We start from the raw sequence: 72,089 nt of genomic DNA on the forward strand, positions 1-72,089 counted from the left end.
ATCTCTAGCCTACGGTGGATACATAGTTCTAGAATTCGGGGATTGCTACTAAGGGTCACACCCTCTACTGGCTGGTGAACCCTCCAACCCTGGGTTCACTCGATGCTAAATCCTACTCCCAACTAAACTAACACTGGAACTAAAACTGGACTGAGTTTAACTGAACATGATTTCATGACTGATAGTGGTCATTATGATTATAGAAACTGAATAGATAGGACTAATCATGGTTTATCTGAATCATACTTAAAAATATGAAAAATCATGTAAAACACATAGGCATTGGGTGTTCATAACCCACCAGTATTGAATGATCATAAAACATGACATTTAAACTTAAGACTGTAGTATTGAATCATGGTTCAACTCAAGACATGAGCATTTCATCAAACATGTGGAAAGCATGAACTTGCACATGGGGATACTCTAAACATGAGCATTCAAATATTCCTAAAATTTACTTGAATAAGACATGGGAAACTAAAATTCATAGAATGAGGAAATCAAATCTTGCATGGGATCATATATGGGCTGAATAATTAAATCACCATGAAAATATGAAATTCAATCTTTCTTGAACATATAAAATACCATAATGATAGAAAGTTCATTCTTTAATTGAGGAAAAAGAGTTTTTGGGCTCCATGGGTGGAAAAGACCCAAGAATGAAAACCCCACATACCTTAAACTTTTATCTTAAAAGAGAAACACCAATCTTGATGCTTTCTTGAAGGTTCTTGAACTTGGAGAACTTGAATTCTTAATTTCTTGGGGGACAAAAGAATTGAATTTGTGTTCTTGGGAAAAGGAAATGGCTTTCTTGGGAGGAAAATTGGAGAAGAAGAGCAAAACTATGCCCTAACTGATGCCCAAGTCGTGATATGAATGATTGAGTTGAGGTGGAAAAGACACAATTGCCCCTCAACTATTTAAATCAAAATTGGACACGACATGCTTACCGCAACGTGGTCCTATTACGGTCATAGAATTCCCTCACCACGACATAATGAACATGAGAACCGGAATAGAGCTGCAACACAGGTTTATTGCGATGATCCTATGGCTTCGTGATCCAAACATGCTCCAAACCTTATTCAAAAAATTTAAAACTTCTTCGAGACATACTTCTTACATTCCTGAACATGAATTAACTCAAAAACCAACATTTTGGGTTCGGGAAGACCAAGTTAAAAATCCTCCAAGTTTAAAAGCCTTAAAAATAACTAAGTCCCCAACACTTAGCAAAATTTTCAGGCCTTAATCCCTTTTTGGATGCAGCTAGAGGCTGAATTGAGCTAAGAATAGTATGGGGTATTACAATATCTCTCTCTTGGGAACATTAATCCTCGAATGAGACTAGTTCGATTGAGCGTATTGAACTAAGGTAACTAAAGTTACATTCTGAACATGAATGACTGGAAATATGATTACATAACTGATATAAAACATGATATGTCAACTGAACTAATGTCGTGAATGCATGCAATAACATGAGGATGTTTAAATAGTTGGAACTGAGAATGGAAAAGAGTCAATCTAAGGAAAACTATTACTTCAAGATGAGTCTGAGTTTGTGGAGAAAAGATGAGGGTACTTGGTACGCATATCTTATCCTGCTTCCCAAGTCACTCCCTCTACGGACTAATTTCTTTGTAGAACTTTAACCAAGGGAACTTTTTTCTTTCTCAACCTACGAATCTGACGATCAAAGATCTCAACTGGGACTTCATCGTAGGAAAGTCTATCCTGAACATCGGTGCTTTCTAAAGGAACAAAAATAATTGAATCACTAATACATTTTTTTAACAACAAAACATGAAACACTGGATGCAATGAAGCCAAATCTACAGCCAACTCTAGCTTATATGCTACCTTTCTGACACAACTCAAAATTCTATAAGGGCCAACATAGAGGGGATGAGCTTACCCTTCTTACTAAATCTTTTCCCTCCTTTTATGGGTGAGATTTTCAAATAGACGAAGTCACCAACATTAAATTCAAGGTGTTTTCTCCTCACATCTGCATAAGATTTCTGGTAGCTTTGGGCTGTCTTTACCCTTTCCCTAATCAATTAAACTTTCTCTATCACGTCGAACACTGAATTTGGCCCTATCAAAGCAACCTTACTTTCCTTGAATGAATCAATAGGAGATCTACATCTCCTCCTATAGAGATCCTCAAATGAAGCCATTTGAAAACTGGAGTGATAGCTATTATTATAGGAAAATTCAATCAAAGGTAAGTGGTCATCCCAAATACCTTTAAAATAATAACATAAACTCTTAAAGTTCTGAATGGTCCTCTCTTCCTGACCATCTGTCTGAGGATAAAAAGCTGTACTGAGATAAACTTGGGTACCAAGACCCTTCTGAAAAGCCTTTCAAAAGTGAAAGGTAAACTGAGTACCTTTATCTTAAATAATAGATGAAGGAACTCCATGCAACTTGACCAACTCTCTGATATAAATCTTGGTATAATCTTCAGCTGAGTACAAAGTATTAACTGACAAGAAATGAGTTGATTTAGTCATTATATCTATAATGACCCATATCGAATCATGATGACGATACGTACGAGGCAAACCTGTCACAAAATCCATGTTACCACTTCCCACTTCTAAGTGGGGATGTTGAACTCCTGCAATGTACCATTAGGCCTCTGCTGCTCAAGTTTAACTTGCTGACAGTTTGAACACTTAGCTACAAATTCTATGATATCCTTCTTCATACCATTCTACCAATAGATTTCCCGCAAGTCACGGTACATCTTAGAGGCTCCTGGATGAATGGAATTTTGTGCACTATGCGCTTCAGCCAAAACTCACTGCCTCAAACCATCAATACATAGAACACATAACCTGCCCTGACAACAAAGCACAGTATCTCCCCCTTGGGAGAAAACCTCTACTTTATTATCTCTAACTGTTTTCTTCAACCTAACCAAACTGGGATCCCTATCTTTCTTTTCTTTTACTTTGGCAACCAATGAAGAATCCAAACCATTTTGAACCCATATACTACCCTCGGCTAAATCAACCAACCGAATGCATAACCAAGCAAGTTGATGAACATCCCTGGCTAACTTATTATTATCCTCCTCTACATGAGAAACACTACCCATATATAATCTACTAAGGAAATCTGCCATTACATTAGCCTTGCTCAAATGATACAACACACTCATATCATAGTTTTTAACAACTCTAGCCACCTTCTCTGCCGAAGATTCAAATCTTTCTATGAGAACACATACTGAAAACTTTTATGATCCATGAACATCTCAACATGAACCCTATAAAGATAGTGCCTCTAAATTTTCAAGGCAAAAACAATAACTGCCAACTCAAGGTCATGGGTAGGATAATTCTTCTCATAGGGTTTAAGCTTTTTAGAGGCATAGGATATGACCTTATCTCTATGCATCACAACAAAACCAAGACCAACTCTGGAAGCATCACAGTAAACTACAATCCCATCTGAACCGTCTGTCAAAGTCAAGACTGAGGCTGAAGTGAGTCAAGTCTTCAACTTCTGAAAACTTTTCTCATAAGAATCTGACCACCAAAATTTGACTTTTTTCTGAGTCAATCGAGACATGGGGGATGCAATAAAAGAAAAACCTTCAACAAACCATGTGTAATAGCCAGCCAAACCCAAGGAACTCCTAATATCTGATGGAGAGATGTGTCTAGGCCAGTTTCTCACCACTTTGGTCATTTGAGGGTCAATTCTAATGCCATCACCGAAAATAATATGACCAAGGAAAGCTACTAATCTTAGCAAAATTTGCACTTACATAACTTGGAAAACAACTGATGAATTCTAAGGGTATGCAACACAAATTCTTAGATGGTCTGGATGATCTTTTTCACTACGAAAATAGAAAAGAATATCATTAATGAAGACTATGACGAACATATCCGAGTACTTCTTGAACACTTTATTCATCAAGTCTATGAAAGATGCAGGGGCATTCGTTAATCTAAAAGACAAAATTAGGATTTCAAAGTAATCATATCGAATTCTGAAAGCTATTTTTGGAATGTCACATTCTCTGACTTTGAGCTGATGATAGACGGATCTGAAGTCTAACTTATAGAAGTAACTGATACCCTGAAGTTGTTCGAACAAGTCATCAATCCTAGGGAGTGTATACTTATTCTTGATTGTAACTTTGTTCAACTGACGGTAATCGATGAACATTCTGAGAGAACTATCTTTCTTATGCACGAACAAGACTGGAGCGCCCTATGGGGAAACACTAGGCCTGATGAATCCATTATATAATATATCTTTCAGTTTTTTCAATTCTATAATCTCAGTTGGAGCCATTCTATAAGGCGGAATAGAGATAGGATAGGTATCTGGAAGGAGATCAATGCCGAAGTTAATTTCCCTTTCGAGAGAAACTCCAGGAAGGTCTTTAGGGAATACATCTAGAAATTCACTTAGTACTAAAACTGACTCGAGACTGGAGTCTCAAAACTAGAGTCCTTGACTCGAACAAGATGGTAAACACACCCTTTAGATATCATTTTTCTTGCCTTAATATAAGAAATGATCTGAACCCAAAGCACAGAGGTACTACCTCTCCATTCAATGACTGGTTCATTAGGAAACTAAAAGTGAATGACTCTATTTCTATAATTAAGTGAGGCATAACATGAGTGAAGCCAATCCATGCCAAGAATAACATCAAAATCAGTCATCTCTAACTCTACAAGATAAACTGAGGTAATTTTTTGAGATACAGGAATCGAGCAATTTTTGTATATCCGTTTGTCTCTAATAGATTTACTCAGTAGGTATACAATGAGAAATGTTTTGCTAAAGATTTAGGACTAACACCGAAATTGGATCCTATATAGGGGGTTACAAAGAAGAGTGAAGGTCCAGGGTGTAATAAAGCATAAACATAGAGATAAAAGACTCGTAACGTACCTGTAACTACATTAGGAGAACTTTCTTGATTATGCCAGGTCAGGAGGGCATACAACCTGTTCTGACGCTACCCAGTAGTTGTGTTGGAGGCTGCACCCTACTGAGTCAGGCGACCGTCTGGAACTGGAGGGAAGTTGAACTGAACTTTTTGACCAACCTTTGGGCAATATCTGACTCTGTGGCCTTGTTTGCCACATCCAAAACAAACATCATTGCCAGCTCTACACACACTCTGATGATGCCTACCACTTTTCTCGCAGAGTGGATTAGTATGACCACTATTCATACTACCCTAGGACTTAGATCCTGGTAACCTATCCTAACTATTTTTTCTGTACTTAGGCACTGGCACACTAGCCGAAGATGGAGTTAGGGATGAAAACTTCTGACATAACTGAGAATGGTTACCACCTTTAGACCTTGGCTAAGAAAAGTTAAAACTATCTGTTCTGGTCCTCTTATTCTCTCTCTCTCTTTCTCCTTAAGCTTCTCTTCCTTAATCTGCTGAGCATGCATCATAAGTCTAGATAAGTCCATCTCCTTAATTAACATGGTAGTCCTACACTCCTTGACCACACTATCGGCTATACCAGATATAAACTTACTCGTTCTAGACCTATTGTCAGCTACCACATTAGGAGCATACCTTACTAATTGAGTAAACTTAAGTGAGTACTCCTTCACACTCATGGTGCCCTGCTTCAAATTAATGAACTCCTGAATCTTAGGCTCCCTCAAATCTAATGGGAAAAATTTGTCTAAGAAATTCGTGGCAAACTCTTCCCACTCAACAGGCCCTGCATCAACACCATGTCCTCTTTCCACTACTTAAACCAGGTGTCGGATACATCTTGCAACTGATATACAACCAACTCTGCACTCTCACTTGAGGTGAAACCCATAATATCTATCACCTTCTGAACTATACCAAGAAACTCCTATGGATCCTCCTCAGACTTAGATCCCCAAAATGAAAAGCGATTCATTCAGGTAAAATTTTGCATCCATGTTGCAGCTGTATTTGCCATTGGATTGGCTGGGGAAATAACTCGTTGATTGTTTTGAGCAGCTACTGATTGGCTAAGGTAGTAAAAGCAGCCCTGAACTTAACGTGAGAGACATGCTCATTCAGAAGATCTTCTTAAACAGGCAAAGGTGTGGTCTGGTTCCCATCGCTTGTTTCGTTCTTTCTTTTGGGAGGCATAGTCTGTAAGAGAAATGAAGAATGAGTTAGAAATAGAGTTTAAATAGAGCTCATGCTCATTCGCACGACATGAATACTGAAAGAAAGAAAACTTTTTCCTAAAACGTCTCATAGCCTCTTGTCCATAAGTGTGGTGCGCTTTACACCCATGCACTAGATTGTACTCAACATGACTTTCAGACAACTTAGGATACTGTAAAACCTTAGGCTCTGATACCAAGTTTTTTCACAAACCGACGCTACCCCCTAGCCACGACAATGGTGGTTATGGTTACAAGTGACCACAAGCTAACCCATGAGCTGGTACCTACCGTGAGCACTAAATAAAATAGCAATAGTGCATGTGTGCAAAAGATAAATTATTGAATGTAATACTAATCTGAATACTGAAAATGTGGTTCTACCTCAAGTTTGAAACATCTGATGAAATACCAAAATTTAACTGCCAATTTGAAACAACTGATACTACTGAAAGGACTGGTAAACTGAATAACCATCTAACTGACTATTTGATTATTTGAAAAGCCTCTAAGACTGACTAAGGAGTTGATGGGACAAACTCTCAACTAACTCTGACTGACTAAACATAATGAAATATTGAAGTAATGAATGAGTGATAATATGTCCTCGATGGATGAGGACTCACCACTACGGCTGCTTAGTAGTTGGCTTTCTAACTGTGGTCGAGAAACTAAAACTACGAACCTATGATATAAGACATCATAGCACAAAAAAGAGTATGCGGTTAGTACTTTGAATGTACTAATATATGAGATGAGGTCAGGCTGAAATGCATGAGGTATTATGCACATGAGATAAGGACTAACTAAATAACATGAAATAACTGAGCATGAATGCATAAAAACTATAATATCTGAGAGTGCAAGACTAAGCTTATACATATTTCTGAAATAACCTGTAAACTTGAGAGATTGAAATCTGTACAACTGAATAACTATAAGGGCTCATTTGTCTGCACTTCTTGGAGGTCTGAATCTGAATGGTTCAGACTTCACACCATTAAGTGCATTTGTTTTTATCAAGATTTAGCTCTTAATAGGTCTTAATCATTTAGATCTCGAATCAAGTCTTAATAGGTCTAAAGAGGTATTCTGATGTTAGATAATATTCACCGCCACTCTATTCATAATCATTAATCACCACCACTAACCACCTCTGCCACCCCACCATTATCAATCACCACCCACTACTACCATCCACCTCCACCATCATAACTACCACCGACAATAAATATTGCTACCAACCACTATTGTCAATCACTACCACACCTACTACCTCTATTATTCTAATTATGTTCACCATCCCTACAGCCGCTGTCAACAACACCACCATCATCAACCACTACCAGCCAATCCTTACTATCGACCAACTCATCTATCACAACTAACATCACCGCTAACTACCACTAATACATTACAACCTCATTATGATCATAATAACTGAATAGATAGGACTAATCATGGTTTATCTGAATCATACTCAAAAATCTAAAAAATCATGTAAAACACGTAGGGATTGGGTGTTCATAATCCACCAGCACTGAATAATCATAAAATATGACATTTAAACTTAATACTGTAGCATTGAATCATGGTTCAACTCAAGACATGAGCATTTCATCAAATATATGGAAAGCATGAACTTGCACATGAGGATATTCTAAACATGAGCATTCAACAAATCCTGAAATTTACTTGAATAAGACATGGGAAACTAAAATTCATAGCATGAGAAAATCAAATCTTGCATGAGATTATACATGGGCTGAATTTAATTTAAATCACCATAAAAACATGAAATTCAATCTTTCTTGAACATATAAAATACCATAATGATAGAAAGTTCATTCTTTAATTGACGAAAAAAGGCTTTTTGGGTTCCATAGGTGGAAAGGGCCCTTCAATGAATACCCCACATACCTTAAACTTTTATCTTGAAAGAGAAACACCAATTTTGAGGTTTTTTTAGGTTCTTGAACTTGAGAAACTTGAATTCTTAATTTTTTTAGGCAGAAAGGAATTGAATTTGTGTTCTTGGGGAAAGGAAATAGCTTTCTTGGGAGGAAAATTAGAGAAAAAGGAAAAATCATACTCTGACTGATGCCCAAGTCGTGATATGAACAATTGGGTTGAGGGGGAAAAGTCATAATTGCCCCTCAACCATTTAAATAAAAATCTGGATGCGATAGGTTTACCGCGATATGGTCCTATCGTGGAATTCCCTGACTACGATGCAGTGAATATGAGAATGGGAATAGATTCACGACGCGGGCTTATTGCGATGACCCTTTGGTTTTGTGATACAAACATGCCCCAAACCTTGTCCGAAAAATTTAAAACTTCTCCGAGACATACTTCTTACATCCTTGAACATGAATTAACTAAAAAAACAACATCCCAGGGTCTGAAAGACCATGTTAAAAATCCTTCAAGTTTAGAAGCCTTAAAAATGACTAAGTCCCTAACACTTAGTGAAATTTTCAAGCCTTAAGCCCCTTATGAATGTAGCTAGAAGCAGAACTTAGCTAAGAATAGTGAGGGGTATTACAGGATTAGCACATCTAAAGGAAAAGATTTTGCTTGAATTAATCACCTTATTTAGTATGAAATCTTTTTTCAAGCAAGCAATAAACAAAGAAGTAGATAGGTCTTTCTTATTCTTGAATGGCATTCCCTTGTAAAAGCCAGTCTCATCATCTTGACTATTGGCCGACTGTGTTGATTGAGAAGAACTGCCAACCATATTGCTCGCAACAACGAGTGTAGGTTTTTGATCATCATCTATAATAATCATGTCCAGATCATCTAGCTTATCATCAAAGATGTCTTGTTGTTATTCTTCTTCTACATTCTAGTACTCATTCTCTCTCATTTTTTCAACGTACACCGTTAACACCGACCTAACTAAATCACTAAGATAAGCATGCAACTGAATCTGGTCGGTTATCTTGAAAGGTAGTGCCCTCTAATTTTCAAAGAAGCTGTGCATGTAGCTAGTGATAAGTTCTTTCGGTTGATAGTTTAGACCACAATAGAAAATCATCATATGAAAAATCACTTTGGAATTTCATAGCTAGCGTCTCTAGCATTTCATCCTTCTTCCAACGCCATACATATCGATTGCTCTTCTCGATCCATTCACCATGAAAATCCACCCCTATTGTTATTGATGTCTCCATTAATGGTACTTAAATAAATACATTTTTTAAAAAAAGTTAATAATGATATCATAATAGAATTAATAGTGATTTTATAGTGTCGTAACATAAACCCTAAAAGATGAGTAATCTGTTGCAACTGGTGAATAGGTTAGTTATATGTTGCAACAGATGAATCACCTATTGGCAATTCATGTTACTATACTATAGAACCTGAAGCTGATTCCAACAGATGAGTCATATGTTGGAACAATTGACTCATATATTTCAATAACTTAAATATCTGTTACAGCAAATGAATCACCTGCTAGGATGTACTATAGAACCTTTGAAGTTGATTCCAATAGATGAGTGACATGTTGTAACAGATAAATAACCTGTTGCAACAGATTAGTTACCTGTTGCAATAGATGAGTCATCTACTGGAACCGAGTTCAGGTTCTATTGCAACAAGTGAGTAATTTGTATCAATAGATGACTCCTCTGTTGTAATAGATAACACATCAATTGCAACAGATGACCTATTTGTTCAATTCATATTACAACACTATAGAACCATGAACATAAATCCAATATATGAGTCTTTTGTTGTGACATATGACTTATCTATCGCAATAGATGAGTCTTTCATTGCGACAGATGACTCATTTGTCGTAATAGATGAGTCATCTATTGAAACATGTGAATCTTTTGTTGGGTTCATATTTATGGTTCTATCCATTGTTTTAGAAATAACAGCAGTAGTTTACCCAAATGATAAATTCAACTAAAAATCATAGTTTTACTTACCAATGTCGTGTATGAAGTAATGCCAAAGTGATGTACGAAACTAAACTTGATCTAAAAATTTGGTCAAGTTGCAACAGTAGCAGTAACAACAACAACAATGATAAACAAAAAGAAGATGATGATGATAATGAAGAAGAAGATAATGATAATGAAGCACAATATGATGAATAAAGCAGCAACAACAATGAACAAAAAAATGGCGAAGAGAGAAAACATGCATTTTTATTCCCTCTGTTTTTAGTTATATTAGGTCAACATTTGGATCAAAGTATAAATTAAAATACTTGTAGGCTATTTAATCACTAATAAAGTAATTGTCACCTACACTCAATTATTAAAACTTGAGTCACCTACACCTCATTTTCAAACTCTTTTGTCAGTTTTAGCTAAATTACCTCAAAAACACCCCCTACTTTCATTTATTAGTTAAATTTATCCTTCTTTATATTATCAAACTAAATAAACTTCCGGTTTTATATTATGGGATTAAATATATTCCAACCGTTATCAAATTAGCAAATATATCCTTCAATTGGATCATTTCCTCCAAATCAACCAAAATTATCCTATTTGAATTGAAATGCCCGTCTTTTTCTTTTAACCCAAACCCGACCCACTAAGATAAAAAAAAGTCTATACCAAATTAAATCCCAAAACCCATCTCTCCCATGTCCTTCATCTCCCTCCTCCGTTGAAACCACACAAAGTCAACTGTTTTCCAACAGAAAACAAGTATCCACATTAATTTAGTAGCCAAATGTGACATTACAAATTTTATGTGGTGAGCAGGCAAATAAGAACCCCCAGGACTCGTAGGATCATTGCACAAAGAGTAACAAGATTTCTAACCATAACAATGTGCATATTATAGAAAATTATTTTTCTTCATCACGTGATCAAGAAAAGAGAGAATTTATATAATGCTAGATGGTGGATGCCTGTACACACACGAGCCTAATATTCATCTATTTGTATGTGTAAAGAATTGTGTAAAATGCAAATTATACATATAAACAATACATATATAACGGAAGAAGTTCCCTAGATGAAGTATTTGTCTGAACTTTGGTATATATACATTTGATTGCACTATCTGCATATATCCACATTATTTAGATAAGATGATAAAGGAAAAGGCATTAGTATGCAACTCACAACTATGTCGGTGGCAGTCATTTAGCTCTTCATAGGTATCTTTGTAGCTGAGTTGTAGCCGAGTGACGACGTAGGTAGACAAGGAAACCTGTAGGAGAGCTATTATCTATAGGTTGCCTATATAATAGGAAATATGTTTAAATGAAAAATGTAGAGAGTGAAGTAGCAGTAGCGTCTTTTCATATATGGTTGATTAATAATAGAGAAAAAGGTCAAAAATACCTCTTTACTTTTATTTATTAGTTTTATCCCTCATTATACTATCGAACTAAATATACCCCGGTGTTATACTATGGGGCGAAAATCAAACTTAACGAATGTATCCAATGATTTCCCCCAAATCAACCAAAATTATCCTATTTGAATGAAAATTACTCGATTTTCTCTTTTAACCCAAACCCGATCCACAATCTTAAAAAAGTCTATACTAAATTAAATCCCAAAACCCCATCTCTCCCATGTTCTTCTGGAGGAGGAAAAATATCAAGAAGATTGGAGAGATGGGTTTTAGATTTAATTTGATTTGAGTTTTTCTTAGTCTAGTGGATCGGGTTTGGGTTAAAAGAGAAAATCGGGTAATTTTAATTCAAATAGGATAATTTTGGGGAAATCTTCTGATTGAGAGGTATATTTAGCCTCATAGTATAACATCGAGGGCAATAAATAAAAGTAGAGGGGTATTTTTGACTCTTTTTCCTTATTCTATAATATAATAAAAGCGTGAAAACTCTTATAAAAGTGATTCGAACTTTTGTTTTTCATTAAAAGAATTTACAATAGATAAAACAATCATTTTACTATTTTTCTTTTATAATAATTGATTTTAAAATAATCGATTAAAAATAATTGATTTTAGGAGTCCTTTTCTTCTTATAATTCTAACCAATAAACTTACCACAACTAACAATCACTTGGAAAGGAACAAATAAGAAAACATGAAAAGTAACAAGAAGATGAAAAATCACGTTTAAAAAATCCATGTAAAAGTTTGCATAAATGTATTTGTCTTGCCTAGGTAAAGTGTTCTCACATATTCTTTTAATTTGGGTGAAAAAAATCGCACTTAATTTGACTTGTAACTTTTTAGGTTTGGAGGTTAATTTTTTTTTTAAGAAATCATTATATTTAACACTTGAAAATCAATTAGAATTTTATTTTATATAAAAAAGACAACAACAACAACAACAACAACAAACCCAGTATATTCCCACTTAGGGGGGTCTGGGGAGGGTAGAGTGTACGCAGTCCATACCACTACCTCTAACGAGGTAGAGAGGCTATTTCCGATAGACCCCCGACTCAAGATAAAACACAGTACAAAAGGCAATATACAAAAACAACAAAAGCATAGAACATGATAAAATAACATAGATACGACATCCACAAAGAAGTACATTGCCAAACAAAGGACACCACAATTCCCCTACCTACTGACTACAACTCAACCACACCCTTAGCCCTTTATCCTGATGTTTTTCCTCCATATCTTCCTATCCAGGGTCATGTCCTCAGTCATCTATAATTGCTCTATATCACGTCTAATCACTTCTATCCAGTATTGCTTCATTCTACCCCTGCCCCGCTTGAAACCTTCCAAGGCCAACTCTCATACCTAAAAACTGGGGCATCCGTGCCCCTCCTCATCACATAACCAAATCATCTCAACCTCACTTCCCGTATTTTATCCTCCACTAAAACCACTCCCACCTTCTCCCGAATAATTTCATTTCTAACCTTGTCCGCCCTTGTGAATCCACACATCTAACGCAATATTCTCATTTCCGCCACCTTCAACTTTTGGATATGAGAATTCTTAACTGGCTAACACTCTGCTCCATACAACATAGCAGGCCGGAAAGCTACTCTATAGAATTTTCCTTTAAGCTTGGGGGACACCTTCTTATCGCATAAAATTCTCGAAGCGAGCCTCCATTTCATCCAACCTGCCCTAATATGACGAGAGACATCCTTATCTATCTCTCTATTTTCCTGAATCATAGACCTGAGATACTTAAAACTATCCCTCTTGCAAACCACCTGAGAATCCAACTTTACTACCACCTCCTCCTCATGTCTCGAGTTATTAAACTTGCACTTCAAGTACTCCATCTTGGTCTTATTCAACCGAAAAACTTTAGACTCCAGGTTTCTCTCCAAATCTTCAGCTTATCATTAACTCCTTGTCACGATTCATCAATCAAAACTATATCATCTGCAAAAAGCATACACCAAGGAACCTCGCCTTGTATATTCCGTGTCAACACATCCATCACCAAAGTGAATAAAAATGAACTAAGAGTTGATCCTTGGTGCAACCCTGTTGAGACTCGAAAATGCTCAAAATATCCTCCCACTATGCTTACCAGAGTCTTCGCCCCCTCATACATGTCCTTAAACGCTCTGATGTATGCCACCGGAACCCCTCTTTCCTCCAGGCATCTCCAAAGAACCTCCCTAGGGACCTTGTTATGCGCCTTTTTCAGGTCTATAAACACTATGTGAAGATCCCCCTTCCTCTCTCTATACTGCTCTACCTATCTCCACATAAGGTGAATTGCCTCATTCATGGAGCGACCAGGCATAAAACCAAATTGGTTCTCTGAAATCGACACAATCTTCCTCAACCTCTGCTCCACCACCCTCTCCCAAATTTTCATCGTATGACTCAACAACTTAATACCCCGATAGTTATTGCAACTCTGAATGTCACCCTTGTTCTTATATAGAGGAATTATCGTGCTCCATCTTCACACCTCAGGCATCTTTGCTGACTTGAAAATATTGTTAAACAAGTTGGTCAGCCACCTCAACCCTGACCCGCCAGAGAACTTCCAAAAATTCACCAAAATATCATCGAGCCCTGTCGCCCTGCCCCTTCGCATCTTACGAATAGCCTCACTAACCTAGTCTACCCTAAATCGCCGATAAAATCCCAAATCGCGACACTCCCCGAAATACTCCAACTCTCCTAACACAACCCCTCTGTCCCTCTTATCATTCAAGAGTATATAGAAATACAACTGCTATCTTTTCTTAATGAGGGCGTCTTTAACCAAAACTCTGTCATCCTCCCCCGTAATGCACTTCACCTGGTCTAGATCACGACCCTTCCGCTGCCTAACTTTGGCAAGCCTAAACAACCTCTTCTCCCCACCTTTCTCCTCTAATCCTTTATACAAACTCTCAAAAGTTGCTGTCTTAGTAGCTATAACAAATAACTAAGCCTTCTTTTTAGCTACCTTGTACTCCTCCTTGCTCACCCCTTTCTTTTCTTCATCTTTACTCTCCACCAACTTAGCGTAAGCCTCCTTCTTCATCTCCACCTTTTTCTTAACATCTTCATTCCACCACTAATCCCCCCAATACCGGCTAGACCAGCCCCTCAAAATGCCCAATACCTCTCTAGCCGACTCCCTGATGTAACCAGCGGCCCTAGCCGACATACTATCCATGTTCTCTCTGTACTCCCACACCCCTATCCCCTCCAACTTAGACCCTATCTCCAAAGCACTAACCAAAGTCAGATTGCCCTACCTAATACTAGGTTTATCTTTTTGTAACGCCCCGAAATTAGGTCCCGAGATGTTACACGGTGCTTAGGATCACAAGTGATCCCAAGCTAACCCTTCTACTGGCATAACTCATAAGCAACTGAACAAAAAGTATAAATCTATACAAATATGCGAAAAATAACTCTTTTCTAAATATGATAGATACAATACTAAATTTATAAGATTACAACTCTACTTTTACAACCAAAACTGAAATGGAATACACCAACTTCTACTGACTGTCTATGAAGCCTCTACTAGTACTGACTATAGGTAGCTGGGTCATGACTCCCAACTATCCCAACTCAATACGGCTGGATAAAGAAAATACAACACTTCTCGAACTGTATAACTAACTCAAGCCCTTGAATCAAAAGGACTCATCACCTGCTGGCTGGATGCCGCGAACTGACTAGATCTGAAGATGTACACTATACCTTGTAACTACATTCCGAAACAATGTAGCACACATACGAATATGTGGGTCAGCATCATGGAAATGTACCAAGAATATGGGGGTGCAATGCATATATCAAAAAATATCTTAATATCATCATAGTTTATAAAATATGCATGCTGATATAAATGACTCACTTATCTCAAATTAAAATTATCATAATCATAAAAGAGTAAAATGTATCGGGTGGAACATATGAGTCATCATAATAAATCTCAATTCATTTCCATCTCGATTCCAAATCATCAAAGCAATCAAATCTCATAACAATTCTCTTTGGAATATATGTTCATTAAATCTTTCAAAAACAATTATTTTCTCAAACTTAGTCTTTCAAGCAAATATGTTTTTATCTCAGATAGAAAAATAAGACTTTTCATATTAGATAGGAGAATACACACACACAAATTGGGAGTCTCTTACAACCGACATAAACTATGTGAGCTATATGGAGTCCAACGTATAAACCACATTGGGGAGAGCTGTCCTATCCTTGCCACCGAAGTAGGACCTTAAATCATCAATCCAAACACTAGTGATCACTATATAAATCAGCCTCAGGCTCATATCCTACGGGGGCACGTAGTTCTAGGGAAGTACCAAAACAACTATAATTCCCACTCGGTGCTAAAGACTACTTCCGGACTTAGCTCAGATCTTTTTAAAAGAAAATCCACTAATAAATAGTTCAACAATTCACTATGGGATCCATCTTGCTACCCTTTTCATAATAATCAATGAAAGTGGATTTTATTTTCTCATCTCGGGTTCAAAAATACCCTTTTTTATGACTGAAAGGTCAAAGCTTCTTCATCATCTCAAATCATTCAAACTCAAGGTGTTTATAACACATGATTTCTCAAAAACAAAAATCTCAAATAGAGTTCAACACTCAAGTTTTAATATCACATTGAAACTTATCAAGATTCAAGCTTTACATCATAAACATATATAAATTCCTTCAAAATCTAGAAAATTCAATTATAAGGAACAAAATATCATCATTATCATATAATTTTGCTTCTAAAATATCAAAAATATCATAATCTCGTGATAATCAATATAGTATATAAGTTCATGCTTCAAATCATAGTAAAACAAATGAAATCCATAACTTCGTAAAAGAAAGTATTTTTGGGCCCAAGAAAGATTGTTCTTGTTGAAAATCCCACATACCTTAAACTTGAAGCTTTGAATGACTTTCCGAATGACGTAATGCTATTCACAAACTTTTGGGTGTCCCTCGTAGCCTTAGTATATTTCACTTAAGACAGCAAAAAAGTATAGATTGTGAGAAAGAAGCCCACGGAGCGGTGCCAGTTAGTGCTTCGCTCCTTCCGCTACGGGGATTCCAAATATGTAAAAATTATAGAATTCTCACGGTTGAATCTCTAGGTATTAGGGTTTTTATGTTGAAACCCTAAAGGTTGTTCTTGGTGATTTTTAGAGAAAGTAAACTTATTTTGATGTTGTGGGAGTTAAATCCTGTGTTATAGACATATATAGGGGTGTTTTTGGCACTTGGAAGTGAGGTATGCGATGCACAACCCATGGCAGACCTTAAGGTGTGCTTCGCACACCTTATGGCAGACATTTAAGTGTGCCTCACATTCCCAATCGCACACATTTGATTGGGAGGTACATTGCCCATTGCACACCCTTACTGCCTCTCACAAAAATGGGTATAACTCTTCGCTCGGGTATTGGATTTTTGTGAAATTGGTATCGTTGGAAAGATAATTCAATTATATACAATTTGATAGGTCTTGGGATGAAAAATTTCCATGTATATTATGATATATACACGTTTGAAGTTGACCCTTGTAGAATCAAATATCAAATGTTAAACAAATCAAATAATCTTAGCTCAACTTGGTTGTAAATGATTTATATGAATATTGTTGACCTCAAGAGCACTTCACATACTAGGATAAAGATCATGAAAAATATATTCATGTGGGAATCACTTGGATTAGAGCTTAGACGCATAGAAATAATGATTAGAATTTTAGCATAAAAATACAGTGTATTATACCTTTCTACCCCAACGCAGCTTACCCTTCTTGATAACTAAGTCCATCACTAGAATTCTATGATGAGTCCCAAGATTCTCACTCGGAATTACCTTACAATACGTACACAAAGCTCTATCCCCTTTCCTAAGCAACAAAAAGTCAATCTGAGTCTTGGCTATCCTACTACCGAAAGTAGCCAAGTGCTCTTCCTTCTTCGAAAAGCTAGAATTCACTACCACTAACCCAAACACCCTCATAAAATCCAAAATTGTAGCTCCCTCATAATTCCTAACCCCAAACCTAAGCCCCCATGCACATCATCGTACCCTAACGGTAAAGACCCAATGTGCCCGTTGAAATCTCCTCCTATGAAAAGCTTCTCCGAACTAGGCACACCTCTAACCACCTCGTCCAAAAACTCCTAAAATCTCTTCTTATCCTCCTCGTCCAGACCCACTTACTGTGCATACGCACTACAGAAGTTCAAAGTAGACCCCCCCTCCAAGACCAACTTGATAGTGATAACCCTATCACTAACCCTTTTAACTTTCACTACCTGTTTTCTAAGCTCCTCGTCCACTAAGATACCTACTCCACTCCTATGCCTTTCACTACCTGAATACCACAATTCTATTCAAGTAATATTTGAATCAAATTAAAATTTACAAGAAACTTATGTTTCTTTTACTTCTACTTTTTCTTCTTATATTTTTGTTTTGATGATTCAGGTCATCTTCTTGCATCATTCATTATCATCATCCTTTTTTTTTCTTTATTTCTTATAATTAATAGCTTTATATATTATATATTAATTATATATAATTAATAATTGACAATTAATTCTTCTCTTTTGATAATTTTTTGTGTTTTCTTTTAGTTGACAATTTTGGATCGAAAAATTGGACAAAATAAGCATCTTGATGTCGAATGAAGTGGCCAAAATATCAAAGGTTTGTCTCTTTTTTTTCGTTCTTTATTTAATTGTGACTTAGTTTTGATTATTCTATTTAACTATATTTTGGCATATTATTTGTTACTATTATAGTTGAATCATTAATTTCACTTATTTTCTCGCTTTTCTTTTAGCTTATGTAAAATTTATTAATTTTATAGCAACTTTTTCGATGATCTTTGAATGTGTCATCTATAATAGTTTCATCAGTTTCAAATCTATATTATAGAAGAATGTTCGATTGGACATTGAGATTTTTTTTAAGAAAGGTTTAGGTTTAATTTATTGTTTTAATATCTATTTTATTATAATTTTTTGTTTTGTTACTATTTACTATCTTTTTCTATTTACTACAGGTGGTAGATGAATGACCGATGCTTTATGTATTTAGATGAATATCTTTCCTAAGCTGTTTTGGATGCGTGGTAGGAAACAAGGTAATAGAGGATCGAGTATATGTTTAGGAGTTTAGAAGTTGTCATGACCTGAGCCCTGACAGGCTTTCCAGACCAATAAAGGTCTGAGAGGACCCTTAACTTATCATCATAAGCATTTCAATAAGTATTTGAGGAAGAAAGACTTATAAGAGAAAATCAATTCAAAATATAATAAAAATCAACCAAGTGTTTGAAACAAAATAATTAAAGAACATCAACAAAATAATTAAAGAACATCTATGTAGTATCGAAGCCTCTAACATAAGAGTGAAAAATCTAAGTCGGGACATGATCCCGACGATATCATAAAATGGATAATCAAAGTCTAATATGAAGAAAAACCATATCTCTTCAGAAGATAAAGGGCTCATCATTTGCATAAGTTGTACCGAAGAATCCTAATGTTGCACAGTATCACGAGAATGTGCATTTGAACCTACATCATGAAATGATGTAGTCGGTCAGATGCGGTTAATACGTAAAATGTATTGGCATGCAGAACAAGAAAATGGATAAGATATACTTCATATAATGTAGACGTTAGACTAAAATCAAAGTATAAACAAATGTTTCAATTGTGACTCCAAAGGCTGAAAAATAAACATTCCATTTTTTAATTCTGAACTAGATGGTATCACTGACTTTCATTTAAACACCACGAGATATGTGGGTCCAATTAATGCTCGACCAACTAAGCCTCAATCCATGTTTTCCTCATGAATCGATATTAAATCATTATGGGCAACACAATCATCCTTATAGAGGAAAAATATAAGGTTGTTCAATTAAGGATCAAACCATCCCTATGTCGACAAAACACATGTTTTGGGTGTTGATTCATTTGGAATCACACATTCTTGGTTAACCATCTTATTATCTTTAAGTCTATATTTTAGCATTTTCATATCATCAAGCATCATTAGGAAATATTTTTGTTTTCTGTTAAGGGCATAGTTCAGAGTTGGTATCGTCATACCAAGACTTACAAGTCATCTGTTTCATCGTTCATAAAACATAAGGTCTATCATAATTTTTATGCCTAACTTTTCAAAAATAACGTATATCACACTTCATGAAAATTAATCAAACAAGTTATGAAATCCATTTATCAATTAGAGGCCACAATTCCTCAAGTTTTGTATAAAATAATTTAGTATGGGTCAAGTCATTCTTGTTTCATTAAAATGTTGACATACTATAAAAACTCATCAATTAGCAACCAATATATGAAATACTTTAATATGGAAGAAAGTAAAATAGGTTCAACTGCCCTCTTTAAATTAAATCCAACAATTAGTTAGAGTAAGTTCAAGAAAATAGTTTCACCACAATTTCATTTTTTTCTCATAAATTTAAAATATTCTTTGCAACCCTAACTCAATACTTGAAATATATAAACATACATAATTGTTCAAAAATCATAGATTTGAGAAAAGGTTTCAAAAAGAGTTGCTCTACATATCTTTGACAAATAACTTAAAAAGAAGAACCTTGAGGGATGATCCTATAATAACTTTTGAAACCTTGAGGGCCTTACAAATTTAAACAAGATGAGGGGAGTGTTCTTTATTTCAATTTTGGGAAAATCCCAATTAGAAAGAATCTTGGGCAAAGGTCTTAGACTTGGGAACTTTGGCGCTTTGGAATTTGAAAAAACGCTTTTTGAGTTCATGAGATTTGGGACAGAAGAGGGATTAGGGATTTGAGAATGATTCTCCTAGTTTAGGACAAATTTGGAGATTAAAAATGAGTTGGAGAAGTTACATAGGGTGAAAGGACTAGTTACGTCATACGACACCGCATGGCCTATCGCGCAGCTTGGATAGTGCCTCGCTAAAACACCCATAACTTACTCCAAGATTGGATTCATGAACGGTTAAATTTAATTTGGTGGGTATAAAACCTCCTAAATAATTATATTCTAGGAGTAGTGATTGTTGAAAGTTGAGACAAGTAAGAACATCTATTAAAACTCAATCGGTAGAAAAATTCTCAACTCAACTTTAAGCTAGGAGATTTCTATGACCTCAATTCATCTCAAAAGTCGTTCTCACACTAAAGAATTGATCTTCACAGTTATATCTAAATAGAAATTATTGATTTCAAGTGAACACACATATGAAGGAAGGTTCAAATTCTATCTCGAAAGTGTTGGGTGTTACAAAAGTTTTGATTATTTTTTTCGTTTTTGAATCAAAAAAATTTAAAAGTTTTGAATTTAATTGATTAATGCTTTTTTTGTTTTGTGCTTTTAGATGATCATACAATTATCAAATATGTTGCCGATTTGCTACAAGACGATGAGATTTGGATTGTTGTAATTGAAGGCTTTCTCATGTATGGTATGTTTGGTGGGTCCTTTTGTGACATTTCACCACTTATATAAATGAGAAGCAAGTGTCTTTCAATTTCCTGAAAAATAATGTGCTTTCATGTATCAATTAACAAAAAAACTTTCACTCTCAATTTTAGTTAAAATATTACATTTATGTTAACGTTAATAATTTTTTTCTGCTTGACGTAATGTACACGTTCAAATCACGTACACTAAACAAGTAATACTAAAAAGTGAATATTACTAAATTTTAAACTACCAAAGTTTACTTGCATATTTTTTTCAAGGACAATTCAAATCACTTTTAAGTTGAATGTTCTACAAGATATATAAATATATGATTGATATTTTTTAGAAGGGGAGCTTGGAGTAATTGGTAAAATTGTTGCCACGTGGTCAGAAGATCACGGGTTCAAGACTTGAAAACAACCTCTAGCAGAAATGTAAGGTAAGACTACGTACAATATAGACTCCTATGACAAACCCTTCTCCGAACCCTGCGCATGGTGGGAGCTTTAGTACATCGGGATGACCTATTTTTCTTGATTATTTTTAAGTTTTTACTTTTTCTTAATCATGGTATTTAGATGAACTTTAGAGCAAATGACTTAAAACTCTTGTGTTAGTAGTTCAAATCCACTTCTAAGCATGCGAAAGGTCCAAATCATAGATTAATTCAACAAAATACCTACCACCTTCCACTAGCAACAAGTATAAGATAACCCTATTTGAACCTGAGATTTCATATTTTTAATCCTCTTCATTGATCATTAGGTCACTCCCTTAGATATAGATATGGTTGCTTATGTTTTATATTAAGAACATTTTTTCTACTTATGAGATTTGAACTCATAGTAAAAAGTGTGAATTCGTAGAATGAATATGATTCATTAATCCCAGCACCATCATGTGCTTGTTTGAAGTCAAAAGAGTATGAAGATCACCTGTATGAGCTAAGATTGCTTCAATTTTTAAGTGGGCTGAATGATTCCTATGACTCAGCTAGAAGACAAATTTTACTTAAAGGTGTTACACCTACTTTTAATCAAGCATATGCAATGATAATGGAGGTTGAAATATAGCAATTAACTTGTTCAGTCAGCATCACTAATAAAATAGATTCCATTGCAATGCAAGTGAATAGAGGGCCAAATACAAGTTTTGGAAACCAAGGATACAAAGGAAAAAATATGATTATTGTCACTTCGGTGGTTATACTAGAGAGAATTGCTACAAGTTGATAGGTTATCCTAATGATTGGAAACAAAGAAAAAGGCAGCAGAATTATAATAATTGGGCTCCAAGAGGATATAGTCATCAGGGATATGGCAAAACAACTGGATATAATGCAGGTCAAGTTAAATCACACAAAAGTTTTACTACTGTAGGACGTGGTGTGTTAACAATTGATGAAGGGAACAAAGAGATCAATCATGCTTCTTTTTCCAAGGGGTAAGGTTTTACTAATACAGAATATAAACAGATCACGGAGATGCTGAACAGAGATCCACAAGATGTGAAACAAGCCAACATGTCAGGTATAGTCACCTGTTTATCATCTCATGTTGTGTCACAAGAGTGGATAGTTGATTCTGGTGCTACTCACCATATAGCAGCAGATAAAACCATATTGTCCACAAGTAAAATAGTTAGGCCAAGACTGGACAAGGTAAATCTTCCAAATGGTGCAAAAGTTGAAATCTCACATACCGATGAGGCAGTAGTTTTTTAGAATACAGTAGTGAAGGATGTGTTTTTTGTGCCCGATTTCAAGCTCAACTTACTGTCTGTATCCAAGGTTACTAAGCATTTGTCTTGTTTTTTATCCTTCTACCCTGATTTTTGTATTTTTCAAGACCTCTATAATGGCAAGGTGAATGGGATTGGTAGAGAAAGAGGAGGTCTATACATTCTCAGAAGTGAATGGGAAGATAAGGATTCACACAAAAGGTCAAGAAAGCTGATAGCAGAAGTATCACAAAAGGATGTCAATTTATGGCATAAGAGACTTGGACATCCATCTGCTCAAGTATTAAAGCTTTTAGATCTTTTAAGTCATAATAAGGACATTAAGTTACTAAACAATTGTCATATATGTCCATTAGCTAAATGAACTAGGTTAACATTTCCTATTAGTGACACTAGATCTGTTGTATGCTTTAATATTATACACATGGATCTATGGGGACCTTATAAGAATCTAACATTTGATAAAAAATATTATTTTTTGATAGTTGTGGATGATTAAAGTAGGTATACTTGGGTTCATTTATTACAGCTTAAGTCTGAAGCCATTATGGCTCTTAAAAATTTCTTGATCATGATCAAAGATCAGTTTGGTGCTACTGTAAAAATGATAAGAACAGAAAATGGAACAGATTTTTTTTACTCAAAATGCCCAGACTTGTTTAAGTTCTTAGGTCTCCTGCATCAAAGTAGTTGTCCACACACACCACAACAAAATGGTGTAGTGGAGAGAAAACATAGACATATCTTGAATATTGCTAGAGCCATCAGATTCCAATCTCATATACCCATCAAATTTTGGGGAATACTTATTCAAACTACAGTATATTTGATGAACAGGATACCATCATCTTCTATTTGGTGGCAAGAGCCCTTATGAGTTGTTGTTTTCTAAGGTTCCTTCCTTAGTACATTTGAGTGTGGTTGGTTGCTTATGTTATGCTTTAGTGTTACCTAAGCGTGACAAATTTTTTGAAAGAGCTAAGCCTGCAATATTAATGGGATATTCTACTTCACAAAAGGGGTACATACTGATGGAATTAAACACAAACAAGTTATTTGTCAATAGAGATATTGTATTTCAAGAGCATGTATTCCCTTTTGCAAATAAGCAAACTGAGAGTGATTCATCAGATTTTTTACAATTGTATGAAGATTATGACTATGAGATAGATTTAGATATTATCGAAGACAGTGCACCTACTCAACCCTCAAATGTAGAAGTATTACGTTAAGACAGTTCAAATCTTGATCAAGCATCTGAGTCAATGTCATCACAGGAGTACTTACTTGATGATAATTCTATACATATTCCTGCAAAGGCAAATGATGCCCAACATCTACCTAGAAAGACTCCAAGAGTAACTAGAGAGCCTATTTGGCTGAAGGACTATACTAGCAGCAGTAGGAGGAAAGGTACCAGGTATCCTATTGCCAGCTACTTATCTTATGACAACACTACAGCTACCTATCTGAATGGTTTATATGCTGTAGTAAAACCACAACATTTTTGCCAAGATTCTACAGATGAAAGATGGATTCAAGCCATAAATTTGGAAATTCAAGCTCTTGAGCACAATAAAACCTGGGAAGTGGTGGACCTACCACTAGAAAAAAGTACTATTGGATCAAGATAGGTGTATAAGATCAAGTACAAAGAAAATGAAAATGTTGAAAGGTTCAAGGCAAGGTTAGTAGCTAAGGGATATAGTCAGCAGGAAGGGCTAGACTATCATGAGACCTTTTTACCTATTTCCAAAATGGTGAATATTAGGTGTATCATTGCTTTAGCGGTATCAAAAGGATGGTGCCTCTATTAGATGGATATGTATAATGCCTTTTTGCAAGGTAATCTAGATGAGGAAGTGTATATGCAATTGCCTGAAGGTTTTTAGCAGAAAAGACACCACAAGGTTTGTAGGTTACTAAAGTTATTGTATGGGCTCAAACAGCCTCAAGAAAATGGAACATCAAGCTCACTTCTTCCTTGTTATAAGCTGGATTCACCGAGAGTGCATATGATTACTCTTTATTCACTTTAAATAAGACAACATGCATGGTTATAATCTTAGTGTATGTGGATAATTTGCTTATTACTGGAGACAACAAAGATATGATCATAGCAGTTAATGAGGCATTACATCAGCAATTTAAGCTTAAGGACTTAGGTGAGCTTAAATACTTTCTTGGTATTGAGGTGTTGAGATACAGACAAGGAGTTATCCTAAATCATAGGAGGTATTTGCTAGAACTGATTTTAGAAACAGGTCTTGCTGGTGCAAAACCAGTATATACACCTGTGGAATCTAATGCTAGACTAATCTTAGTTGAGTTTGATGAAGCTATAGGAATCATAAATGATGTAATCCTGAAGGATGTTACTTCTTATCAGAGATTAGTGGGGAAGCTTATGTATGCCACAATTACCAGACCTGACATTAATTATGCAGTTCAAACTCTAAGTCAGTTTATGCAAAGCCTAAAATGTCCTATTTGGAAGCTGCACATAGAATTGTGAGATATTTTAAAGGCTCAGTAGGTCAAGGCATTTGGATGAAACCTTATAGAATTACAGACATAGTTTGCCGGTGTGACTCTGACTGGGCAGCATGTCCTAACACTAGAAGATCAATTACAGGTTATGTGATTTAACTTGGTGGTTCCTTGGTCTCATGGAAGTAAAAAAACAACATACAATATCTAGGAGCTCTGTAGAGGCTAAGTATAGAAGCATGGCTTCAACAATAGCAGAACTCACTTGGTTGGGAGGTTTATTCACTAATCTAGGTGTTCCTATTAATAAACCTATTACAGTGTTGAGTGATAGAAAATCTGCCATTCAATTGGAAGCTAATCCGATATTCCATGAAAGAACTAAACACATTAAGATTAATTGACATTTCATTCAAGATAAGGTCAAGACAGGGTTGATCAAGACTTTTTATATACCCATACATCATCAAGTGGCAGATACCTTAACCAAAAGTTTAAGTTATGAACAACATTCTTATCTTCTAAGCAAGATTGGTGTGTTAAAAATCTTAAACCCTTCAGCTTGAGGGGGCGTGTTGAGATTATTACGTGAAGATTATACTTAAAGACAGTTAATTAACAGTTGAAATTTAGTTAGCAGTCATTTTTCAGTTGACGACTTTGACTGTCACGATTACTGCTTCATTACCTTCCAAATTAGTTAGTTAGTTGATTCCACTTGCCAGCTAAGGGCATAGGTTATAGATGATTCTAGAAACATTGTATGATTCTATAGATATCACTCAAGTTGAGTGAAAACAGTTATCACTGCAATAAACTTCTTCTTCACTGCCCAATAATGAGCACTCTGTTTCTTCCGTCTACATTACTGATTCTATGTTCCATTACTCTTTGAGAATACATTTGAGAGCTTATCTAGTAGATTTTCACAGCTTTCTTTTCACTAACTCCCATAATTGAATAAAACAGTTTCATCTCCAGTTTAGGAAAAGAAAAAATGAAATATTTAACAAAGGATAAGACGAAATGAGATCATTCAATTTAGCTCCTTTAGTCAAGACTCTCAATAGTTGAGTTTCGTAGCTTGAGCAAGCATTTGTGAGAGGTTTCATGGTGTATCCATCTAGAACAACCTTCAAAACATTCAAAATAAGAATGTTTACATTCAAGCAAAGATCCTCACTATTATCCGTCAAAGCAAGCATATCAATCATCAATATCCAACCCAAATTCGTTAACCAGTACAACTACGTGTTGTCTTACAGACTTCGTCATACCTTTCATAAGTTCTTGGAACATTGAAAAAAGAAATGTCATTGTGGTTGTTTATTAGAGACCAGTTTTTTCTGCCATTTTTTTCTACTGTAATTGAAGTGAGTGAAAATAGAGGTATCAACATGGTTGCCTCTATTGAGGATAGTTCAGTTAAATAGAAGAAAGTATATAATTACTCATTTATAGAGTTAGGAAATGTACAACATTAGTTAATCAACTACTTGCTCAAAAAGTCAATTAGTTAGAAATCGTGTATTTATGGCACTGTTATGTATATTTTAATATTCAGTTGAATATATTTTTTGATTCTCTCTCTTTCTTCTCTCCTTCTCTTCTTCAACAACTATATCTCTCTAATAAATTCTTTCTCTGATTGAATACAATCTCAATATGGTATCTATTGGGTTCAAGATAAAAAGTGTTAATGGCAAATGGAGGGAACCAACTGGAGGGTAAAAATTGAGATAACACTCAAAATGGAAAGTGTACTCAAAATTAGGAAAGTCTACTAATTCTCCCACATTGGTGGGAGAATGAAACTTTCAAGTTTTTATATTAAGAAACACTTAATCCACATGGTAATTGAGGCAAGATCCAAGAGGTGCCTCGCACTGCCATCGTCACTCGCTCGGCTTGGCTTCAAATTTGAATTTGGATTTGTCAAAATCTTGATGAGATTACTTTTTTATGCAAAATTCATTTGAAACGTAGAGAAAATCTAGTCTGAAAATCCAAAGAAAAAACACAATAGTTTTTAATCCTCCATTAACGTGCATGCTTCTGCATGCACAAATGATGCTCGGTAGAAGGTGTTGAAGGTGTTGGAAAACTTCATAAGTATTCTTGATTTATTCTTTAACTTGTGTTGAAGTTGTTTTGCCAAAATACAGATTTTGTGTACCCGAGACAACAATATCAGAGCTTGATGCTCTGTAATTCTTTGCATTAATTTTTTATTTTATTTTTTTCTTTCTTTATTTCTCTGCAACGTGAAATTCAAAGTTTCCACGATTCAAATTAAAAGCGAAACTCTTCAAGTTTTGTTAAGGGTTGTCAATAGAGTTAATAAACTAGGATCTTCTATAATTCCAAATGATTCTTCAACTAAAGAAAATTTTAGTAGGAGTTCAAGTTGAAGCTTCTCATTCTCTATACCTTGCACCCGGTGATACTAGTGGTATTACTCTTATCTCTTTTCAATTGAATTGTACTGACATTTACACTCTTTGGAGTAAAGAAATAAATGGGGCTTGGTTGATGGTTCTTGGAGTAAAAGATAAATTTCATGAAAAGTTCAGTTATCAATGGAAAAGTTGTAATGCTATTGTTTGTTTCCCAAAATTTATTAGCAGTGTAGTTTATGTTGTTAATGCATGTGATGTGTGGTTGGATCTTAAAGAAAGATTTGATAAGATTGATGGTTATAGACTTTTAAATATACAAAGATAAATAGCCACTATAGGTCAAGGTACCTCATTTATATATGTGTATTACTGAAAGAGTTGTGGGCTGAGTATAAAAATTTGGTACCATTTCTTGGGGGTAATTGTGAAAAATATAAGAAATTCTTGATTTATTTACAAAAGAAAAAATTGTACCAGTACGGGATTGAATGACTCTTATAGTCAAGCAAGAAGTCAAATCTTGCTTATGACATGTACCTAGTATTAATTAGGCCTAATCTATACTTATGAGTGATGAAAATCAAATAGGTATAGATGCACTTCAAGTGTTCTTAGTGCTCCTCCTGTTAGTTATGATCCAACTGCATTATACAGTTCCAAGATTCATGAATCACATGCTAGTTACAACATTGGTCAAAGGTTCAAGAAGTTTAATAATACTGGTAGTACTAGCAGCAGCGGTCGAAATAGAGGTTTATTTAGTGATTTTTGCAATTTAAGGAATCATACAAGGGATAATTGTTACAAGTTGATTGTTTATCTCTCAGACAGGTTCAAAAAGAAAAGAGGAGGGCCTGCAGCAAATGCACAAAATGTAGTAAGTAATATTCATAGTCAGGTATCAAATATGGTGAATTACACTCAAAGATTTAAGACTAGACAAGACAACTCAAGATTAACTCAATGTAAGGGAAACAAATCTAATGGTAGATGATACAAATTCTAGATGAATTCGGGAAAAAATGGAAGTTCAGATGCCCAAATCTTGTTATTTCACTAAGGGGCAACATAATCAGATTAGTTAGATGCTCAATGGTGGTCAAGTAACTGCTATGGCAAACATACTGCATTTATTATTGTTGATGATAACCATGATTGGATAATTGATACTGGAGCTACTAATCACATGATCGCTAATTTTAGTTGTTAACTAACTTTGTAAAACTGCCTCAACATAGTTCTAGAAAAGTATTCCTACCTACAGTAGATATAGCTTATGTTACTTATATTGGATCTAGCATACTCACTAAAGGCCACAAAATTGAAAATATTCTGCAAATTCCAAAGTTTAAATTCAGTATCCTATCAGTTCCTCAGGTAACCAAGGCATTGTAGTGTTTACTTGTGTTCTATCCTGACTTTTTTCTATTCCACGATCTCTTCAGTGGGAAGGTTGAAGTGATTGGTAGACTAAAGGATAGACTATACTAGTTTCCTGCTATTCCTAAAAGTACTGTGACTACTGAAGTTTATTATTCCTTGGTTTCTCCAATTTCTTTATTTGTTAAAAGCTCAATTACTAATGTAGATTTATGGCATAAGAGGGTTGGTCATCCATTGTAACGCCCTGAGAGTACTCCCTGGACTCCACATGATGCTTATAGTCCTATGAGACCAGAAGCTAACCCATGAGCTAGTACCTATTGTGAGCACTGAATAAAACTGATAAACAACATATGCGAAATTTCAACTGAAATGCCATAAGGTTTTAAAAACTGAAATTAATACTGAATCATGGTTTAAAACGTCTGGAACCATACTGATAAATCAAATGATAATCACTACTGGAATCTGACCAACTGTCTGTACTAGTCTAAAAGCCTTTAAACTATCTGACTGTGGAGTTGATGGGACAAGACCCTAACTAACTCCAACTGACTAAATAACTGAACTACTGACATAATTGAACATGAGATAACTTGTCCTCAAAGAAAGAGGACTCACCATGACTATTTCTACTGATGTAATGGAAAGTCTAAGTACGATCGAGAATTTTAGCATCTAAACCTCTGATACGAGACATCTGTAATTACCATAATTTTCCTAGCTTGAATTTATCCCTAGAGTGTTAAGAAGAGCTTCCAAGATAGATAATATTTTTCTTATATGGAATTTTTAAATTTTAGACCCTCCAATGTGTAGGGAATTTAATTAGCTTTCTAATAATATAAGATTCACCTTAATCCGATAACCGAGTAAGAAGTTATGGCAATTTTAAGTTTCAGCCATAAAACACCGTGATTTAGGCCCATAGTGCGTCGTGGAGAAGTGTAAAATGACAATTGTAAAGTTCCAGTGGCTCTCTGCGATAGCCCCACATTGCGGAGAAGCCCATTTTCCCAATCATCCCATTCCAGTGACCCTCCGTGATGTTGGCGCGTCACGTCGAAGGCCAAATTGGCATTTCTATAGGGCACCGCGATGGTGGTGCAGCGCGTTGAAGTTCCAGATCCCAATTATAAAAATCCAGTGGGAAAATACGATAGCTCCGCATCACAGAGGACCCCCATTTCCCAGTTTTCAATTTCCTGTGAGCCACTATGATAGTGGCGTGTCGCGCCAAAGGCCAAATTGGCATTTCTATAGGGCACTGCAATGGTGGGGCGTCGCATTGAAGTTCCAGGTCCCAATTGTCAAAATTCAGTGGGAAATGGCGGCCCCATGTGAGATGTCCTAATTATTTTATTATCTTCTCATGTACGATACCATATCATAAGTCCCGCATCAGCAACTACGATTTCCAACAATGAACCCTTGCACTCAAACGCCTTCTTTGGGTAACCCACTAGCTCTCTTAATCCCAACTTTTAGTACTTTAAGAACAAACATGATTCATACTTTCAAGACATTTAATACTTATCTTTTTAAGGAAATGTCATCACCGAGTATCGTTATACCCTGACTTGCAAGTCAATCAAAATCACATAATTTCATATATGCAACCCTTTTCACTTATTATCATGTCAACGAAAACCCATAGCTTTTTAACACCAAGTGATAGAGAGTTATGTTTCATTCAAATTTTCATCAAAACACTCTCCTCTCATTTATACAATCAATAGGTGACCATTTCATATTTGCATTATTAAAAACTCAAGGAAAACATTAATTTGACTCAGTAAACATTCATCATGTGAAAACACTCCCTCAACATGTTATAAAATATACCAAACCCTAATCATTATACAAACATTCGCTCCTTTGGTTTTTCCATCTAACAAGTTCATACCTTCAAACAACTCATAACAATGTAAATAAAAAATATCATGATTTAAAAGGGAGTTTTAATCATTCATGCTCTCATTCAAACTTTCGTTATACCTCAAAAACATAAATGTATAGTTATATTTCAAAATTTATGTTAGAGGGTTCAAAACAACATACAATTTCTTCAAAACAACTCCATGACTTACACTTTTCAAACAAACTCCAAAATCCTTTCTTTATAAACACGATTGGGGATCTTTTATATAATTAAAATAATAAGAATGCCCATGATCTTTAGAGAAGTCCCACATACCTTAGATTATAAAATTCGAAAGATGAAACCCGGATCTTGAATCATTTCTTGGAATTCTTGATCTTAGGGATGAGTTCTTGATCTTTAGAGGAGGAGTTAGTGTTTTAATTTGAGAGGATTAGAGTAAGGATGCCATGGATGCCTCTTGAGGTTGAATTGCTATGTTAAGGACGAATTTTTAGGTGAGGGAAACTGATCATAATGACCTTATATTCATTAGGAACTGAAATAATGCGTAAAACAACTTTAAATTTGCGTCAGATTTCATGTTGGGGTGCAATCGACGCGATGAGTCAAGATCGCGTCGGCTTACTGCCTCACATAGAAAATGCCATAAATTTTTGCTCGATTTTGGATTTAATCAAAATTGGTACCGTTGGAAATCTAATTCAATTATCTGCAATTTGGTGGGTCTTGAGATGAGAAATTCTATGTGTATCAAAAGTTATACACGTTCAAAGTAGACCCTTAAAGAATGGAGTATCAAACTTTGGATGAATAAATGACTCTTAACTCGACTTTGCTCCAAGTGATTTTTATGAACACTTTTCATCTCCTAATAACTTCATACACTAGGAGAAGTATCATGATAATAAATTTAAATATAAACCCTGGAAATAGATCTTACGCATGTAGGAATGACGGTTCGCTTTCTAGCTAAAAAATGTGGGGTGTTACATTATCTTCCCCTTGAGATCATTCATCCTCGAATGATGGGTAGGGACTTTTGAGGATCTAAAAGTTTAGAATAAAGAACAGAATCTCGCATTTAATAATTTTCCTCAAGAAAACATACAAATATATCAAACGAGTTTCATGATAACCCTGAGTGAAATATGTAAGTACGAAACCTGGAATAATGAGGCTTTACATAGGGATGATCTTGCACATGGGTTCTATGAGTCCTAATCATTATAAAATAAGGCAAGGGTTTATTTGATGATCATAGACCTAATTTATATTGGTACTAATCATTAACTAATATTTTATGAAAGATCGAGATAGAAGCATTCTCTATCTCTTATGATGCAACAAATAAACTTATCTTAAAGGCACCACTCAACTATGCCCCCAACCTTAAATAACACATTTCGTCCTTTCCATCTTACAATTCTCCTGTCATACATCTAACCACAAGAGTTTGAGTCTCACTACTTAGTATTGCTATGTTGAAGCCTAACTCAGAGTTAAAAGTGCTAACTTAAGCTATGGGGACCTGTACTTTACATCCCTTTAAGAAAACTTTTTCACCTTATCACTACCATCAAACACACTTGAGATTTAATTTAGAGAGTACTAACCACATAGAATACAGTTTTGTGTTTTCAGCAACCACAACATTCAAGCCTAATCATTACTAAACCCACAACATGGATCTCCCAACTAAGACAAATAATTTCAATCACTCTTACAAATATTTTTGCCACATCCCTCCTTCTTAGCTATTCCGCACAACAAAAGTTCATCTCCTTCTTTTCCCTTTCACTTATAGCTTTAGCTCAAGAATTCACATTAAATTTTTCACCTTCAAGCCATCTACTTCTCTACCTAACACATCACCATGCTTCCACAGTCACCATCATACCATCATATGGAGGGTCATTAAGGGACCTAACCATAAATGTCCTGAATGGAAGTAACACTATTAGACCATACCATAAAATGAATATATGATAAAATAGACATAAAGTATCCCATATATCAGGTATCTGGATCATAAGTAGAGAGTCATTCGGAAGAAACACCATACAACATGAATTATTAGGATAGAGCACAGTGAGAAAGCATTAGTGCACATATTAAGATAAAATGAGGGAAAATACAGAATTACCCTCCTGGAATCAAAAATAAGTAAGACGAACTGGGCACCCGATGCGTTAAGCGACACACCACATCGGTCCCTACCAATGCGATTACTGGTGCGATGCATCGATATCACATTGTCTTACTATTTGGATCATCCTAATATGCCTCAAACGTCATATAGAAAATCCAAAATTTTCCTGAGACACCCCCTTTACACCCCCTGATCACGAATCAATTCAAAAATCTACGTTTTGGGGTCGGGAAGTTCAATCTGAAAATTATGGAAGTTAAGAGCTTATAAATATGACTAAGATTTTTAACAATTAGAAAAATTTTTAGGTTGTCAACCCTCCATATATGCAACCAAGGGTGGTATTGAGTCGAGAATGCTACGGGGTGTACAATATAACTAAGACAAAGATTTCCTCTTAAAGCGATTGCTCCTTATTTAATGAACTGAGATTTTCCATGAGTTTTCATAAACTTAATCACTTTCTCTAAACTTGGCATAGGATGAATCGATGACATTGTAATACCCATGTTTTTCCTTAGCTTGAAAATCATCTCAAAGATGTTAGAACTTTCTTTGAAATAATAATTCATTCTTATACATGAGTTATTTCAATAATTTTCACTTCTTATTATGTGGGAAATTGAATAAGATTTCCATCGATATATAATTTTCCCAAATCCGACATTCGGGTGAAGAGTTAGAGCCTTTTTAGTGAGACAATGTTTGACCTGAGCCTTCAGCGCGTCGCGGAGATAGCTCAAATGGCAATTGTCAAATTCCAGTGTTGTCCCACGATACTGGCACGTTGCGTCAAACTTTCAGGTCGTAGACAAGGTGGAAACGTGATAGCTCCACGTCGCGCCAGCGTGCAGTTTCCCAATTGTCAATTTCCAGTGACACAGCGCGATAACGCCGCGTCGTGCCAAGGGCCCAATTCGGGAAATTTTACTAAAAATTAAGTTACGTGTCCAGGGTTTAAAGGGTCAATTTACCCTCTCTATATAAGCTTCCAAACACGGGATTTATCTCTTATTCATCCAAAATATTGATGTTTTTCTCAAATACTCGCAAGAACTCAAGCTAGGGTTTTCATAGAAGGTCCAATTCCAAGAAGGTTTCACTATCAATCATCACGAAATCACGAACTAAGGCATGCATAGTGTTCATTCATGAGCTCTTTTCATCCATGAAGTCCAAGAATCCCTTTTCAACTACAAGTTATGGATTTTCTTCATGTGTTCATGCTTTGTATGTTCTCTTTCATGTTGATAAATGAGGAATTGATTTCTATTCCATGATTTGATGATAAATTCCATGTGGGTTGATTAGTGTAGATAAAGATTTATGAAATCTCATGACTAAAACCTTGTACGATGAAATTGGAAGTGAACCATGATGTTTAATTTCTATACCATGATGTTTACATGTACTATACCTGTCATATGTTTGATAAAATGCCTAGATGAAGGAAATTTGCTGAACTAGCATGATATCATGAAAATCCCCATGTATGTACAATATTATGCCTATTAGATGTTTGATGAAATGCTTTAATAAATGTATTGTGGTGATTATCATGTATTCAAGAATATCAAGTCTTGTCAGTTTCCTTCTATCGAGTCCTGGGGGTACTTGTACCCAAAATATTAGTTGTATGCCTAGAGCCATGTCATATTTTTCACGGTACTCTCAGTCAAGCTATGAACTCTTAGACTTCAGATAGTCTTATGACTCAGGAAAAATCTCCATGATCTCATGACTCAGTCAGTTATCAGATATCAGTAGTATTCCGTCAGCCACGAAAATTCAGTAACTCAGTCCATGCTCAGTTCAGTTCAGCAAATCATGTTCAGTGTCCATTCAGATAGGAGTAGGAATTAGCACCGAGTGAACCCAAGGATGGGGACTCACCTGTTATACGAGGGTGTGATTCCTACAAGAAATCCTTGCGTTCCAGAACTATGTAGCCAACATAGGTTGAGACATCGTAACCTGCTATATGAGGGTAGATGAGGTGGCTTAACTTGTTATGTGAGGGTTCCCACCGTTCTCGCTAGAGTTACCTGTTATATGAGGGTTACTCACATGTTGTCCTTACCAGTGGCGCTGTATTGACACCCTTCCAATCAGGGCATAATTGGACCCCAGCTCAGCTATAATAGCATATATATGGCATGTCGGTTAGATACTACTTCCCACAATTTCATGTTATAGAATTAGGAATGTTAGATACAATCAATCAATCTCAGTACTAGAACTTAGAAGTTCTTCAAATTTCAGGACTTTCAGATGCAGTCAACTCAAATACAGTATGGAACTTAGATAGTTCCATCAGATTAAGGACTGTCAGCTACAGTCACCCACGTTATCAGTTATACTCAGATACCGTCACCCATGTTATCAGTATTATTCAAATATAGTCCTTCATATTATCTGTTATACTCAGATACAGTCATGTCATGTTATCAGTATGCAAACTCAGAAATCACGTTGTCAGTTACAGTTACGTATTTATGCATGTATTCTCATGTTTATGTTAGACAGTCAGTTAGCATTAGCATGCATATGAACCCTAGCATTAAGCCTACCTCATATATATACTTAGTACGTATGTACTGGCGCATTCACGCTATGGTACGTTCTTTTTATGTTACACCATGGGTTCAGAAACATGAGTTCCAGATCAGCAGTAGATTCCAGATTCAGCAGTCAGAGTAGAAGTGAGTCCTCATCCTTCGAGGACATAATGATTTTTTATTAGCTTATTGATTATCTTATTAGTTGGAGTTAGTTGTGGACATGTCCCATCAACTCCTTATTCAGATTGTTCAAACAGTAGAGGCTTTCAGACTAGATACAGACTAGATACAGACTAGCATGTTTTAGACTTCAGTTTTGTTTTGGGTATTCTATTACCCCACACAGATGTTACATTATTCAGTTATGTTCATGATCGAACCTTATGGCCTTTCAGTGCATGTTTCCGCATTATTATGTTATCTTATGCAGTATCCAAGTACAAATATCAGTCATGAGTTAGCTTGTGGTCCTTTGGGGTCATGAGCACTGTGTAGCATTCCGTTTCAGCAAATTTGGGCGTTACAGACATATAGAAACATATTTTCTTAGGACCAAGCATGTTGAGAGACATAGATTTTCATAGATCACGAACAACATAACATATGGCTTGAATACATGAAAGACTGGATTACTGTAAGACATTATTGCTTCTAGTTTGGAGGTCAGATCATAAACATAAGTTCATATAGAACTCGAACCATAGGCATAGGCATGAATTGAACACATGACGTAGGACATTAGCAGAATAATCTCTAAAATGGAAGTAGGAGGAGTATGCTTGAGTAGGAATAGACTTATTATGACTCGTCCCCACAACTTGCCGTATTGAGAAAAATTTGGGAACTAATTTAATTCCCCATATTCCCCTTAGATCAAAGTCACAATCCTAGACTTACGGACATATCCCCTTATCAAATCTATAGTCACAACTCTCAACATAAAAGAGACATAACCACATACTTAAAATCTAAACTCTCCCTGAAGAACTATACCTTAAAGGCCTTGCTTTTCTATAAATGCTACTATTAACTTTCGCTAGCCTCAATAGCCATCACTTTACAACCCCCACTCTCATGACCGCACACATCCACTCTCTTTATCACAAAAGGGGGTATCAGTATATATATGAACAGAAACTCCTCTCATTAATCTCTAATATAAAAACCCTAAATTATTTTCTTGGACATCCCATTGGAGGGACACTAATCATAGTATCTTCTAACTCCCAAAGTCATCAACTTACGACTAACATTTTTATAGTTATAGAAACCCACACTTCTAAACACTTAACACTACATCTTCAATTCCTTAGAATACTATCATTACACCTCCGATCACATAACCTACAACTTAACAAAATTTGTAAAACAATACCAAAGATGCATATTGCCTACCTACATTCCCTGAATTCAACTTTAATGAACACTATACAACAACTTCCCAAACTTTTTCGTGCTACAAAATTCAAAAACACAAGCTGGGTACACATGACACTTATACCATACAACCTTATCTAAAAACATGATATCTTGGGTTCAACTTATTCTTATAAGACTATTACGCTTATCAGCTTAATGACTCAACCACAATTCTCTTTAACGCTAGTCCTCTAGTATATATATCACCATTAATCAACTTTTTTTCACAAATTGCCAACCTAGGCCCTTTCACACATCACACCAAGCCTACTAGTTAGTCCACAAAACATGCATCATTAATCTTAAGCTATTATTCTCACCACTACACTCCACACCTAAACTCCACATCCAAAGTTCAAGCCTGTTGTCTATCCTCAATTATATACACCAGTAAAACATGCCAAATTATATACTAGTCCATCAAATTAGGGAAATCAACCAAAATACTTCACTTCGCTTAGCTACTACCTACAATCACAACCCCTCCATAAACTCATTATTACAACTCAAAATCCACTATATACCTTCTCACATGAAGTACTAGTTTACTGCTACTTATAGGAAAAGACCATTAAAGGGGTAAATTCACATGATAGGATTAGACGATCTAAATCTTATAATATAACCCATTTCAATCTTATCAACATATTCTAATTCCTCACATCATACTTACTTACCTAAATATTCAAAATTCAGTAAACACTAATGAGCCTCTACCTACAACCAATTAACTAATCTACTCTTTTCCTCTTGCCATTTATAAATGATTTCTACAACCACCATAACTATCCACTTTGAGCTCCTTCTCTATTTTGAACACATAATAATCATATCCAGTCACTTCCTTCACAGACTACCATATAATCTACAATTATTGCTACCACACTAGTTTATCACTATACAATGACAAGCCACTCCTCAATCCATGATTATACAAATAAAACTACTAATTTTATGCAAAAGTCATCCTTACTCTGATCGCTAACCTTATGACTTTATATCACTAACTTCTTGGTCCAACTCACTACCAATAGGTCTTGATACTGACACTTTAACTTATACTACTACTCGGGTGGAAATATAGTTCCAATATTCTGCTATACCTCATTCCCTTTATGCGTGAAATTTGCAACATAAATTCTGAAAAGGACTAAATACACTTAATACCTCAGGCTGAAAAGAACGATTTCATCAGAATCAAAGTTTGCACTAGAATCAATACACCTTAAATCAATAATGAACTCTCCTCAAGTCCTTGTACAATTTTATAATCTTTAATAACTCAATCAGAAAAGGACCACTTCATTTGGATTCTAAGTTTTTGAACTTAATCACCTAAAAATGAGACATATCTAAGAAAATCATAGTAAGAAAAGAATTGGGATAACTTTACTTTCATACGGACGACACCATAGCATAAACTAGAGTATGAAGAATGAACATTCTGACTCCATAGCACAAACTAGAACATGAAGAAAGTGAAACATTCCTAAACGCCTTATAGCCTTCTACTAATAAGTGTGGCGCACTACACACCCATAACCAAGACTCTTCTCGATGTTATTTTGCAGGCATCGTGGGACCATGAACCGTGCTCTGATACCAAGTTTGTCATGACCCAAACTGAGGCTCTAGCCGTGATGGACATCTCGGATCATGAAGTCTCGGGCACCTCTTTCTTTCTGGTAATCATGCACAATATTCATTCAATATAAATTTTTTTAGAAAGACATAGCAAAACGGTACCATGGTCAATCTTATAACAGTTGAACAATTTAGAAAGAAATTCTTAATATTCAATACATATGCCACCCGTCTACGAAATCTCTAACATTACAATATCCAACATATGTCTAAAATAAGACTGGGACAAGGCCCTCAGCCGGACCCACAATCCGAAATGAAACAATAATATCTAGAATAGGCCTTTTGAAATAAAGAAGGCTCACCAACTGCAAACTTTGGATAACCTAATCTACTAATTAGCTGGACCCCGAGATTGTGTCTCAGATCTTGAAATATAAGGGGGTCAAATACAGATGTACTGGTATGTGAAACAACTCCAAAAAACATATTTTTATACAAACTAGATTAGAGCTTTTTAGGATGTCAATAATAATCATATGAGTAAAAGAAATCGTACATTGGCATACCTATAAGACTTCAAATAATTCTTATCACATTGACCCACTCTTTATTAATCTTTTGAGCTAGTCAGTACACCCTATAAATTTTAAATCCTATGGGCTATGTGGGACCCACCCTTAACTCGGTGGCCAAGCCCCCAATCCAAGTAGCCGCCAGGATTGGAGATTGTGATACCCTCCATGTGAGCACACCATAGGAATCCCCCCATGTGAGATACCCTAATTATTTTATTATCCTCCCATGTAGGATACCATATCATAAGTCTTGCATCGGCAACTACGATTTCTAGTGATGAGCCCTTATACTCAAACACCTTCTTCAGGTAACCCACTAGCTCTCTTAAGCCTAACTTTTAGGTCTTTAAGAACAAACATGATTCATACTTTTAACACATTTAATACATATCTTTTTAAGGGCATGTCATCACCGGGTATCGTCATGCTCTAACTTGCAAGTCAATCAAAATCATATTATATCATATATGTAGCCCTTTTCACTTATTATCATGTCAACTACCACCTATAACTTTTTAATACTAAGTGAGAGAGAGTTATGCACACGATCTTTCATTCAAATTTTCATCAAAACACTCTCCTCTCATTTATACAATCAATAGGTAGCCATTTCATATTTGCATTACTCAAAACTCAAGAAAAACATTAATTTGACTCAGTAAACATTCATCGTGTGAAAACACTCCTTCAACATGTTATAAAATATACCAAACCATGATCATTAGACAAATATTCACCTGTTTGGTTTTTTCGTCTAACAAGTACATACCCTTAAACAACTCATAACAATGTAAATTGAAAATATCATGAAAAAAGAGGGAGTGTTAATCATTCATGTTCTCATTCAAACATTCGTTATACCTCAAAAATATAGATGTATAGTTATATTTAAAAATTCATGTTAGAGGGTTCAAAACAACATACAATTTCTTCAAAACAACTCCATGACTTACACTTTTCAAACAAACTCCAAAATCCTTTCTTTCTAAACACGATTGGGGATCTTTTATACAATTAAAATAATAGGAAAAAGTTATGCCCCTGATGTTTAGAGAAGTCCCACATACCTTAGATTATAAAATTTGAAAGATGGAGCCTGAATATTGATCAGTTTCTTGGAATTCTTGATCTTAGGGATGAGTCTTGATCTTTGAAGGAGGAGTTAGGGTTTTGATTTGAGAGGATTAGAGTAAGGATGCAATGGATGCCTCTTAAGGATGAATTGCTATGTTAAGGATGAATTTTTGGGTAAGGGAAAGTGACCATAATTCCCCTAGATCCATTAGAAATTGAAATAATGCATGAAACAACTTTAAATTTGCATCAGATTTCATGTCGGGGCACAGTCAATGCGATGCGTCAAGATCGGGTCGGGTTACTGCCTCACACAAAAAATACCATAACTTTTTGCTCGATTATCGTATTTAGGCGAAATAAGTACCATTAGAAAGCTAATTCAATTATCCACAATTTAGTGAATCTTGAGCTGAAAAATTCTATGTATCGAAAGTTATACACTTTCAAATTAGACCCTTGAAGAATGGAGTATCAAACTTTGGATGAATGAATGACTCTTAACTCAACTTTGCTCCAAGTGATTTTTATGAGAACTTTTCACCTCCTAATCATTTCATACACTAGGAGAAGGATCATGATACATAAATTTAAATATAAACCATGGAATTAGATCTTACGCTCGTAGGAATGACAGTTCACTTTCTAGCTCAAAAATACGGGGAGTTATATTTTGATGTAAGAAAAAAGACCTTATTGTCCTCCAATATGCAGAATCAAAAGATGAAAAATTTAGGGGCATTCTATGGAACATGCATCACATGCTATAGAGCTCTGTAATAGAGAGTGTGCCTCAGGCTCTATCGTATGCTCCCTAGGGGTGGATTGGAGCATGTGTCGCACGCTAATCACACACAGATACTATTTTGGAATTCCAAACGTTTCCTTACACTTGCCCAAAATTTTGAATCTCACCTGAGATATACCCTTGACAACAACAATATGAATCAACTTTAAAATCGACATCCTAAGGCTGGAAAGGTCGGGAATGAAATCATCAAAGTTTAGGGGTTTTAGAAATGACTAAGTCTCAGCACTTAGTTTTATTATTAGGTTCTAAGTGTCTTAATCAAGCACTAAGAGCTGAATTAAGCTAGAAATGTATGGGGTATTACTTCTCTCCTCTATAATTTAGGATAAACTCTTGTCTATTGATCTAGGAAAATGCACTTCTTTGGTTAAGAATTGTATTGTTTTCCCTTGTGCTAAGCAAGTCAGAATCCCATTTAGTTCTAGTGAAACAAGAAGTACTAGTAGTTTTGTTTTGCTACATCTAAATGGATGGGGTTCATATAAACATTCCAGTTATGATGACAATAAATACTTTTTGAATATTATTGACGACTTTCATAGAATGACCTGGTTATTCCTACTAAAATCAAATTTGATATCTATGTTGTATTGATATAGTTTCTTATTTATGTTAAGACATAATTCAAAAAAAGAGTTAAGTGCTTAAGAACTGATAATGGTGCTGAATTTGTGAACTTTGCATGTAGCTCTGTATTTCAAACTCTAGGAATTATCCATCAAACCACATGTGCTTATACCTCTCAGCAAAATGGGATAGCTGAGAGGAAACACAAATACATTCTAGAAGTATGCACAGTGTCATTCCCTATTTTTTCCTAGGTTAAACGAAACATGACCTATCGACTCTAAAAGAATTGAATTTTGTATAGAGTCGCCATCTAATTTTTAAGGTAAATAAGGAAACCTATTTAGCTATTAATATGTATGACTTATGTTTTAGTCTATGAAAATTAGTTTACATTCTAGGTAAAAGTTTAAATTATTCCGAAGAAAAGGGGTTCAAAATCCATAAAATGTGGGACCCGGCTAGACTGAATTTATTAAAGAGGGAGGAGGTGAAAAATATCAGTATTTTAAGTAATGAAAAAGATGTACGTATATTAAGTAGATAAATAAAATCTATTGCTATAAACTATGCATATAACAATATGTATGTGTGTGTGTGTATATATATATATATATATATATATATATATACAAAATATGTATGAAAAAGAAAAGTACATGAAAAAAACCTTGATAGACAATATTAAAAATGGACAAATAATCATTAAAATAATAAAAATATGTGTGCACACATACGTATATGTAGACGTATATATAAAAAGTAGAATTTTGTTATAAAGTGGGCTCAAATTAAGTTTTAGATACACCATGACTACAAAGTGGTTGCTCGATTTATCGACCGTCCTGAATTGCCTTGCCAAGATACGAACAGTAAAATCTTTTGTGTTGTTATTATTTTATAAAAAATTTGTTATCTCCCAAATTTATTTATTTTTAATTACGTATTTGCATACATAATATCTGTCTTTTATTTGGGGAGGACTTAAAAACCGATGGGAATTTCTTCATTGGCCATGTATTGATACTTGATATAAAATAAGTAAGCATGCAAAAATAAAATCCTTCTTTTGTTAAGGGGCTGTCTCAAATATTCCATGGAAAGATATTGTCATTGGCCAAGTGTGTAGTATTTTGTTCATTATCAGTTAGTAAAAGTGTAAAGCAGTAAAAGGATAAAATTAACCCAAAAATAACAACAAGATAGTAAGCAAATGTAATGGCAGTGAACAAATGTCCAAAAATCTAAAAATGTAACAACAAAATAAAAATGTAAAAGTCCCACTAGATTAGTAAGCTCAAAAGAAAATAAAAGCAGTATTATGAATAAAACTACGGCAGTTTTGCTGAAATCGATCGAGTTCACCGGAGAATTTACAACTCTAGATAAATCTATACAATTAAAATCAAAAACCATATTTAACATATACAAGAAATGACGGGAGTGGTGTTGCTTCAACAACTTTCACCAAAGTAATGTCGGAGATATACAAAGTTGGCTAGATCTATCCATTTTTGATGTAATAGTGTCCTCCATTAATAGAGAAAAGAAAGAGAGAAATAAAGAGGTAGTGTGGTGGCGTTGTGATGGTTCAACCGATGCTCGCTAATCACTACCTCCGATGGAGCAATGACAAAGTGGAGGAATGAAGATAGAGACTAGTGAGAGAGGAAAAGAGAAAGACCATGTTTTTAATAGCCAGAGTTTCAACAGTCGCCGGTGATAGTGGGCGGCAATCAGAGAGGACGAGGGAGTAGAGTAGAGATATAAGAGAGATAAAAAGAGAAAAGTAATCTGAAAATTTTATGTGTGCATGTAGAAGAATGTTTGTTAAAATGTATGTAGAGAATTTCTCCCCCCCCCCCCCCCCCATTCTATTTATAAAAAAATGGCACTCCCTATTAACCAAAGGATAAAAGAGTGTCTCCTTTTTTTCTTTTAAAACATCCTTTAGTCCTTAAGTTATTGACCAAAGGACTTTTCATCCTTTAAACCAACAAAAAAAGTTATAATTCAAAGGGTATTGTTATTGTGTAGTCATTGTCAGATGTGTAAAGACATTATTGTGTAATCTTTATCAGCTATGATAAGACATTATTGTGTAGTCTTGTCAGATGTGACAAGAAACTGAACTATTGTAATGACTAGCCTTTTGATGAAATATGTGTAATTTGTAATTTTATGTGATTTGACTATTTTACCCCTCCCCTAGTTTCATTATGGTATTTTTAGAGTATGAGAGTGATTGGCATAGTTCCCGATATATGTTGGTACCATTTGTGCGATATTGTGATTTTGGTGGCTTCGAGAGCCTTATTATGGACCTATGTGGTTATCTTTTGATCCACACAATGGCTGGCTAAATGGGATACACTAGAAACTATGAAATATCAATTTTAATAAAGGTAGAATTTTGGTTCGGATCTCGATGCACCCGAGCTTATTTCAATAGATTGGTCGAAAAGTTGGAAAAATTAGAAATATGAGTGGCATTTGGTCAAAATGACTTTGGATGGAAAATCCAACTTTGACAACATGTCTGAAATGATGATTTTAGGGTGGTAACATGCTTGGTTGGGTTCTATGTCTTTTAAATCTCATTTCGAACCACGATTTGGAAAATTATGATTTCAAATTTTGGGGGTCAACTTGTGAAATGATATGTTTAAAATAAATTGATATTGCTATTGAGTCTGAAATGTTAAATTTAGTGTGGTTGCATAGTTTGTTTATATGTATCGGACTTCGAACGAATCTCGAGCACCTCGTCGAAGTTCGGATTGGACTTAAAAGGAAAGAAATATGTTTTTTTTTCAAAGAAAAAGTTGATACAATTGGTGAAGTGTATAAAAATATCCCTTTTTGCCAATTCTTTCATCTTTTCTCTTGAAAGTTAAAACCTAAAATAGTGTGAGAGCTTAAAAGTGAAGCTTGTGGGAGCTTGGAAAGCTTGATTAAAATCTATTTCTTGATTCTATTATGGATTTAAGGTGAGATTTCATCTCTTTTTTACTCTAATTCCTTGATTAATTTCTGAAAACCCCAAAAATTTTAGGGCTTGATTTTAAACACCAATTTCACTCATTTTCACTTGGATAATGTTTAAATATTATAATTACTAGTTTTTCATCAATTTAACCTTCAAAACAACTTTGATTCTTGATTTTAACATGGATTTCAAAGATTTTACTCGATAAAGCTCAAAATTTTTTTCTTTGATTTGAACCTCATTTTCTGACTCAATTTTATTTGAGTTTTCAGTTGTATATTTCTAAAAATATGAGAAACACATTTTTGAAGTAAAGTTATGATTTTTCCAATCTTTTTGAAAAATACATTTCGGTGGTTCATTTTGACCCCAAATCAAAAGTAGTCAATATGAGTATCGTTAGCTTTGTTTTGACACATAGATTCTATATTTCTTGGTTTTAGTTGATTTTGAGACTATTTATGAGAAGTAGGCTTTGTGGTTGAATTCTTGCTGATCGATTCTGGCATTCGAGGTAGGTTGTGGCTTAACTCTTTTAGATTGAGTTAGGAAGTAAATATTGATACATAGTGCATGTTAAGGGTGGGAACTAATCATGAAAATATGATTATCTATATGTTGTGATCGTGTAGAGGCCTGAATATGATCTAGTTGTTGAATCTGAGATATCTTGTGATATGTGTGATCATATGGGGTTTTATGTGATGTTGAAAGCCAAAACATGTGAATAATTGTATTGTGTTGTTAGAAATACCTATTGTGGTGCCTTTGGTGTATTGTGATATATATATATATATATATATATGTGTGTGTGTGTGTGTGTGTTCATACTTTATGGGCATATGAATCATGTAAAAAATTCATGGATATTGAAAATAGTTAGTGGATGTTGGCTCACGCGGTTGTGTAATAGTAACATTGTGGTTGGTGGTAAAATACATCATATGGATTGGTTTTAAAAATACACCACGTAGATTGATTTTGGAAATACTCATTTTGTATGATTGTGAACATTGCATGATCATTCTCATTTTATCATACGAATCATTTTACCTGTTTGTTTTATTTCCTTATATTTACTTGCTATCATGTATGTGTATTTCATTTGTGTCTTATGTTATTTGTTGTCATGTATGTGTACTTGATTTGTGTCTTAAGTTATGTATGTGCTTTCAAAATACTAAAAATATTAAAATACTGAAAATACTGGAAATATAGAGGTTGTGTGTCAACCCCTAAGGCTATGTGCTTAGCACAAGGCTGTATGCCAAAATCAAGGTTGTGTGCCATCCTCATGCGACCTTATTATCATCATCCTCACCATTATCATCATCATCATTATCATCATCATATATATTGCACTTGCTTTATTGTCTTTATGTTGTGCTTGTATTGACATATTGACTCGCTATTTATCTATTTGATCTATATCTTGAGTTGTTAATGTCTAATTATTCTATCTTTCTTTATTTGTAATCGATGATCTTGATTGTACATGATCCTTATTTATTCTACTTGTATGTGATATTATGTGTATTTGTATCCCTATCTGGTGTGTTTTTGTATTATTATGTGTGTATATTATAGAACTGTTAGTGTAAGAGGTGTGGGCTACTATTATGGGATGTTTTTAAATTGTAGGTGACGTGCCCTGAGTTTATATTTTGTATGCTTTATTTACTACTTTTCTTGGTTGGCCTATGATATCTACTGAGTAAAAATAGACCATACTCACTCCTACTGCACCTTTTAGGTGTAGCCCCGAGCTCGAGTGCGTCTCAAATTGATTGATTTTGAGTTCCTTCATATTTACTCAAGGTAGCGGTTGGACATTCATGCATTTGGATTTCACTTCTATATTTCTATAGTAGTTATGTCCTTATTTGTATTAGAAGACAGATGTTGGCCCTGTGTGGCTATTTTTGATATATTTAACTCATGATTGTATTAGTAGTTCTGATACTGTTGACACCAGATTATGGGAGTTATGGTAACATTGTTGATTATATTCCTTCCATATTTATCATACTTCTATAGTTCAACTTCATTCTAGAAGCCTTACCTTGGGGGTATTTCTGTATTTTTCCTTTTGTGTATCAGTTTGGATGATAGGCTTACATGTCAAGGTACGTTGTGACTAGTGCTATCATTAAAATAACCCAAACATAGACCTTTGCAAAATTTCTTGAGTTTTGAACATTCTAGATAACGTACAACTTAAGGGTGCTACTCGTATTCATGGGTATAGTTTAAGGGCCTTCCACTCATATGGTAATCAATATTATTGGGTTTGTTCCTGTCCAAGACATGATTTGGAATCATAGTAGTCGTATGATAGGGTAAGAGTGGTATCTTGCCAAATCGTATGATTTCTATTGTCTAGTCTAGTTGATTTTGACCAAGGTACGGTTTCAAGGGTACTATTCATTTATTAGGATATGAGTTAGGCAGGTATAGTCATGTAATGGATAGTGTAGAGGTCCAAGGTGATACTAGTGTATGAGATAAAGCTACCAATCATACCCTAGGGTACAGTTTAATGGGATGGGTCATTCCCTCCTACAGGTAAGTTTTCATCTTTTAAGCTGAGGGTAGTCTATACATTCCCCCCTTCCTCCCAAACCCTTAATTCCTTATGTTATATAATACTTGGTGGCCTCTCATAACTCACTTGGAAAGGTAGAAACTCTCTTAAATACTCTCTCAACTCTCTCAAGAAGGTTTTCTAGGGTTTTTATCAAGGTGTTCATTTAGAGACTCAAGAGTCAAGTTCGATCCGTGAATCTTCATTAATAAGGCATGTTACTCCTACCTCATTGTTAGTTCCAACTAAAGACATATTTTATGTATGGTTTTCATTGCATAATTGTGGTATGGTTTTGGGTTTTGAATATATGTTGGGGGTTTTGGTTATAAATGTTTTGGTTATGGTTTTCCCATGTTTTAATTATGGTTTTCATGTTTTAATAGTGGTTTGAACATGATTTGAATGGGAATGGTTAATTGGTACTTGATTTTGGTTTTGAAAATTATATGCTCTCAACATATTTGATAAAACGCCTATGAGAATGTTTTTACTATATTGTTGAACATTCATTGAAAACTTTGCATGGTATAAATTGGTAATGGAACCCTAATTGGTTTGGATGTTCTTTAATGGTTAAATGATAAGGTATTGGTGGTCATGGTTATGGATTAATTGAATACACTTGTGTGGTACATAGGAATCCCCCGAGCAAACTTAATAATGATCATCTTGTGGGGTATATGGGAATCCCCCAAGCAACTTAATAATGTAATCTATGGGTACATGGGAATCCCTTCTTTAAAGAGGATGGCTAAGGACATTTCTTGCAAGCTATGATCGGTATGACGATATCACTACTTATAGCGTTGGTTAATAATATATGGGATGGTGGTTTGGTTGTGTGGTAATGGTTTTAATTGGGAAATAATGGTGGGGTGTGATAGCTAATCGTGAAGGTATGTGTCCAATTAACGGATATTGGAAAATCATGTTTGCAGACATAAGGATTGGTCATGGCAACCATATGTGATACTTATGGGGTACACAGAAATCCCCTAAGTTACACTTGTATATATGTATCATGGAGAGAGAAGGGTACATGATAATTCGCTACTTCTATGGTATCTTCGGTTCGTGCGGCTACATGCATAGGGGCCCGTTATGAGGGTAACACTGAACCCATAAACCCAGGGGTGGTTCTAGGATAGTTAAGATACACATACCCAGGTAAATGGTTTTAAGGCATACTAGACCCAGTTTTCTTTCTCGACATGGGTTATATATATATGTGTGTGTGTGTATGTGTGTGTATTTCTATATATGTATGGTTGTTTATGCATATGGTTGTTTACTTGGTTTTAAAGGTTGGCATTATTTTATCCTTATCATGAGTGCATGCTAGCATTCACCCGCTAACCCGTCTTCGGGCACTGTATCCCCACGCAATGCAAGAGCCGACCATGCTACTCCTCCTGCTTATTGATTGGATTTGGGGACAACCGGTGTTGGATTGAGGTTGCTACTTCACAGGAAAGAACGAATAGTTACTCAAGACATAACATATGATCAAATGGAGAACCAACAAGAAAATGAGGTCAATCCGTTGGAGATTCCACCACCAGCCCATATAGAATATTAGTTTGATGAAGCGGCACCAAGGGCGACACATAAAATCCTAAGGGATTATGTTAGATCGGACCGCTTTAATTGTAAATCAAGTGTTAGAAAGCCACCAACAACAACCAACAACTTTGAAATCAGGATAGGACTGATTCAAATAATTCAAATAATTCAAAATTTTCGTATCTTTACTGGTGATCCAAGTGAAAATCCACATAATCATTTAATTGATTTTCTAGAACTTGTTAAAACTGCTAAAAATAATAGAGTGTCTCCTAAAGCAACAAAAGTTTAGGTTTCTTTCTTTTTTTTTTTTTAAAAAAAAGATGCCAAGATTTTGGTGTGAAGTTTGCCTCAAGGTTCTATTACCACATGGGACCATATCACTCAAAAAATTTTAAACAAATACTTTTCTCATGCTAAAAAAACAAAATTAAGGGAGGATATCTAATTTCTTGTAGACTAATACTGAGACAATTTATCAAGCGTGGGAGAGATAAAAGAAAATGCCCACATCATGGCATTCCTTAACACACGCAATTGTATATATTTTATATTATGATCTAAAACCTTCATCTAGAAATATAATTGACGCAGCTACAAGTGGCTCCATAATGGGAAAACAACTAAAAAGGCATTGTATTTGTTAAATGAAATTTCTAAAAATGTTTCAATGGCCATCTGATCATGTAATCATCAAGAAGGATACTAGTGTAAATGTAACGCCCCGAGAGTACACCCTGGGCATCAAATGGTGCTTATAGTCCTGAGGGACCACAAGCTAACCCATGGACTAGTACCTACTGTGAGCACTGAATAATAATATCATAATTGCTGAAGAACAACTGATATACCATACAGTTTTATTACTAGATCAATACTGAAATATGAATCTAGAGAAACAACTATTTAAATCTGATAAAATACTGATAAACTAGATATCTAACTGTAATGTCTGAATACTGAATAACTGACTCTAATATTTGAAAAACCTCTAAACTGAATAACTGTGAGTTGATGGGACAGGCCCCAACTAACTCTAACTAATTACTAGACTGAAAGCATAAAATAAAATAATTCATCCTTTAGTAATGAGGACTCACCACTGTCACTGCTGATGGTCTGAGAGTCTAAGCGCGATCTGGAAACTGGGTGTCAGAACCTATGATATAATACATCATAGCATAAAAGAAAAGGTATGTGATCAGTACTTTGAATATACTAGTATGCTAAATGAGGTAGGCTGACATGCATGGGTTCATGAGCATGAATAATAATTATTTGAACATACATGTAAAACATGGAGTACTGAGTGGAGAGCATGAAAACTGTAGATATTAGAAATATGAGAAATCTGTAAATACGGTATATGCATGAAAGTCTATAAATACTGAATATACGTGAAAATCTATAGATACTGGGGATGCATGACCAAGCATATAATATGAACTGAGTAAAATCTGTAAATTGAAATACTGAAATAACTGGTACCTATATGCTTTGGTCAAACAACACTGAGACTAAATGTCTGGACTGATTACTGGACTAAGACTATATCTGAGACTGTGACTTAGACTATGGCTGAGACTGCGGGAGGTATCATCTAAACGACATGCCCCAATCTGAGCTAATCGAGGTTCAACCTGTAACCACAGTTGGAAGGGTGTTAATACCGTGCCACGGGTACTAATACTGGCTGTGTGCATCCACTATATTGATGTACTATCCCGAATGACTAAGGGTTTCAAGCATGAATTGACAGGTGATCACTGCGAGATAGTCAAGCCTACATTGACGGGTGACTACTTATATTCTATGCTGGCTACGTAGTTCTGGAGTATAGGGACTGCTACTAGAGACTCTGCCTATCTTATACTATGTAATCTCCACTCATGATTTTATACTATGTTTCAATGAAATTATTATTGTTAGTCAATTTTTCATGTTTTAATGTTATCATTCCTTGAATTAAATCATGATTTAGTATTATTCATGTTGAATTCATAGTTCGTGGAGATTCATGGGTGAAATCACAATTTAAAATCAAATAAATTGAAAAGATTACAATTTTGTAATTTAAATAGGATACTTGGACTCCATGGGTGAAAGGAACCCATGGATGAACATCTAACATACCTTAATTAATTGATTTCTTGAAGTTCTTGATGAATTCTTGAGGATTGACCTTGAATTTAAGAGCTATGATTCTTGATTGGGAGAGAATGCCTTTTGATTTGGGGGAAATTAATTAAAGAATGATTTTATGTTTTTAGGGATTAAATATCACACCTGGGCGGACTAAAATAATGGGGAAAGGATTGTTTTATCCTTGAACGAAATATTAATTTTTCGTCAAAAATTTTTGAAAAACACCCCTGGAGCGACGCGGTGCTATCACACTGTGTCACTGGAATTGGACAATTGGGAAAATGCACGGTGGGACGATGCGGCGTAATCATTTTTCCACCTTGTTTGGGACCAGGAAGCTCACCGAGACACGGTGGCATCGCGCTACAACACTGGAAAATGACAAATGTCAATCTGGCCCTTGGCGCGATGCGTCAGGATTGCGATACCTCATTGGAAATTGCCAATCGTCATTTAGACTGGCTCCGCAATGTGCTGGGGACTAAAATGATGGTGTTTTATAACTTAAACTTGAAATCGCCACAACTTCTTACCTGGTTATCGGATTTGGCCAAATTTTACATCTTTGGAAAGTTGATTGAATTTTCTACACAATGGTAGACTCTAAACTAAAAATTAATGAGAATTTCGAAAATTATATATGCGAATACTCATGTATTGGGACTTAGATTATGCTAGGGAAATGCAGGATATTACAGTAAATCATAAAGATGCTTTAAATACATAAACCCAATAAATTACTTCTTTGGCACAAAAATTTAAATCTTTTTAGGTAAATACACAACAATCAAGCCAATTCGAGTTTTGTGATAAGTGTGAAAGAAGCCATCTAAACCATGAATTTCAAGTGACAAACCAAAATAATGAGCAGGTTAACGTCATCGAATACAATTGATCCTTTTGGAAGTTCAATGGCACAAGAACATCCAGGATTTCAGTGGAGCAATCTAAATGGTGCTAAAAACTCTCAAGCTTCCCAAAAGCAACATGTACAAAATCCACCTGACTTCTCAAATTAAAATCATGGACAATCAAAAGTCATACCTTATCAGCAAGAAACTTACTATCAAGAAAGGCCTCAATATGCTTATTCAAAACATGAAGACCTTTTATACAAGCATATTAAGGCTACTGATGAAGAGATTAAAAAACATGGTTCATCCCTTAAAAATTTGAAAACTTAGATAAACCAATTGACAACTCTTATGTCAGAAAAAATTCAAGATCCCTTACTAAGTAATATAGAAAAATCCAAAAGAGCATCTTAAGGCCATTGCCTTATGATCGGGTAAAGAGCTTGATGTAGCTTATTCAGATCAATAAGAAAAATACCAATCACAACATATAAAGCCTCGAGAGTACACCCTGAGCGTCACACGATGCTTAGGACCCCGAAGGACCACAAGCTAACCCATGACTGGTACCTTTAGTGAGCACTAAATAATAATCATAAAATGTATATAGAAGTAAAGCTGAAAATGCCATAAGGTTCATAAAACCAAAATCAATAATGATTACATCTGTGGAATAACTGCTAACTGAAAGTATTTGAAAGACTCTAAACATATGAAATAAAAAAGATTTTGGGACAAGCCCCAACTACCATCCAACTGCTGTCTGAAAATAACTAGAATACTGAAAATATTGTAAGTAATAGAATGACATAAATAAGTATCACGTCCTCGATGGATGAGGACTCACTACTATAGATACGGCTGATCATCTGATCTGACTAAATACGTCAGGAACTCGAGCATCCAAACCTATGATATGAGATATCATAGTGCTAAGAGAGTATGTGTCAGTACTTTAAATGTACTGGTACTCTAGGCGAGGTTAGGCTAATATGCATGGTTTCATGTGTATGATTAATAATAACTAAATACCATAAAGTAACTAGATGAGAGTATATGGAAGACTGGGACTACTAAAAGTACTGAATATACAATACCAAGCATATATTATCTATTTGAATTAGACTGAAACCAAAGTACTGAATTTCTGATAACTGAAAGTTTAGACTGAAATTGAAGTACTGAATTTTTGATAACTGAATAACTCATAACTATAAGTCATGATCATGTAGAACTAAACTAAGTTTGGTAATAAATTTTGAATACTGAATACTGAAATTGAGATTGTGGGTGTGGGAGCAATCATCTAACTGACATGTCTCAATATGGACTGATTGGGGTCTAACCTGTAACCCCAGTTGGAAGGGCGTTAGTATCGTGCCATGGGTACTAACACTGGCTGTGAGTCACCCTAACTTGAAGAAAGATATTTTTGTCAACCCTCACTGGCAGGAAACTCATACGAGATATGTCCAACCTTATCTGGCATTAAGATATCTCAACCTACATTGTCTACATAGTTCTGTAACTCAGGGATTGCTACTAAGGGTCACATCCTAAACAGGCAGGAATTCCCCCATCCTTGGGTTAGCTCGGTGCTGAATCCTACTCCCAACTAAAAGACACTGATTACTGATTTGAACTGATCTTAAATAATCCAAATACTGAATATGATACTAAATACTTGACTATGCTAAGCTGGACTAAACTCGCACTGACCATGTTAACTGACCGAGTATTATTGCTAATGATATGACTGGGACCCCTCTAAAACTACTGAAAACTAAGTAAACAACTAAATTTTGGGTATTACAACCCCCAAACCTCAATATCATTGACAATAGGACAATACCACAACTTTAAACGCATAACAATAGAACACAATGCAAAAATTCATTCACTTACACATTTTGTCAAACATTTGGGAGGCATAATCTTGTACATGGGAATGAACAACATGTTAATGTATCACAACTTCAACAATCAATTCACAATTCAAGGGTTTGACATGAAATCTACATCAAACAACATACCTTTTTGTTTACTTTATATGAAACTTCCATTTTCTTAACTTAAAACTCAAAAAACAACTCATACATGGACAAAATTTAATATAAATTATGTGAAACTCATAACTTAAATTTAAAAATGGTTCTTGGACTCTAAGGGTAGAAAGGACCCAAGTATGAACATCTAACATACCTTGGTTTCTAAATTTGTGAGAATTGTTGGTGAATTCATAAGACTTGGACTTGAATTTGATGAACCTAGGGTTTTGTTCTTGAGAGGTTCTTGGACTCTAAGGGTAGAAAGGACCATAATAAACAAAACTGTACCCAGTGACGCGACAGGCGATGCGCCACATCGATCAACCCGATGCGATGACCGACACACTGCATCGATGGTGACGATATGATAGATAACACGATACGGATAGACCACCATGGCTCACTTTTTTAGTCATCTAGACATACCTCAAACGATGTCTAAAAATTCCAAAACTCACCTTAGATGACTATAGACAACCCTGGTCATGAATCATTTTAAAAATCGACAATCTAAGGCCGGAAAGATTGAAATAAAATTCATCAAAGTTACTCTTAGATAAACTTTCTAAGTCTTGAACCCCTTTAGTATACAACATAAGACTGAAATAAGCTAAGATTCTTGTGGGGTCTTACAATATCCCCTCCTTGGGAACATTCATCCTCGAATGAGACTGGTTGAACTGAGAGGTACAAAGGAACTAAGATTACATGTTGAACATACCTGACTAAAATGTGACTGCATGATTGATTCTGACACATGCTAACTAACCAAACTGATTCTTGAATGCATGAATGACATAAGAATGATATACAGTTGGAACTGATTTTATAAATGAGAGATTCTAAGGAAAATTGTTACCTTATGCTGAGAATACTGAAGAACCTGAGATAATTTACTGAACATGCATGAATGGGAACATGAGATCATAACTGAGTTTGAAATATGATACAAAACTGAATATCTTAAACTGAACTAATGTCTAGAATACATGCAATAACACGAGAATGGTTATATAGCTGAGATAGGAATGAGACAGTCAACTTATGAGTAACCACTACCTCTGGCTAGATCTAGTTTTGTGAAGAAAAGATGAGAGATTTAGTATATGAAAAACTCTGGGCATTACGACATCTCCACCTTGGGATAGTTCATCCCTTGAATGATACTGATTTGGCTGAAATATTAAGAAAAACTAAGATGATACATGGGACACTTACAGATTGAATTATGACTGAATGTCTGGGATCTAAAACTGAGGCCTGAGGAATAGAGTATCCACGACATAATCAAAGAAATCAAATTTGAGGGTATACATAACAAAAATCTAAAATTCGCTGATCATTGAGAGCGTAGCATGAGTACTGAAATTAAACATACTATAAAGTATGAGTACATGAGTCATGAGTTGCATGACCTGATTTCGGAGTTTTTGAATTTGAGGGTCATGATTTATACTGCTGAGTGGACTAGAACACCTCATACTAAGAACTAGGAGAGTACAGAATTGTGTATAAGGTGCACGAATATGAGCTATGATCATAGAGCTGACATGTAAAGCATGAGTAGATATCGTGATAACTGAAGTACAAAACTTTGAACTAAGATATGAATGGTTCAGATGTCTTCCCCCCTTTACTGATGTTTATGATACGCTGTATCACCACTAGAATTTTAGAGCCTAACTTGGTTACTTTCCCTATCATCCCTCCCTTAGCTTAAAGCCATCATTTTAAATTTGTGAACCACTTAATCAACAACTCTAAATGGAATTACCTCCACCTTACTCTAGAATCTAGGGGATAGTAATTCACATAAATTAATAAACTCACCTTGAAAGACTACACCTGATAATATAAAATTTGTTGCTAGTACCTTCTTCTAGATACCACTCTTAGCCCTCTGTATCCCCAACAATCATCATGTAACAACTTAAGATTGACTAACTCTAAATTTTCAACTCCTCTTTCTATTAGCTCAACCTTTAAAGATTCAAACTTAGATTCTAACACATAACATGGATATCCCTAAATCTTTAATAACTATACTACTTTCATCATAGCTTACAAATATCATATCCATAATACATGTTTTGAATCAACAAACTTAAATTCTTGTATACACTACTTCAAGCGTATTGATTTACCTTTAATATGGCTAGTCCCGTGAAATATATAATCTGCTCAAATTTAGATAACACCATCCCAACTCTACTACTATTGCTAAACTCCTAATTTCATGTTTCAAACTCTAGATCATATTCTATCATAGGATTTTGAGAAGGAAATTAAAAACATGTATGACTCATAAGTGTATAAGTACTGAGGAGGTACTACCCCTTCATTCAATGACTGGTTCATTGGGATACTGAATCTGAATGACTATTTCTGAAATTAACTGAAGTGGGTTGCTAGGATACCATAATCGGGTAATTTCTATATACCAGCCTAATTATAAAGGGTTTGCCCACTGGGTTAGACACTAATAAGGCTCTACTAATATTTTAGGACTGACACCAAAGTTGATAGCTATATGGGGCTTACAAGAGAAAGGGAAGCTCCGTGGTCTAGTAAAACATACACAAAATATGAAAGGCTTGTAACGTACCAATAATCGCATCAGGGGAACTTTCCTGATCATATTGAGATAGGAGTGCATAAATTCTATTCTGACATTGACCATTGGTGGCACTGAAGGTGGCTCCTTGCCGAGTGAGCGGCCGTATGGAACTAGAGAATTACTGTATGTAATACCCCATACTTTTTCATAGTTAATTTCATCTCAAGAATGTCTAGTATTAGCTTCTAAATTTAATTATGGTTATTACATGAGTAATTCTCAAGATTTTCCTTTTTTTGTGTAGGAAATTCAATAAGCTTTCCATCGATATAAGATTCACCCAAATCTGGTAACCGGGTCAGGAGTTATGACTATTTTAAATTATCATCATAAAACAGCGCCATATTAGTCAGTGATGTGCCGCGCCACAGGGGTAATGGAATTTGGACAATTCCAGTAAAGGTCCGTGATTATGGCACATTGCGCCAAGGTCCAAATTCGGAATCGTCCATTTTCCAGTGTCTCAGCGTGATTTTCCTCGCATTGCGCCAAAGTTCCAGGTCACAAAGGAAGAGGCAATGCGATGGCCCCGCATCGCGCCATCCCTCAATTTCCCAATTTCAAAATCCAGTGACACAGCGCGATAGAGTCGCATCGCGCCAAGGGTCTAATTTGGGAAATTTTTTACAATTTTAAATGATACATCTAGGGTTAAAAGGGTCAACTTTCCACCCCTATTTAAGCCCTTTAACACGTGATTTAGCCACTTTTCACCCAAAATATACTAGTTTCTCTCAAGTTCAAGCTAGGGTTTTTATAGAAGATCCAATTTCAAGAAAGTTTCACCGTCAATCTTCACGAAATCATGAACTACGTTATGCATAGTGTTTATTCATAGACTCATTTCGTCCATGAAGCCCAAGAATCCATTTTCTAAATTCAAGTTTATGGATTTTCTTATGAATTTCATGATTTGGCTGCTGTTGTTCATATGGATAATGAGAATTTAAATTCTACTTCATGTCGGGTGATAAATTCTATGTGGGTTACATTATTATAGATATAGATTCATGCAAACCTATGATTAAACCCTTAAATGATGAAATTAGAATTGAACCATGATGTTTAATTATTGTACAATGATGTTTACATGTACCATGCATATAATTTGTTTCATTAAATGTCTTGATGAAGGAAAAGTGCCTAACTAGCATGATACCATGAAATCCCCATGTATGTACAAGTTATGCCTATCGCATGTTTTGATGAAATGCTTCTATAAATGTATTATGGACTATGATGTTAGTTATATGTTCAATTAAGTTATGCTTAGTTAGTTTCCTTCCATCATGTCCTGGGGGTAATCGAACCCAAAACATTAACTGTGTGCCTAGAGCCATGTCATGTTTTCATGATACTCTCAGTCAAGCTATGATCCTTAGACTTCATAGAATCTTATGACTCAGGAAATCTCCATGATCTCATGAACTCAGTCAGTTGTCTGATATCAGTAGTATTCTGTTAGGCAATGGAATTTAGCAACTCAGCCCATGTTTAGTTCAGTAAATCATGTTCAGAGTCTATTCAGATGGGAGTAGGAATTAGCACTGAGTGAACCCAAGGATGGGAACACACACTATCAGATGAGGGTGTGATTCTTAAAAGTCATCCTTGCATTCTAGAACTATGTAGCTAGGCATAAGTTGAGACATCAACACTATCCGATGAGGGTTGATGAGGTGGATAAGAACTGTCAGATAAGGGCCTCAACATTCTCGTATAGGGGACACTATCAGACTAGGGTCGCCCACAGCTTATCCTTATCGGTGGCATGGTATTGACACCCTTCCAATTGGGGTTACAAATTGGACCCCAACTCAACCATAATGGCATATCAAGGTCATGTCGGTTAGATAACTTCTTCCCACAATTTCATGTTATAGAATCAAGATTGTAAGATATAGTAAATCTGTCTTAGTAATAGAACTCAGATAGTTCTTTAAATTTCAAGATTGTCAGATACAGTCAACTCAGACACAGTACGGAACTCAGATAGTTCCATTAGATTCAGGACTGTCATATACTGTCACTCATATTTTCAGTTATATTCAGATTCGGTAATCATGTAATCACAGTATTAGGGTCAGTTGTTATGTCTCATGCATGTAATCTCATGCTCATGATAGTTAGTTAGTTATTATTATTGTTCATGCATATAAACCCTATGCATTCAGCCTACCTCACATGCATACCAGTATATTCAAAGTACTAACGCATTTGCGCTATAGTGTCTTATACCATAGGTTTAGAGACATGAGCTCCAGAGAAACAGTAGATTCCAAATATCTGCAGACAGAGTTGAAAGTGAGTCCTCGTCTTTTGTGGACATGATTATTTCCCTATTATCTCATTAATAAGTTTATTAGTTAGAGTTAGTTTGGGACATGTCCCATCAACTCCTTACTTAGACAGTTCAGTCAGTTAGAGGCTTTCTAGACTATCATATTTTAGACTTCAGTATGTTCAGTTTTATTTTGGGTATTCTATTACCCACACAGATGTTATATCATTCTGGTCATGTTCAGTATTGAACCTTATGGCCTTTCAATTCATGTTTCTATATTATAAAGTATTTTATGTAGTATACAGGTACAGATATCAGTCATGGGTTAGCTTGTGGTCCTTCGAGGTCATGAGCACCGTGTAGCATTTCGGATACCAGATTTAGGGCGTTACAAACTTGGTATCAGAGTCCAAGGTTCAATAGAGTCTTAGGAAGTCTAAAAGCCGCATCTAGTAGAGTCTTGTATATGAGTGTGTTGCACGCCACATTTATGAGCAAGAGGCTATAAGATGTTTTAGGAACAGTTTCCCTTTTTTAGGTATTCATGTTGTGCCAGTGAGCATAATCTTAAGTCATTCTCTTATTCTAATCTGTTTCCCCATTTCTTCTACAGAACATACCTTCTAAAGGAAGAAACAAAAATCAGTCAGATCCCTATCCCGAAGATCCTTTGGGATATCATGTTTCTTATGTGGAGTTTAGGGCCGCATTCTCTATTCATGCTCAGTTAGTTGCCACTCAAAATTAATGGCCAGCAGTTATTCTGCCAACCCATTGGCCAACTCAGTTGCATCTAAGATTCAGGACTTCACCCAAAAAAATCCTCCGTCCTTCTCGGGACTAAGGTAGATGAGGACCCTCAGGAATTCATGGATCAGGTTTAGAAGGTGAGAGACATCATGGGGGTGACTACTGTGTAGAGTGCTGATCTAGCTGCATATCAATTGTAGGATGTGGCTTATACTTGGTTCAAATAGTGGAAGTCAGAGAGGTCAGATAATGCAGGTCCTATAGAGTGGGAGGAGTTTGTCACTGCATTCTTAGACAGATTCTTTCCCCAAGAGCTTAGAGAGGCTAAGGTGCTAGGATTTATCAACCTCAGGCAGGGCAATATTATGATGAAAGAGTATGCTCTGACGTTTACTCAATTAGCCAGATATGCCCCTCATGTGGTTGCAGACAACAGAGCCAATATGAGTAAGTTTGCTTCAGGGGTAAATGATAGCATGGTAAATGAGTGTAGATCTACCATGTTGAATAGGACATGACTTTAGCCAGGCTTATGACTCATGATTAGCAGATAGAAGAGCAGAATATTAAGTAGAGGGAGAAGCAGAATAAGAGTGCGAAGACAGGTAGTTTCAACTTCACTCAACCTAAATCAGAAGGAGGAAACCATTCCCAGTTTCATCCCAAGTCATCAGTTCCAGCCCCTTCTTCATCCAGTGCTCCAGTTCCTAAGTTCAGGGAGGGTAATAGAGATATATCGCCAGGCTCTAGGTCTAAGGGCAGTGTTAGAAATTTTGAACTAATCCCCTTTGTTAGACTTGTGGTAAAAACAATAAGGGTGCTGGCAGATCTAGTAGCAATATCTGTTTTGGTTGTGGCAAGCCAGGCCACAGAGTCAGAGACTGCCCTCTGTCAGGTTATCAGAGTCATATCCGCTCCTCAGCTTAGTTTCATAGCCCAAATCAGCAGGCTGCCATCACCAGTGCTACTAGTGGGCAACACCCAAATCATCTCTATGCTGTTTAGTCCCGATAGGATCAGGAAAATTCTCCTGATGTAGTTACTGGTATGTTACAGATCTTTCATGTGCATATTTATGCTTTTATATATCCAAGAGCTTCTTTGTATTTTATTACTCCCTATATAGCAGGCGATTTCAGAATTAGTCCCAAAATCCTAGCAGAGACCTTTTTAGTCTCTACCCAGAGGGTAAAACCATCATAGCCTGGTGGAGATACAGGAATTGCCCGATTATGATATTTCAGAAAGTCACTTCAGCAGACTTAGTTGAATTAGAGTGACTAATTTTGATGTTATTCTTAGAATGGATTGACTTTATTCCTGCTATGCCACAGTCGACTACAGAAACAAATAGTCCAGTTTCAGTTTCTAAATGAACCTGTCCTTGAGTGGAAGGGTAGTACTTTAGTGTTCAGAGGCTAACTTATTTCCCTCCTTCGGGCATGAAAAATGATATCTAAAGGATGTTTCTATCATCTTGTTCAAGTTAAGGACATTAGTTCTGAAACTCCCAGCCTTGAATCAGTTCCAGTTGTAGGTGAATATTCAGATGTCTTTCCCAAAGATCTTCCAGGAATTCCTCCCAAAAGGGAAATAAACTTTGGCATTGATCTTTTTCTAGATACTCAGCCTATATTTATTCTGCCATACAGAATGGCACCAGCAGAACTTAGAGAATTGAAAGAATAATTGAAGGATCTCTTAGATAAGGGATTCATCAGTCCTAAAGTTTCGCCGTGGGGCGCTCCAGTATTATTCGTGCGCAAGAAAGATGGTTCTCCTAGGATGTGTGTAGACTACCATCAACTTAATAAAGTCACGGTCAAGAACAAGTATCCTCTTCCCAGAATCGATGACTTGTTTGACCAACTTTAGGGTGCTAGTTATTTCTCAAAGATAGACCTCAGATCCAGCTATCATCCGCTCAGAGTTAGAGGATGTGACATTCTAAAAATAGCTTTTCATACTTGGTATGGTCACTTCGAATTCCTAGTCATGTCATTTGGTCTTACCAATGCCCCAGCTACTTTCATGGACTTGATGAACCATGTTTTCAAGCAGTACTTGGACATGTTCATCATAGTCTTCATAGATGATATCCTGGTCTATTTGTGCAGTGAGTGTGATTATGCAGACCATCTCAGAACAGTACTTTAGACTCTAAAAAATTATCAGTTGTTTTCCAAATTCAGTAAGTGTGAATTTTGGCTAAGGCCGGTAGTATTCCTTGGTCACATCATTTCTAGTAATGTCATTAGAGTAGATCCTCAAAAGACCAAAACAGTAAGAAATTGGCCTCGCCCTATCTCTCTATCAAATATTAGGAGTTTCTTGGGTATGGCTAGCTATTACAAATGGTTTGTCGAGGGATTTTCTTTTATTGCATCCCCTATGTCTAGATTAACTCAGAAGAAAGTCAAGTTTTAGTGGTCAGATCCTTGTGAGAAGAGTTTTCAGGAGTTTAAGACTTGACTCACCTCAGCTCCAGTCTTACCTCTCCCAGATGGTTTAGATGAGTTCATAGTATATTGTGATGCATACAAAGTGGGTCTAGGTTGTGTCCTCATTCATCATGGTAAGTTCAAAGCCTATGTCTCCAGAGATCTTAAACCCTATAAGAGGAATTATCCTACTCATGATCTTGATTTAGCATCCATAGTCTTTGCCTTGAAGATTTGGAGGAATTATCACTACGAAGTTCATACAGATGTCTTCACAGATCATAAGAGTCTTCAGTATGTATTTTCTCAGACAGATATCAATCTTCATCAGAGAAGGTGGTTAAAGCTCTTGAAATATTATAACATGAGTGTCCTTTATCATCCGAGCAAAGCCAACATAGTGGATGATGCTCTCAGTAGACTATCCATGGGTATTGTTTCTCATATTGAGTACAATAAGAAGAAGTAAGCTCAGGAAGTCCATCATCTTGCCAGACTAGGCGTTTGCTTAGTCGATATAGATGAGGGTGATATATGGGTTTAAAGTAGTTTAGAATTATCTTTAGTTTTTGAGGTGAAAGAAAAGCAAGATAGAGATCCCAGCCTTGTCAAGTTGAAAGCTTCAGTTCAGGATCAGAAAATAGAGGTTTTCTCCCAAGGGGGAGATAATGTTCTTCGTTGTTAGGGTCATCTCTGTGTTCCAGATGTAGATGACATAAGGCAGCAAATTCTTACAGAAGCGCATAGTATATGCTACTCTATTCATCTAGGGGCCACAAAGATGTACTACAACTTGTGGGAAATTTATTGGTGGAGTGGGATGAAGAGAGATATTATAGAGTTTGTGGGTAAGTGCTCTACATGTCAGCAGGTTAAGATAAAGCATTAGAAGCCTAGTAGATCCATGCAAGAGTTCAATATTCCTACTTAGAAGTGGGAAGTTGTGAACATGGACTTCATGATAGGTTTTCCTCGAACTCATCATCTGCATGATTCAGTCTCGGTCATTGTAGATAGAATGACCAAATCAGCTCATTTCCTTCCAGTTCATACCTCTTATTTAGTCGAGGATTATACTAAACTCTACATCAAGGAGTTGGTTAGATTTCATGGTGTTCCATTATCCATTATCTCAGATAGAGGTACCTAGTTTACCTCTTATTTCTGGAAAGCATTCCAAAAGGGTCTTGCTACCTAAGTTCATCTCAGTACAGCCTTTCATGGTTAAGAAAAAAGGACTATTTAGACGTTAGAAGATATAATAAGGGCGTGGGTAATAGATTTCAAGAGAAGTTGGGATGACCACTTATCTTTGATTGAGTTTGCGTACAACAATAACTATCATTCCAGTATTTAGATAGCTCCATTTGAAGCTCTCTATGGTAGGAGATGTAGATCTCTAATTGGTTGGTTCAAAGTTAGTGAGGCCTCAGTTATAGGGCCTAACTTTGTATTCGACACCTTAGAAAAAGTCTAGTTGATTAGAGAATGATTCCAGGATGCTCAGAGCTGACAGAAGTCTTATACAGATGTTCATAGAAAAGATATCGAGTTTGAGATTGGTGATCATATCTATCTAAAGATCTCTTCTATGAAGGGAGTGAAGAGAATTGTCAAGAAGGGAAGGCTCAGTCCCCGATATGTTGGTCCCTTCAAGATTCTCAGTCACTTTGGCAAGGTAGTCTATGAGCTTAAATTGCCTTTAGATCTAGCCTCAGCTCATCCAGTCTTTCATATCTCTTTGCTCAAGAAGTGCTTAGGTGACCCATCAGTTGTAGTCCTTATTTAGAGCATTAATGTTCAGAATACTCTCTCTTATGAAAAGATTTCAGTCAAAATCTTGGACTATCAGACTCGTAGATTGAGGAACAAAGAAGTCCCTCTAGTTAAGGTTCTTTGGTGAAATTAGTTTGTCAAGGAAGCTACTTGGGAAGAAGAGGCAGACATGAGTACCAAGTATCCTCACCTCTTCTTTTCCAATTTAGATCAAGCTCAAGCTAACAGTTCTCCTTAAGCTTACTCAGTTTCATGTTCAGTATTCATCACAAACTTGGTATGAAATTTTATGCTCACGTTCCCATTATAAACTTGGTATCAAGTACCATTGCTTATTCAGTAATGCACTTATGCATCAGTTCAGTTATGTAATTATGCATCAGATATGCATTCTTATTATGAGAAACTTAGTTCTTCAGAACACTCAGTCATGCATTCATGAATCAGTTACACATGCATCAGATATGCATGCTCAGTATTATAAGTTCAGCTTGTCAGTCATGTCAGTCATGAGATTATGTTCCAGTTATTCATGTTCAATTTGTATGTTAGTTGTCTTTTCTCTCCTCTTAGTCAGTCTCATTAAAGGATGAATGTTCTCCATAGGGAGATATTGTAATACCCCATACTTTTTCCTAGCTAATTTCATCTCAAGAATGTCTAGTATTAGATTTTAAATTGAATGATGGTTATTCCATGAGGAATTCTCAAGATTTTCCCTTTTTGTTGTGTGGGAAATTCAACAAGCTTTCCATCGATATAAGATTCACCCAAATCCAATAACTGGGTCAGGAGTTACGACTATTTCAAGTTTCCATCGTAAAACAGTGCCATATTAGTCAGTGGAGCACCACGCCACAAGGGTAAATGGCATTTGAAAAATACCAGTAGGGGTCTATAATTATGGAGCATTGCTAATGGCCCCAAATTCCGAATTGTCCATTTTCCAGTGTCTCAGCGCGATTTCCCCGCGTCGCGCCAAAGTTCCAGTTCACCAAGGAAGAGGCAATGCGATGGCCCCGTGTCGCACCATCCCTCAATTTCCCAATTTCAAAATCCAGTGACACAACGTGATAGAGCCGCATCGCGCCAAGGGTCTAATTTGGGAAATTTTTTACAATTTAAATGATACATCTAGGGTTAAAAGGGTCAACTTTCCACCCCTATTTAAGCCCTTTAACACGTGATTTAGCCACTTTTCACCCAAAATATACTAGTTTCTCTCAAGTTTCTCTCAATATCAAGCTAGGGTTTTTATAGAAGATCCAATTTCAAGAAAGTTTCACCGTCAATCTTCACGAAATCATGAACTACGATATGCATAGTGTTTATTCATAGACTCATTTTGTCCATGAAGCCCAAGAATCCATTTTCTAAATTCAAGTTTATGGATTTTCTTATGAATTTCATGTTTTGGCTTCTGTTGTTCATGTGGATAATGAGAATTTAAATTCTACTTCATGTCGGGTGATAAATTCTATGTGGGTTACATTATTATAGATATAGATTCATGCAAACCTATGATTAAACCCTTGAATGATGAAATTAGAATTGAACCATGATTTTTAATTATTGTACAATGATGTTTACATGTACCATGACTATAATATGTTTGATTAAATGCCTAGATGAAGGAAAAGTGCCTAACTAGCATGATACAATGAAATCCCTATGTATGTACAAGTTATCCCTATCACATGTTTTGATGAAATGCTTCTATAAATGTATTATGGATTATGATGTTAGTTATATGTTCAAGTAAGTTATGCTTGGTCAGTTTCCTTCCATCGTGTCCTGGGGGTACTCGCTCCCGAAACATTAGCTGTTTGCCTAGAGCAATGTCATATTTTTAGGATACTCTCATTCAAGCTATGATCCTTAGACTTTAGACAGTCATATGACTCAAGAAATCTCTATAATCTCATGAACCCAGTCAGTTGTCAGATATCAGTAGTATTTCGTCAATCAACAGAATTCAGTAACTTAGCCCATGTTCAGTTCAGTAAATTATGTTCAGAGTTTATTTAAATGGGAGTAGGAATTAGCATTGAGTGAACCCAAGGATAGGAACACACACTATCAGATGAGGTTGTGATTCTTAGAAGTCATCCTTGTATTCCAGAACTATGTAGCTATCATAGGTTGAGACATCAACACTATCCGATGAGGGTTGATAAAGTGGATAAGAACTTTCAGATAAGGGCCCCATCATTCTCATATAGGGGACACTATCAGTGAGGGTCGCCCATATTTTGTCCTTACCGGTTGTGTGGTATTGACACCTTTCCAATTGGGGTTACAAATTAGACTCCAACTCAGCCATAATGACGTATCAGGGGCATGTCGATTAGATAATTACTTCCCATAGTTTTATGTTATAGAATCAATATTGTCAGATATAGTCAATAAATCTCAGTAATAGAACTCAAATAATTCTTCAAATTTCAGGACTGTCAGAAATAGTCAACTCAGATACAGTATGGAACTCAAATAGTTCCATTAGATTTAGAACTGTCAGATACAGTCACTTATGTTATCAGTTTTATTTAGATTCAGTAATTATGTTATCACAGTATTACTGTAACTTATTATGTTTCATGCATTTATTCTTATGCTCATGATAGTTAGTTAGTTATTATTATTGTTCATGCATATGAACCCCATTCATTCAGCCTACCTCATATGCATACTAGTATATTCAAAGTACTGACGTATTTGCGCTATGGTGTCTTATATCATAGGTTCAGAGACACGAGCTCCAGAGCAATAATAGATTCCAAATATCCTCAGACAGAGTTAGAAGTGAGTCCTCATCTTTTGAGGACATGATTATTTCCCTATTACCTTATTAATTATTTTATTAGTTAGAGTTAGTTAGGGACATGTCCCATCAACTCATTACTCAGACAGTTCATTCAGTTAGAGGATTTCTAGACTATCATGTTTCAGACTTCAATATGTTCAGTTTTGTTTTAAGTATTCTATTTCCCCCACACAGATGTTATATCATTCCGGTCATGTTCAGTATTGAACCTTATGGCCTTTCAGTTCATGTTTCCTTATTATAAAGTATATTATACAGCATACATGTACAAATATCAGTCATGGGTTAGCTTGTGGTCCTTTGGGGTCATGAGCACCGTGTAGCATTCCGGGTACCAGATTTGGAGCGTTACAAACTTGGTATCAGAGCCTAAGGTTCAATAGAGTCCTAGGAAGTCTGAAAACCACATCTAGTAGAGTCTTGTAGATGGGTGTATTGCGCGCCACATTTATGTGCAAGAGGCTATAAGATGTTTTAGGAACAGTTTCCCTTGTTTCAGTATTTATGTCATGCCAGTGAGCATAATCTCAAGTCAATCTCTCAGTCTAATTTGTTTCCCCTTTATTCTACAAAACATGCCTCCTAAAAGAAGAAACAGAAATTAGTCAGACCTACAGCCCGAAGATCCTTTGAGCGATCATGTTTCTCAAGCAAATTTCAGGGCTGTATTCACTATTCTTAATTAGTCAGTTGTCGGTCAAAATAAATGGCCAACTATCATTCCGTTTTAACTTAACTTAAATTAGAAGGAGGAAATTTTTCCCAATTTCGTCCTAAGTCATCTATTCCATCCCCTTAGTCTGAGCCTTAGAACGTGTCAAGTGAAGTGTATTTTTGGCCTTAAAAGATTGAGAAGTGACTTCTAAAGTGAGAAATATTTTAAACCATGTAGAATTTCCCTAATATCAACTTTTGGTCATGTAGAGAATTGAATAAGCTTTCCATCAAAACTAAATTCTCCCAAATCCAACTCTCGGACAAAGAGTTAGAGCCATTTTAGTGAGACAATGTGCCACTTGGCACTTTAGCACATCGCAGAGCCAGCTAAAATGGCAATTGTAAAATTCTAGTGAGCCTCCACGATTCCACCGCATTTCGGTGTCTTTCTAGTTTACAACCAAGGTGGCAACGCGATTTTCACCGCGTCGTGCCAAGGCTCAGTTTCCCAATTGTCCAATTTTTTATAAGCTGGCACGTCGTGCCAGCACGTAAAATTAGGATTTTTCTAGTTCTGAATTTTTATTCTAAGGGCAAAAAAGGTCTTTTCCCAACCCCTATATATACTCTTTAACACGAGATTCAGCACATTTACACCCAAATATTATTGGTTTCTCTTAATTTTCTTCAAGAACAAGACATAGGGTTTCTAATCCAAGACCTAAATCATCAATGTTTCACCGTGAATCTTTCAAGAATTATATATCAAGGTATGTTAGATGTTGATTCTTGGATTCCTTCCACCCAAGAGGTTCAATACTCCTTTTTCTAAATTCAAAGATCTTATATTTATGAGTCTTCATGATTCATGTGAATTGAAATTGAAGTTCATATTATTATTGAGTTAAATTCATGTTTCGTTTATAAAATCTCAAGAGTTGATCCTAGTATGTGATATTCATGTGATGTTCATGATAAACCCTCTTCAAGTTTCATGTTAAGTGATGTGTTTATGTCAATTGAGTGTAGAAATTGTTGAATAACCAAAGCATGCTTCCCTTATGTTTGATAAAATGCTTATGTGAAGGAATTAGAGACATTATAGCATGTTGACTTAAAATCTCCAATTGTGTGCAAGCTTATGCTTGCCAACTGTTTGTTGAAAAGCCTTAATGAATGAATTATGACATGCTAGCATGTAATCCACCAATTATATGCTCTTCAATGTATGTTAAATGTTTGTTGCAAGACCTTGTTGAATGGAGTATGAGTCAATAGCATGTCTCCCTATACTATCACTTGTTTATGATTTCCAAGTGCTTGAAGAGATGCTTTAAAGATTTTAATGGTGAATGAATGTCCATGGTCATGATTATTCAAGAATGTTTATGTTTTACTTATATGTTATCGAGTCCTGGGGGTATTTATGCCTGATAATTTAGCTGCAAGTTTAGAGCCTATGTCAATTTTCACAGTTATCTCAGACAAGCCACGATTCTTAGAACTTAGTGAGTTACAGAACTCAGTACTCTCAAAAAGTTACAGAACTTAAGAAATCTCAGTAATCTAAGTATTAAATTCATTCTAGCTTTTGTTTAGTACTCAGCTCAAATCTTAGTAGTATTCAAAAATTCAGTTTCAGACCTCAGTAGCATTCAAGTAATCAATTCAGAACTTAGTATCATTCAGTCAGATAACGAGATTCAGAGGTATTTCGGCAGACTTTGGAATCAAGTGAACTCAGCTTAAATCAGTTACTCAGTATGATTAGTAATAAATTCAGCTCAGTCTAGTACAGTTTAAGAAAATGAATCAATTCAGAGTCTTTCAATTGGGAGTAGGACTTAGCACCGAACGAACCTAGGGATGAGGACTCACCCATTAGAGAGGACTACGATCCCTAGGAGCAATCCGTAAGTTCCAGAACTACATAGCTAGCATAGGTATGAGATGTCACCCGCTAGATAGGACTGACATACTGGGATCACCCGTTAGTATATATATATATTATATATATATATATATATATATATATATATATATAAGACTGATCCCTTGGGGTCACCCATTACATAGAACTGACTCCATAAGAGAGGTATTTACCCGTGGTATGGTACTGACAACCTTTCAACTAGGGTTAACTTAGAAAGAAGGGGCATGTCAGTTAAATGACTACTTCCCATAGTCTCAGTTTCAGAATCAGTCCCAGTAAAGGAACTTAGTTTAGTAGTATAGAGTAAGGACTGTCAGATACATTCAATCATTATGATTACCAACAGAATCAGAGATCACCCGCTAGATAGGACTGGTCTCAGATTTAGTTAATCAACTTTAGTATTATTAGATTTAGAGATCACCCGCTAGATAGGACTGATCTCAGATTAAGTTAAATCATATTCATTATCAGTATATATAGAGATCATCGCTAGATAGGACTAATCTCAAATTCAGCTAAGTACTCTCATTATTAGTAGATACAGAGATCACCCGCTAGATAGGACGAATCTGAAATTTCAATTTAGCATTCCCATTATCATTAGATTCAGAGATCACCCACTAGATAGGACTGATCTCAACATCAGTACTCAGTTATCAATATCAAAAGATTTAGTTATTCAGTATCTCAGTATTAGTAGTGAGTTCAGATATCAGTAAAGAAGTATCAAAGTATTAGTATTTAGAGTCACGATGATTTCAGTTATGGTTTGTGCATTCATGCATATGTCCTTATTCAGTACTCTCATGTTATTCAGTTAAGCTATATTCATGCACTAGCCCTTGCATTTAGCCTTACCTTATCTAGCATACCAGTACATTCAAAGTACTGACGCATACTTCCCTCTTATGCTATGGTATCTTATACTATAGGTTTAGAAGCACGAGATCCATAGCACCCTTAGCAGTCCAGACTCAGCCAGCAGCAGTAGACGTAGCAGTGAGTCCTCTTCATTTAAGAATGATCCTTATTTTATTATGGCATTAGACTCAATTTATTTTCTGTAGACAGAGTTACTTGGGGACATGTCCCATCAACTCCACAGTTCATACAAATTTAAAGGTTTTTCAGATAGATATATGAGTATTATATTTTTAGTTTTATGTATTTTAAGATATTTATAAGTATTCTATTTTCAGTTTTGAGTATTTTAAGATATTTGAACCTTATGGAAAATTTATACCATTTTTTTGCATTTATTTTAGTATATTATGTAGTGCTCAGTTACAGATATCAGAAAGAGCTAGCTTGTGGTCCCTTGGGTTATGAGGATCGTGTGACGACGAGGAGGGGTAATCCCGGGTTGTTACATTGGGTAAATTTGAGGAAATACTTCTTCATACTCATGTTTCCCTACTTCAGATTAATGAACTCTAAAACCATCACTTTTCTTCGCTCCAAAAGGAAAAATCTATCTAAGAAGGTTGTAGTAAACTCCTCCCATTCTACAGGCCCTGCATTTGTGTGTAAGACCCCACAACATACTAAGATTAACTCAGTTTTTTAAAGCGTGAAAAGAGGTCCCATACTTAGAAAATTTCATGTAAGTGTTTACACTTAGAATTATTTTAGCCTTTATACATTGGCAATCTTATTTTATGGCCTAAATTGTCGATCTTTGGATTGTATCATGATCAGGTGTGTCAATAGGTCACTTCGAGTAAGTTTCAGATTTTTCAAACCTTTTTTGAATCAAGTTTGGATTACTAAAATAGAGGGTCGATGTGATCTCGACATGCCGCATCGACCACCGTGTCAACAAATATTCCCCCCCAGTATTTAGTGCAATTCCAGTTAACCAATATGAACACGATGCGACACATTGGACATCGCATTGATGCCATCGACGTGGCACATCAATCTATGCATCACTAGGCATATTTTAGTCATTAAAAGCCCATGTCCAGAGGGGTAATTGGGTCTTTTTCCACCCTTATTCAGCCCCAAAAACATGAGAATAAGTCATTTCTAGGGAAAAAACATTCACTTTCCCTAAAATTTCTCTCCAAAACAAACCCTAGAGGATCTAATTTTAAATTCAAGCTTCAAGAAAAAACCATCAACCTTCACTAATTCAAGCACCAAGGTATGTGAAGTGTTAATCCAAGGGTTTTCTTCCACCCTTGGAGTTCAAGAAACTCTTTTAAACTATAAGTTAATTAATTTCATGAATTCCATATTGGATTTGAGTGTATTCATGATTATGATGTTAATTGTGTTCTAATTCATGGTTTATTTCAAGTTTCATGTGAAATGATTTATCATGTGTGTAGTATCATGTGAATTCATGTTAAAATCCCTTGATTCTCAAATTGGAATTTGAATTTATGATGCCTATATATTGTTTAGTATCATGTTCATAGATTATGTTCCCGAAGTGCTTGATATATTGCTCATGTGAATTAACTATGAAAATCATGACATGCTAGCATATGTGCAAACTTATATCTTACAAGTGTTTGATAAAATGCCTCTGCGAATGATTTGTGAGCAAGTGAACATTGTTATGCTTTTCAAGTTTATGATATGCTTTACTTTTCATGCTATCGAGTCATGGGGGTATTCAATACCCAAAAATCTAGCTGCTTACCTAGAGCTACAGTAGTTGCAGAACAGTCTCAGTAGTGTCACAAATAGTAGTACTCAGTAATTAGTCACAGTCTCAATTTGGTATTCAGTTCAGAACTTAGTAAACTCAGTCAGTTAACAGAACTCAGTACTATTCCATTATTCAGTAGGGCCCAGTAAACTCAGTTCAGTTCAGTTAGATAATACGTTTAGTAATATTTTAGTCAAGCCTAGAACCGTCTAGAAATTAGTCAGTTTTTATTCGGTTGGGAGTAGGAATCAACACCGAGGAATCAACACCGAGTGAACCCAGGGATGGGAACATTC

Source organism: Capsicum annuum, chromosome 9, assembly GCF_002878395.1.
Source record: "Capsicum annuum cultivar UCD-10X-F1 chromosome 9, UCD10Xv1.1, whole genome shotgun sequence".
Lineage (NCBI taxonomy): Eukaryota > Viridiplantae > Streptophyta > Magnoliopsida > Solanales > Solanaceae > Capsicum > Capsicum annuum.